Raw genomic sequence first — 72,089 nt, forward strand, 5'->3', positions numbered from 1 at the left:
CGGAAACAAGCCCCACAGTCACCAGAGTCTCCATCGGCCAACCTCCTCTCTCTGGTCGCGTAGATGGCCTTTTTAGCCAGGGCGAGGAGAAGGTTGACCAGGAGGTCCCGGGACTTCATGGGGCCATGGATAGGGAGTGCATACAGAAGGAGGTGAGGGGAAAAGTGCAGCCAGAAACGTAATAGGATGTTAATGAGGAGCCAGTGTAGGGGCTGCAACCTGGCGCACTCTAAGTAGACGTGCGCCAGGGTCTCTCTCACGCCGCAGAAGGGGCAGGTGTCTGGGACAGGGGTAAACCGCGCCAAGTACACGCCCGTGCTCACTGCTCCGTGAAGGAGCCGCCAACTAACATCCCTGGCGGGCCTCGGGACCAGGGTGGAGTAGAGGCTGGCCCATCGGGGCTTGTTCCTCTTGTAGTGGGGTGGTTACCCATCCCTGCCCTTTGGGGCTTAAAACAGCCCAGGAGAGGACTGTAGCTGGGTCAAGAAGCCTGGGCTGATTGGGGGAAAGCAGTCTCAGCTGTGGCTGGGTCCCAATCAGGCCCAGCTGGCCCCTATAAGAGGCAGTGAACCAGGAGCCCATTCAGTCTTCCTCTCTCTGTAGAGGGAGAAGGGCCTGGCTGCAGGGAGCCAGATATAGGGTACCTGAGTGGAGCAGGGCTGGGGAAAGGCAGAGGAGCTGGGGAACCCCTGCCTGGAAAACCCCAGACTGTGGCCTAGCATAAGGCCAAGAGGTACTGGAGGTTGCAGGGGGTAGCCCAGGGGTAGGCAAAGGCAGCAGGTCCAGACTCCTCTGCCTATGATGAGTGGCTGATACTGCAGTCTGCCCTAGTGAATGGGGGCTAGGTGGAGATTGGGCAGTAGCCATATACTGAGGCAAAGTGGGGATAGTGGGTTGGGGGTTCCCCAGGGAGAGGAGACTCAGATTGGTGGGGTACTGCCAGGGGGAAGAACCCCAGTTAAAAGGGCACTGGGGTCCAGGGAAGGACATGGGGGGCTAAGAGGACAGGCGGATCACCGGCCTGCAGAGGGTGCTCCTGGCTGGAAGTGAGCTAATTCCCAAGGATGACCAGCAGGAGGCACCGCAGGGGTAAATCCGCATGTCTACACTCTCTTCTCTTTTCCCCATTCCCTTCTGCACTTTTGTGCATGCTTCTTTCTATACATGGAATGGTTTCCAGGAACTTATCCATCAAATACTCCCTTGCTTCCTGAAATCTCTCCTCAAACCTCCCATCAACTTCAAACATACCCTCCTACCTTTCACTCACTGGTGACGCCCATACCCCATGTCTCCTGACCAGTTGTCCAGTAACTTATCCTGTGTTTGTTGTGTCCTGAGTCTGTAAACACTATGAGGCAAGGAACACATTATTATCCAAAGCCCTAATCACACTATTTCAGTGGTTCTTAAACTTCATTGCACTATGACCCACTTCTGACAACAAAAATTATTACGTGAATCCAGGAGAGGAGACTGAAGCCTGAACCTGCCCGAGCCCTGCCACCTCGGGCAGGAGGGCCAAAGTGCAAGCCTGACCCACAGTTTGAGAACCACTGCACTATTTGCTCTATGTGGATGAACACATACCCAAATGGAGTCCCATTGATGCCAATGTGGCTATATAAAGATATATATAAATGGTTTTGTTAATTGCACATAGTAGTAATAAAAATACTGACCAAATTTTTGAAGAAAACTGAAAACCTTATAATCTGAAGCAGAAATTTCTAGCTTATTTCTAGCTTTAATGGCTAAACTCCTGTTTCCATTCAGCGGAGAGGAAATTGGATACATAGAGCAATTTGTTTGGATTTCAGAAAGCTGTTGATACACAAGACTTTTGGTTTTACTGAGTGAGGTTCTACGGGCTGTGTTATTTAACAGGTCAGACTAGACAATCATAGTGGTTCTTTCTGGCCTTAAAATCTATCAATCTTGTCTATAAGTTTCTAGTCTATAAAATTTCTCCACAAGGTCAGAAAGAATGATGGAGGGGTAAGCACATACATTGGTTGAGACTCTAGAAGCAAAGTATTCACAGATGTAGAAGCAGACAGGAAGCAGAGAAATGGTAGATAGAATGTCACATGGATTAATATTATGACTCATTGTAGGCCCCAGTCCTGCAACTGGATCCACGCGGACACAGAGGTCTGCCACCATGGATTTGAGAGCCGGATTGCAGTGTCTCTTACTTAGAATCAATGAGCTGGAAGAAGGAATGTACAGGAAAGTGATAAAATGAGCAGTTAAAACTGACAAGACCAACCCGTACAATGGAGAAGTGCAACCAAGTCAGAAGACCTGACTGGATTAGGAGTAAGGGAAGACAAGGAGCTTAAGTAATTCAGTGTAGAGAAATATAATGAGGCTATCAACATTATTCAAGGATTGCACTTTGGAAAGAAATTCTGCACACTGTAGTAACTGATCAAGAGAAGAGGTAGGAGCCTAAAAAACTTCAGCACAATCCTTAAAAGCCCTGAGGTAAATTACTGTGCACACATCTGAGGACATTATTATAGCACACTTAAGAGAGGATTGGAATAATGGGCCAAATGGTGGCTCTCACTCTCATAGCCCTGGTCTACTCTGGGGTGAGGGATACATCTAAGTTACACAACTTCAGCTATGTGAATAATGTAGCTGAAGTTGACATACTTAGATCAACTTACCGTGGTGTCTTCACCTCAGTGAGTTGACTGCTGTTGCTCCCCTGTTGACTCTGCCTGCGCCTCTCATGGCGCTGGAGTACAGGAGTCAACAGGAGAGCGCTTCGGGGTTGATTTATCACATATAGACTAGACACGATAAATCGATCCCAACTGAATCGATCACTGCCTGCTGATCCAGTGAGTAGTGTAGACATACCCATAGTCACAATCCTTTTCCTGTCCTGATTCCGAAGTGGTGCCTCATATCCAGTGCTTGGGGCAAAACAACAAGTTAAACCTTAATACAAGAAGAGATGTCTACAGTAGATCAACTAGTCTTCTTCCAACTCATATAGGGCTTAAGCAGGCTTTGGATCAGGTGAACACTTCCTGTGTTATTTTAGTGACAGTGGATTTGGATCATTGTATTGTTTAGGCTAGATTCCGTGTTGAGGGATTTCATTGGGGAAATCTGCATAAAAATCAATGGAAGAAGATGGACCTTTGTTCTTAACCTACCTGCAGCACTCTTGGTGTGCCAATATCCAAACTGTTCCATAGCTGCCCTGCTACAGCAGTGTGACTCAAATGACATCAGTGGGTTCATTGTTTAAGTAAGGTGACCCCACACTGCCTGCAATACATAAGCACAACAACAGAACCTTAACTTTTATTTTCTAGTGCCGATTGTGTCCTTCTGGGCTCTCCATTTTTCTGCTTTAAACCCCTCCACCAAAGTCCTTGCATCATGGCAACCCAGAATTGTGAGGGAAATAGCTCTTTTGGAAGCCCGTAAATTCCAACCCTGGGTCAGTCAGAGCTCAATAATGATGTAATGCCTCAGTCCTTTCCTGAAACAGGGCCTCCAGTTTTTACTGTCTCATGTAGAGGGAGTACAAGGTCAGTGCCCAAGCATTACCTCTTATGTGGCAACCATGAAATCTTCCTGGCTTTCACCAGTTTGAGAGTCTCCTCATCATACCAGTATTTTATTTGTGCATTTATATTTTCTTTAAAGTCAGTTGAAGCAACCTAGAAATCCTGCTTTTAAAATTGCCTTTAAAAACTTCTACCCAGCTGGTGCCTTTACTAATCAGACCCTAAGGTCCCTGCAGCACTGCTCTCAATGACTGGGCAATGTGTACATCTTGACGAACACATTGAAAAGCTGTATTACTTAGCAAATACAACATCAGTCTTGAGTAAATATCTATAGGCACATTTAAAATATGTCTGAAGAGAGGCTTTAACAAAGCATCTTTTACCCAGTGTACCATTGTAAATACCCATCTTGACTAGTAAAAGGTGAAGCACACCTGTGGGACAGGATGAGAAATCACAAGTTTCCCATTGAGTTCAAAGGAAAATTCACAAGTTCCCACAGTGCATGTGCATTTCACATTTCAGTGGTTGGCATCATATCTTCAGTGGGACAGATCCTTTGCGAATGTAAAATATCATAGCTCCATGGTAGAGCTATGACAATTTACACCCGCAGAGGATCTGGCTCAGAGTGTTTTGTTATGGGTGTTATTTACTCAATCGCTAGTAACAGTTCCTCTGAAGTGCTTATGGCACAGTATGCTGTGTAAGTCTCTTCTCAGCTGTTTTTGAGCCATTAGAAAATATTGTCAGTCCATAATATGGAGACATTCTTACTTGTGTGCCTGGAATAATCTTACAATAGGTCTGTGTCATGTTCATTCCTTTTACAGGTATGCAACCATTTTGACCTTAACAAAGAGATGCAAATATAAATAAATTGCAAGAAAAAGGTTGCTGCCAATGGTAATTAGACAATTAAAATTATTTTTATTTAATTTGTTGTGACTTGATTTTGCCACCCTTACTAACTGTGGACAATACCCCATAAGTAGTACCACTGATGTCACTGAGACTAGTTGCAGAATAAGGCCTTGGGCCAGATTTACAAAGGGATTTAAGCACTGAAGACGTAGATGGCACCTAGTGTGATTTTCAAAATCAGGTCCTAAACAGGTGCTTTTGAAGAGTTCACTAGATGCATATTTCAGCACTGGGCACCTTTGTTAATATGGCCCCCTTGTCTACATGAATGACCTTTACCGATTTTACTAGATTGTTTTAGAAAGGACTTTTGTCAGGTAAGTAATTGACATAAATTGAAGCAATATTAGCTGCTCTTAAACTGAAATCAGTGTTCACACAATTCAACTAAAGTCAGTTTGTAAACTGATTTAGTTCAATCAGTAAAATTTTCTCATGTAGATAAAGCTAAGATGCTACCACAGAGCAACACTGATTTATCAATTCATATTTGATATAGAGTAGAATAAAATTCAATTAATTTTATTCAAAGAGAAAGGATTAGACTAGAATTCTAATTCTGTTTCTTAAAGTACACCTATACTTTAAGGACTCTTTTACTCCCAGAACCTGTAAATTGGGTCTTAGTGTTAATCAGAATCAGGCCCTAAGGCTAGACACTCTCTGCATACTATTTATTTAGTTTTATATGATTTTACTTCTCTCTCTTCTTAAATCACATTTTACTACAAACCAGGTGTTTTCAAGCTGTTGCTTGGTGTTTTTCTTGTGGACAAAGAAGAAAAGCAATCTTAAACCTCCGTGGTAATGAAGGAAGGGTGTCTGGGGACTGTTTTACATGGTGGCCCACTTTCAAGGTTGTAATCCTCCAGTAGCCCAGGAAACACCTAGTCAATCCAGATGAGAACTGAGTTCAAGGGACATAAGGCTTTAAATGAATGACATTGGCATATGCCAGCAATGCCCCTCTGCTATGTACATCGGCCAAACTGGACAGTCTCTACGGAAAAGGATAAATGGACACAAATCAGACATTAGGAATGGCAATATACAAAAACCTGTAAGAGAGCACTTCAACCTCCCTGGCCACACTATAGCAGACCTTAAGGTGGCCATCCTGCAGCAAAAAAACTTCAGGACCAGACTTCAAAGAGAAACTGCTGAGCTTCAGTTCATCTGCAAATTTGACACCATCAGTTCAGGATTGAACAAAGACTGTGAATGGCTTGCCAATTACAGAACCAGTTTCTCCTCTCTTGGTTTTCACACCTCAACTGCTAGAACAGGGCCTCATCCTCCCTGATTGAATTGACCTCGTTATCTCTAGCTTGCTTGCTAGCACACATATATATACCTGCCCCTGGATATTTCCATTACATGCATCTGAGGAAGTGGGTATTCACCCACGAAAGCTCATGCTCCAAAACGTCTGTTAGTCTATAAGGTGCCACAGGATTCTTTGCTGCTTTTAAAAGTATTTTGGCTCCTAGTTTCCATTGATTTCAACTGAAGTTAAGCACCTAAATATCTTTGTAGATCTGGGCCTTGCCCACTAAGAACTTGACCTGAGACCATCCCCTAATATCACACACCCCAATAGTTAGCCATTAGATAGTAATTATTTTCAAGTCACTATTATAGCTGGGTGAATACTGCAAAAAATTAATATTCATTTAATTTTTTTAAGCAAGTATTTTTGCTTCATTTGCACCCTTTCTGTGTTCATTTCTCACAAATACTCATGAAATTCAATTTTAGCACCACCAATGGTGGCAGAAAGCAAGTTTTTAAGCTGACACAAGTGAATACTTGAGGGAAAAAAGACTTTTAGTTATACCTTCCTTAAGTATTCATACTAGAAACATCTGCAGAAACAATATTCCCATTCAACACCAAGCAACATAGTTCTTATTTTGAATATCAAAACAAGTAGTAAATGAAATTAATAGAAGATGTTAATTTCAAGAGAGAAAGAGAGGGAGGCAATCTGTTCGTGGCCAGTCTCTGAAGAGAAAAGAAGAGGTGAAAGCCATCAACTAAATTATTGATAGATTGAGCTCTTCCTACTGTCAATCTAAGAGAGGATTTTCAAATATAGGAACCCAAAGTTAGTCTCCTAAATCCATATTTAGACACCTGCCTGATTTTCAAAAATGCTGAACATCCACCAAGATTTCAGTTTTTGAAAATCCTAGCCCAAGGATAGAACGGAACTAGTAACCTTGAAGTGAAATGCTTCCTATCCCATTGCCAATACCTAATTCGTCCAAACCCACATTGTTCATACTGAAGAATCACAGAACCTTCCTGGATTTCTTTAAAGAGCTGTCAGGTATGAGGAGAAAGTACTGATCTCATTAATATAAAGTAACTTGTACACTAAAGGATTGATATCACGAGATGCTGAGCACTGTGGCGCCAAGCCAGAAAAGCAAGTTAAGCATGCACGTAAACACTTTACTAGATCGGGGCTTAAATTTGAGAAGACAAAGGACAGTTCCCTTTGTTGAATATTTGAAGAGGGAAGAAAGAAAACCAATAGGTCTTTAAATAAATCAGCAGCACATTCTAAAATGCAGTAAAGGAGGTGGATGACCAGCTGCAGTTATTTTCTACTACCTTCCTACCACTACAGCCTTTTAAACAAACACTCTGTTGATTTTTCAAATGGCAAAGAACACGATGCAATAGTGGAGCCAACATGGTTCCTACTGGGAAGGTGGTGAAGGAGGTACGTGTTTAAGTTAAAGCATGTATTTAGGTGAGACTAACACACATGTGGTGTGACATAGTAATTAGGTCATCTCAATGCATGGAGCCCAGCATTTCTCAATCATTTTGAGAGCTCCTCTTACTTTATATGTTTTCTTTTCTCAGGTCACTGAGGGTTCAAGGAGTCCATTTGTTAAGAGTGGGCAAAGTCTTTTTGCTCCAATGGTGCATAAGACAGTTTCTGGTTATGGAGAATGTGGCACCCATGAATCTTGTTTTGCATTTGTCTGGAGCAAGTGTAGACAAATTGCTAAGATAACAAATTTATGGTTGTAAAACATTTTTTTTACATCTGATCATCCAGCGAAAGGCCTTCCTTGGAAGTTTTCAGTGGCTTGGTGTCAAAGTGCATACTCCAAGTGCCTAGTTTTACATTTTGTACCTAATATAATAACTGACAAGCATTTTCTTAACCTATCTTGTGTCCCAAGCTTTCTCAATAGAATGAAAAAGAACTGGTTTGTATTTGCTGATATTGTTTTAAACAGTTTTCAAACCTCTTTCTATTTATCTTCATAGTTCTGTCTCTGCAAATTGCTTTCCCACTTTCCTCTATATGGTTATTCATTAGAAATCTATGTCATTTTAGTAGTCCTTTTCTTAACTGGCTCCCTGGCCAATATTAGATACTTCAGTGAATTGAACTTTGGTCCTTAAAGCTTCAGAAGTTAGTGACTTAACCAAGTATTCAAGATATATGCAGAAAGCAGTGTCAACTTTAGGAACATGAAAGGTAACTCCAGTCCCTTAAAAAGGGAAAAAGAGTTTGATTGCTGTATAAACCATAAAAGAGCAGGCTTACTAGCTTGTTTCACTGGTAACAAGAGCACACCCAAGGACCTCTTCAGGCTTTGAGAGCTTACAGTTCACAAAGGTGAAACACCCTGAGGAGTTTTGAAAAGTTTAAATGTCAGTATCTTCTAAAAAAATTCCATTTCAGCTTTTGTTATCCTGGAGAAAATTAACTTATTAAAAAAAAAACACCACCTCTTTCAGATCACAAGCAATTGCGGGGGTGGGGGCGGGGGAGGGGATTGTGTCTTTTTTTGTTTCCTTATGATGGCTTGAAAGATGGGTATTTTTAAAAAAAAATCAACTCATCTTTTACATATGAAAGTCAGGTCTTACCTGATCTGGCATACTCTGAGGACTGAACTACTAGTGAAATGGTGAAATCACAAGAGTCAAGATAGTGAAAGTTGAGTGATACAGAGGAAAAATAATTTTTAGTCTGTTTATAAAACTCTGGGGTATGAGTTTTTTGTTTGTTTGTTTGTTTGTTTTGGTTAATATTTACTTAACTTCAGTGACTAAGTAATAGTTTTGGATAAAGATCATCTCTGTGAATTATTCAATGCGCCAATTTTTCTTTATGGCACTTAGTCCCTCTTAGGGCATGTCTACACTGGAGCTGGAGGCATAATTTTCATCTTATTTTCATCTGATCAAGCTAGTGTGCTAAAAATAGAAGTGTAGCCACAGTGGCTAGCCCATCCCCAGTATAATCCCATCTGAAACCCTAGGTATGTACTCACAGCGGTTAGCCTGACCTGCTGCTCACATCACCATGGATGCACTTTTATTTTTAGTGTGAGAGCTCTCATTGACCTACCCAATCTGGAAATTACCTCACCAGCTCCAGAGTAGACATACCCTTAGAATAGACATTCAAGAAATCCTGCAGCAACACCAAGGAAGACAGGAATTGACATTCCTGACACTTCTAAAGAAATAAAGCCGATTTAACCCCCCCCCCCCAACTTTTCTGGACTTTGTTACACTTAAGCACAAGTCCATTAATAGATGAGGCATGAAAACATTGTCAGTTAAACTGCTACACCAATCTATGTGTACATAATTTCTTTCTTGCAGCATGCCTAGTTTTGTCATTAAGGACCAGATTGTTAAAGGTATTTAGGTGTCTAAAGATGCAGAGGAAGATTTTCAGAAGCGCCTAGATGTCTAACTCACATTGATTTCACAGGGAGTTAGGTGCCTAGGCATTTTGGAAAATCCCACTTGGCATCTTTAGGCACCTAAACACTTGGGGAAAAAAATCAAGCCCTAAGGTCTTGGTTCAGCAAAGCATTTAAGTACACCTCTACCCTGTTATAATGTCACCCAATAAAACACAAATTCGGATATAACACGGTAAAGCAGCGCTCGGGGTGGGGGAGGGGAGGACTGCGTGCTTTGACAGATGAAATCAAGTTCAATATAATGCAGTTTCACCTATAATACGATAAGATTTTTTTGGCTCCCAAGGACAGCGTTATATCGAGGTAGAGGTGACCATGCTCAATTTAAACATGGGAGTAATCCCACTCAGCAAAACATGTGTTTTAAGTGCTATACTGAACTGGAGTCTAAAGTTTCATTTGTATTCATCCACCTTCCATACATCGGGATAGCCTAAAACTCCATATAAGATTGAATATAATCCTAAATTTAATTTTTCAGGTCTTAATGGATCAAAATTTTCCAGAGTTAACATTTGAATCACGATTTTCCTTTATGGAGGCTAACCTGAAAAGCCCCATGGCAGTATCACCAATAGAAATCAGAGGCAAAGAACAAAACAATTGAAAATAATTAAATGTAGGGGTCTGATTCTTCACTCACACCGAGTAAGCAGTCACTCCATAAGTTGCTGTAAAAAAGGCCCTTAATGTTTTGCCAGCTACCATACTGAGATTGCGTGCAGACAGTAGTCAAAGAAATGTATGCTTAGTTCCACAAAAACAGTACATAAGACATTGTTAAATGTTTTCTGAGGCAGGGTTTCTCTGACTATTCTGGCAAAAATACCAGTATGCATAGTAACCAGAGCTTTGAACAAATATTAGTTAAGATGTTTTACAGCACAATTGCCAATGCATTCCTAGCTCCATCTTTGATGGACACTTACTCAGGCTATCATCTATAGCTGCACAGATTATATCTGCATTGGCCTCTTCCACAAACACTGGGATCACTGGAGTGTTACAGACAATTCAGCTCTCAAACAATGAGGCATTTGTGTTCATTTTCTTCCATTTTATCTTTGGAATTTTACTATTTAGGTCACTATCTGTTGCTCCCAGCTATTCTTTCCAGACAAATCACAGCTCTTTTTAGACTTAAAAGATATAATCAAAGAATTCATCTAACATTATTCCTTGAGTATAAAGCTCAAGATGTAATAAATAGTGCACATGCTATAAAATTAATCTGCCATTCCTGGACTGCAGCCCCAAGATTAATTATATGTTACAGGCTAGATTTGAGAGCTGTTGGGTGGCAAGCACTTTGAAAATCTGGCCCCTATCAGTACAATGAAAAACAATATTAGTGAACTACTCAAATGTGTTAAGTTAAACACGATTAAGATCCTTCACTAGCAGGAATTAGGACATGGTGTAAAAGAGGTAGAACAATACCAACTGAATTCAACTGCTCATGGACCTCTGTCTTAAAAAAAGCTGCTTTAGGGACAAAAACAAAATCCAAAGGATACAGCAGTGAAGACAACAGACTCAGCAAGATGAGTTAGTCTACGGAATAAAAAAATACGCTGCATGAGAATGCTATATACATCTATCTGCATATTTACATTAAACTTAAGCTGAGTACTCTATTCCTGTCAAAAATTACTGTGCTCAGAATGAAACGAAGATGAGGGCTTAAGCAAAGTCATAAATTGATTTATAATGAAACATGAGAGTCATAATTTAATTTAAAATGTATTTTAAATTGTTACTTTTTGTATAGGTCTTTTTTGCCTTGGGGTAATTGTGGCTGCAGAGTTAAATATGAGCTATTGAAATACCAAATTTCTGTACATGTGTATTAATTAATTTAAATGATGTAGCTACTTTACTAATCAAGAATTGTCTATTGCAAACATTATTAAATAAAAGCTTGCAGGATAGAAACTGACACACAGAGGTATGCAACCAAGAGTTGATGCAGCTCAGAAGTTAACAGGCTAGATTTAATACTGCACTGTGGCTTCTAGGAAACACTCCTATCCTATGGCCAGAAGCACAGCCAGGGCTCTTTCCCTTTGTCCCAACTAATGTATCAACCCCTGAGGCTGTAGGTAGCTTGAACAAGTTACAGCAATTCTCTGGCTAGCCTTACACTGGGGTCTGGTCTGGTGCACAATTGCTCTGAGATTGTGTCATGATAGCTTTACCCTCACCCAATGACACGCCCTGGAGCTGAGTTGCACAGACAATGCAGGCCTGTATTACAGTATTTTTATGCTGCTGTGACATTATCTGATTAAAATATGACCCTATAGATCATTGTTGCAACCACTGATATATTTGCAACAAATCTTGTAGAAAATGTGGCATATAAGAAAGATGTCTATGGAAAGGTTATGATTTGCTGAATATGATTATTTGTAGACAGGTATCATTTTTGTATTTGAAGTTTGAGTATTGGCTCTATACTTGGATTTCAAATCTTGGCTCCTGAGGTAACACCCACAAGGTATTTAGCCTGAACATCTTGGAGGGACTATTCAAATTAAGTGGCTCCTCGAGAAACACTTAACTGACAATGGACTATGAGAGACACCCATCGACACTGAATGGACTGTCCTGCAAATGCACAGTCTGGGGCATAGGTAATGATTTCCTGCTGTAACTAAGCAAAATTATGCATGGACATGTGACTTGCTTCTGTGATTCCAAACTCCATCTTTTACCTGTAATTTTCCACTAGTTATACTGAGGGCTTTGCTTGAAATAATGGATTTCCCTCCACATGGCAGAAGCTATAAGAGGCCCTGGAAACAATGCCATTTTGCCTCCTTCCTGCTCAAATATCTGGACTATGTACTTACGCTAATGGGAACATTCTACCGAGGGACTGATGCCCTTCCAATGATTTGGAAGCATCCAAAGACTTATCAAGCCAGCAGTTTATTCCATCATTGCTACAAGCCTGAACCAAGAACGCTGCATTTATCGTATTTGATTCCTTTAACCAATTTTAACTCACCTCTTTCTTATAATGAATAAACCTCTAAATTTTAGATACTAAAGGATGGGCAACAGTGTGATTTTTGGGTAAGATCTGAGTTATATACTGACCTGGATGTATGGCTAGTCCTTTGGGATCAGAAGAACCTTTTATTTGATGAGGCTGGTTGTAAAGAACCACTCATCTTTACATCCAGTGGTTTTGGTGGTGATACAAGGACTGAAGTATCTAAGGAAACTGCTTTTATGACTTGTTAGCCAGTGTGGTGAAACAGAAGTTTACTTTTGTTGCAGGTTTGGTATATCTAATGGGAGAATAACCTCCAGTTTTGGGGTATAGCTTCCCTATTTCTCAGCAGTTTGTCCTGAATTTGGTGTTCTCAGTTGTGACCCACAAACGCATGCTTACAGCTGCTCCTTTTTTTTTTTTTCCTTCTCCCTGTGGAGTTTGCAAATTCTCTGCTTCCTGGTAACTTATAAGCAGTTGGGTGGGAGGAAGGGGGCAATGTCTGGATCACAAACCATTGCAAAGCAAGGACAATCTTTTTAAACAGCATAGCAATTCAAAATGACAGTGATGTGTCAGCAATGCTCCCAGTCTCACAGGGAATACTAAAAAACAGTATGTTCAAGAATATTTTAATTAAAAGTTTGTAACGGATACACAAACATTTGGACATGAAACATGAATAACTAAAAGATTAAAGTGACTTGCCTAAAGTGACAATGAAATTCATGACAAAAAAAATCAGGTATTAAACTCAGGTTTCTTAAATCCCAATCCAGTGTTTTAACCATAAGACCAGCCTTCCTTTTTTCATGCTTTGGAATATTCTTCACTAAAATTTACTTTTAGCGTGACAATTTTCCAATCACAGAACAAGATAGAATACTTAGATGTAAAAATTGCAAGTTTAATAATGGTTTACAAATATACAATATTTACATTTGTAAGTTTTACAAACCAAAAGCACAGTCTACAGGAGATGAAGACTTTGTGAGCCTTTGGCTACACTCAGCAATGTATTTATTTACAAAACCAGATAATCAAATACTTTTTCATAATGTCATAAGTGATATCAAAACATTTAAACTGAAAGCAGTTTTCTGTTGTGAAATGCCTACCAGCTTAACCACACACATTTTACAATTTGAACTCATTCTCCATGTATCACTGTTAAAACAGAGCTTCAAAATTCAAAACTCCAGTTCATCAGGTCAAGTAAGGAAGAGTATAGCATTGAATCCATCATGTTTAAGTGCTTTACTGGCCAAGGGTTACACCAAAATCTATTTCAATTTGAAAACATAGTTGTGAAGTTTCAGGCATTTGAACACTGAACTGATTAAAGTAGTTGTAGTACAATCTTCCACATTGTGTATTTAATTCTAATCACATTTAACCAAATGAAGCCATACCCATACAAGAGACAACAGGCCAGATCATTAACTCAAAAAAATCTGTGTAATTCCATTGCAGTCAGTCAATGTAGCTATTCTGATTTACACCATTTGAGGATCTGGCCTAGTAGATTCTATTTTTCCTACACAGTTTGATAATGGTTCAGTAAAGTAGCATTAGCTGCATTTTAATTAACCCCAGAATACTTGTTTTTGGAAGATGGGTGGCATAACCAGGAACCCCTTCAAAATGGTAGCCAGGAAAACAATACCTACAACTCTTAATGGAAGAAACAGAGAAGTGTCTTTTTCAGTATGTCTTTATCTTACAGATTAGCTATCTGCTATGCTAGGTTCTTTCTTTACCACATATATGCTAGTCCGTCACTTAAAAGAAGCAGACTGACAATGGACTCTCCAGATTGTATGTATTTCCACTAATTTTTTGATGGGTGGACTTGTTCTAATCAGTGAGCACTAACTTCATCTTCTGGAAGCTGAATTTTTAGGCTCTCATCTCCATGAGTTAGTTTCAAGTTTATTAAAACAATTTGAGAACCACAGAGATATAATAAATGCACACACTAGTGTTTCAGCCTACTCACTTCATGGATTTAAAACAAAAATCTTGCTGATAAGTGAGAAACAAAGAAAAACAATAGAAACATGTGAATGAACTTTCTGCTGTATACCTTTCTTGAACACTTTAAATACTATTCACATGAATTTTAAACCACACAATTGCAACATGTGACAGTACCAGTGTGTACACGATATTGAACTCATTGTAGTGGCTATTAAGACACTTGGAGGAAACTGTTGTTTACAACTGTAAACTGTTTTTATAATTTAATTAATTTAACATAGTCCAGCATCAATTTCACATACAGAAGTAAAAAAGATCAAGATGAGGCATCACAGACAGAATTTTAAAAATGGTTCAGTCTTTATTACAATCATTTTCCTACCCAACAAATTAAATGGCAAAAAATCCAGACCAAATTCAAGTATCTCTGAGACATGCCTGCATTCTGGATTTTCTTCGAGCAAGAGCTTCTTGTTTTTTCCTTTCAATTTCTTCTTGAGAACATTTTCTGTTTTTCTGTTCTATCACAAATGCTGCAAGTATAAAATATGCATTAGGGGCCTTCAAACTTGTTCAGTATGTATTTTTAGTTGTCTGTCTTCAGTGTCTGAAAATAAACAGTAGCAACACACTGGACTGACAAATGAGGAACCCAAGTTAAAAAATGGCCTACAAAACATAGTTGATCCTCAAGGCAGGAAGTGGCAAGATATTGTATTGCTGCTGAAGGCTACTTACTACCCAATGTACTGGGAAGCAGACACTTGCTTAAAAGAAATTTTATTGCTGCCCTTCAAGTGAACTTTACAACATCAGAAATCAATATAGAGACTACAATGGGGTAAGAAAGTTAAGAATACTGGAGTGAAAGGGGCTCTAAATCCAAGTGGGTTAGGTAGAGATCCTGGTATCAGATTGTACAGACACCGGGGTCAGGTATAGTACAGGCGTCAAACAGATAGGACCAGAGGGGTAGAAATAAGGTCAAACCCAACAGAAAAACAGGAGATGGGGACATGATAGCTAAGCATAACATTTTATGTGTTTTCCTATAGAGCAGTAAATTAGCATGCACTAAAATCCTGGCCCCATTGAAATCAAACAAAAAATTCCCACTAAAGTCAGTATGACCAGGATTTCACCTATGATGCACAGCATCATCTAATTGCCTATTAACATAGCTTGGAATATGTGGCCTTTCACATTAGAGAAATAAGACAGAGGGCATAAAGTCAGTTAAGGTAACTACAAGTGTGAGTAAAAATATAAATACAAGTTTTGAGAGAGATGACTTGCCAAACTCTATACATATCTGTGGTTAAGGTCTCAGCACCAACGAGAGGGATGGTTGTCCTTTCAGTGAGGATGGGAAATTTAGGTTAAAATACAGAACTACCACCCAAAAAGAACTGAGAGCAATGCCACAGAGTACAAGATATTCTTGCCCAATTTCCTATATTTAATGACCAATGTATTCTGTCAAAAAGTCCAAACATTACTATCAAGAAAAGCTATTTATTCCTTGAGGTTAATGCTCCAAAAGGGTAAATCAGAAGTGTTGCAAGCAAGCAAATATAGTAATTCATACCAATTCCATGGTGAAAGGAGACAAGATTTCCTTGTTGCTAAGTGCTAATGTAATTGAAACATTCACTGGTCACTGTTTTGGAGACAGGCACTGTCAACCAATGACATCAAGGAGCTGAGGTTTCCATTAATTTTCTTCTATAGAACAGGACATATTCTAATAGTTTTTGGGTGGTGTGTTTTTTTTCTGTTTGTTTTGTAATAGTTTCCAAGACTGCTACTTCCCACTTACCCACTGTCACAGGTATGAAAAAAGGAAGAAAAAGGGCTGGAATATCGGACACAAAACAAAATAATCCATAACACTACTTGAACAAGTCAGTTGTTTGGCAAAGTACAGCTACCTCCAAATGCAGATGGTGTATGTTACAATGTGAGAGTATCAGGTATTTTTGTAGCTGTGATTTCTGAACTTCGGCACTGACGTGGTATGTTTTAAAGGTGAACTACAAACAAAACATCAGTTTTTCAGCTTCACCAAGATTTAATATTGAAAAGAAACTTCACAAAGCCATGCAGTGAACTAAAATCCTGAACTGACTGTTGGCTGGTTCCATGCCCAAGCATGTTTCCCTAGTAACTGGTTAGTGCTTACAGCAAGAAGCTTTGGAAAAGGCTGGGTAAGCTAAAAGAGGCTTGGGGAGAGGGCCAATGATACAAGAGCCACACAGCTAGTCCGTTCCCCCAGCAGCAACCAGTAGAAACCAACTGACAGACTTGGGAACAGAAAGGAAAGTGTAAGTTTTTCGATTACATGATGAATACCCCACTTGGCTGGCAAGTTTGGCCACACAGCAGATACTGATGCAGGCCAAGGTTTTCCCAAGTGACAAATGACTGGGGTGCCAATTTTCAGGTGTCTAACTTGAGACATTTACATTCATGCCCTGAAAATCAGGCCCCTTTAAAGTAACCAATCTTTGGCACCCCAAAACAGCTATCCCAAATCAACAGTCTCTTTTAAAAAGTCTCAGTTCAAGTAAGTAGCATTTTAATTTGCAGTTCACATTTAAAATCAAACGTAAGCGTCAGAGAACAGTGACCAAGAAATGATGAGACATTCTGGCAATGCTGAAATATAGTGTGTCCAGAAGTGTCATCAAGATAAACTGGACTTATAGGTAGGATCAAGTATTTTGGCAAATAGTAAGTTGAAGGAAGGTTTCCAAAACAGATTTTCATTTTTGAAAGAGAGAGAAAGTAAAAATGTTTATTTTAAAATTGTCTCATCATGCCTAGTTTGAGAAGACCAAATACTTAAGTTTATAAACAACATTTCAATACCATAAAGTTTGCTTTGATGTGATTTAACACCTTATCCCCCTCCCGCACCCCAGATTAGTATTAAAAAAGAAACATACCTGTTGTTGACTCTGCCAGAGATTCTGAAAGGTGCCTCTTAAAAGGTGGCTTTTGATTAATTTTAATCTTCCCATGCAAAGGGATGTTCAGTTGATTCTTGCTTTCTTCCAAACCCTGCTGAGTAACTTTGATTCCAGAAGTGCGTCCTATACTTATACTTTTAGGATCCACATGAACAGCAACCTGGGAATTGCTAATCTTTTTAAATGTAAACTTTGAAGGCACAACTGACATTTTATTCATACAACTGTTATTTTGTATATTTCCTGTGTTGTGTGAAAGGTCTTGGTTGCATCCTCCATTAAAAGTATTAGTACACCCATTTGTTATGTTAATTGGGCCAATTTCAGAACTGAGACTACCTGCAGGCACAGAATTAGACCGATACCATTTGCCTGGAAAACTGTTTGTAGTATTTGCAGAAGCAGCTTTATTATAGTTTTGGGAATGGGTATACCTGTGTTGTATAGGAACATTTGCCATCACAGCTATAGGATTTGCAGAATTTGTACAGTTCACTACATTTCCAAATGTAGTTAATTTGTCTGTAACCTTTGAGGAGTTTGTACAAGGAGTACTCACTGAGCTGGTGTCCTGGTTGGCACTGATTTTTTGTGCCAATGGGTGTTTAGGCAGTCCTTTTTTAGATGCTGTGAAGCTGTTATCGGCATCAGATTTGGAAGTAATACTGGCTTCTTTTATAATTATTGCTCTTTTGTTTCCATGTTTAATGTCTTGGTTCTGAGTTTGTTTTTCTACATCATCACACACCTGATACAACAAATCATCATCTTCGCAGTTTGTGTCCCAAAGACTATCAGATTCACAAAACATATCTAAAACTTCATCAGGAAACTTAGGATCATTCCAATCATCAAATGACACAGAACATTTCTGAGGCATTTCAGCTTGTTTTAGGTTAGCCACACCAATACAGGTCACCACCTTCACTAGATCATTAGGCTTAGTGTTAGCAGAAATAGATGACTGAGGGAAAATATTGTGTTTGTTATTTCCATGTTTTCCAGTCTGTGTTCTATGAGGATTAGAGTGTATCAAGATGGAAGAGTATCCTTTTACCGGAAAACTAGTAGGACCACATTTAGGCTGAATGCATTCCATTCCATTCTTAAGGTCAGATTCTACTGAAATAAGAGAAGTATGATCAGAAACTTTGTTTTGGGCACTTTTCCAAGTGGAATTTACTGTATAAGGTTTAACATCATGCTCCATACGTAGAAAACCAGCCTGTACCTTTGAATTTTCCATCTCGTTATTTGGTTTCTGGAAAGAAAGAGATTTTGCAGCATCTTGTATTGTTTTATTATTTTGTTTCAGAGGTGCATATTGAATACCGTTGGATTTGGATGAAAAACTTACACCAATTACAGAATTAGAAGTATTTGTTCTTTCCTTAGTTTTACTAATGCCACTGAAAGCGTGTGTGTTTGGCTTTTTAGGAGCTGATAAAGCTTTTTCAGGAGTACTAATCTGCATTACAAAGGAATCATCTGCCAATAAATCAATATCCCAATCATCAAAGTCATCATGAGCTAGTTCAGCAGGCTTACTAGAAATCAATGATTCTATCTTCGAAGATGTTAAACTTAGTTTTGGCAGCAAAGGAATATTCTTAGTTTCTGGAGCTGCAATCTGGTTCACACTTTCTGATGCACATGTTGAACCTTGCTTCTGGCATCTCTCTTCAGCAATGTGCTGCTTGGTTACTGTACTTTCCTTAAAAGTGTGCTTCTCCTCCACCAAGGGGCTTTTGGGGCTTTCATGGAAACTATTGTTTAGGGAAATAGCTGATAGGCCTTGGCTCAACTGTCCACTACATTTCTGGGTAGAGCAATCAAAAAGGGCATTAAGAGCCACTTCGGCCTCAAGGTCTAAAGACTTCTGGCTGCTAGTTTGACATTCTATAGCAGGGATGCCAGTGCTCTCTTGAACTGGCTTCAAGGACAGAACAGTAGGTGTTTCAGAATCTTCATCAAGGAATGACTGCAGATTTTTCATCTGTGCATCATCTTTATAATTATTTAAAGTCTCTGCCTCTGCACTAGTCTGAACAAAACCATTGCATTGATCATCTTGCTCCTTGACTGTATCTAGCTCTACCTGGTTTCTATCAAATTGCTTAGCCAACTTCATCAGTTCCTCTTCAGTATTTTTTATTTTATGATCTCTAAATGGAAAAATAGAAAAAAAAGTAAAAAATACCAAAGAATACTTTGCAAAGTGAAACCAGTTTACTCTCTAGTTAAACAAATGTATCTACATAAGATATGATTAAAAATCTCTAAATAAGTATAATTAATGTAACTGTCAAGATATATCCCTTTCCTGTGACCAATGATCATCCCATTTAAAAAGATTAACGAAAGAATATTACCATGTATTGACCCTGCTAATGTACAGATTGTATTCATTATAATCCCATAAATTCATGGATTCAATGAAATGCTGCTTCCTTTACATGAAAGCATAACTTCTTTGATATATAAGCTAAAGTGAATTAGAACTTACCGTGTACCATTTAATTTTGTCCTAGTTCGCACTTTTACTACTCCAGGTGTACAGGGAATAGCATCCTCACCAATCCACATCCCTAGAAGAGATCCCTCAGAACCGCCTGGTTTTTCATCCTGAATAAGTAAGATTAAATTGGCACTACTTAGCAATTTGATTTAAATTAAAGATTTCCCTACACACACAAGTTGCCCTGGTTTAACTTAAATCCGTTTTAAAACAGATAAAATGGATACAAACCTGGCTATGAACTAAAAGGCACAAGCTAAATCAATATAAACCAGGTTTAAGCCAACGTAAGATTTCACACACAAAGTTGAATTAAATTAACTACACCAATTTAAAAACCACAACTTTAATTAAAGTGCTGCAACTTTGTATGTGGACCTGGTTTAGGATATTATTGTATTAACAGGCAAAGTACCAAAGCGAAAGATTAGAATATAATATTCTGCAATGTTGAGTTAGCAAACTTTATTTTAGTCTACTAATACAGCTATCTAAGATGTGCTCTTTGTTTACCTACTAAAACAGTGCAGACAAATTACAGAAATTAAGAAAATCATATTGAGGATGTCTCTTGAACAGGAGCAAGTTTTGAATTCTTCCATTACACCACTGTCGTCATACCAAGATATTTCAGATAAATAGGTAGTAATAAATAGAATTTAGAACTTAAAATAAAATTGGTCCTGAGCTCTAAAGTTCAGATCTGCATCTGAACTCTCTCAGGAGTTCTTAGGTATACAGATCTCTGAATATGATTCATGGATACTTATAAACAACAACAAAAAAGAATGAAGATGCAGAATTACTCTATATAAGCAAGAGGAAGTGACTTGAGTTTTACTGACCAGTAATGGAAAAGAGCTTTTATTTTAGGAAAAAAGTGATGGTAGCAGCAAATGGTAATCCAAACACTGTCAAAAAGTGTGAATAAGAAGCCGTAGTCCAAGACAGGGCCATAAATAGTGCAAGAGAGAGCAATAACTTACACCACAAAAAAGGGGAGGCACAGTTAATTGTTTCTTTAATAATGACTTTGAAACCCCAGACTGGAAGATTTTTTTTTCAAATATTATGCTATAGCTTTGAAATACAGAAACCATTTTAAATGGTGTCAAATAAGTAGGCATGTTTTTGCCTGCTGAAGATTACATGATTGTGTCAGGAAAAGACAGATTTTCTTACGGGTCTTATGCTTCAGTAAAAGATGGCCCTGCTGTTAGAATAGCATCTTGTTTATTTTGTCAAATTCCAGGCTCTGGATGACAATTACACAGGTGCACTGGCATCAACCTGAAAACTGACTAGGATTACAAACATAGACATTACTAACTTTATCTACTAGAATAACCAAGCAATGTAATTATATCAATGCTATTGCACAGTCTTTCCTCATCTTAATCTTGTATGGTTCCTGCACTTTGCTAGTTGAAATTTCAAGATAATTCATATTTTAAGAGTAAAATAAGATTAATGGTCTTTTTTCCATGGTTAGATTGCTTCTTTCAACAAAAAATAAAAAGGAATAAGACTGGAATGGCAACACAAAATGAATAAAGTATTTTAAATTGTTAACAGTTACTATATTTCCAGGATTTTGGATTTCCAGTTGAAACAGCAATATAAAAAGTTGACAAGATTAACAGTTGCTCAACTGTTACTATTTATAGTCAGTTTACATCAGTAAACTGGACTAAAATTCTGTACATTAGATATAAACAAAGTATAAAAACGAAGTATTCTTGAAAGCCCATTCATGTTTAGCAGAGTATTAAACAACTTATCTATGAATATTGCTTTTTAGAAATGTAACTTTAAGAAATCAAAGCCAGAAGGTATTCAGAAACTGGACCATCCTTTCATTTAATCTGATTTACACAAATAAAGTAACATTATGTACCTTTAGAAAAATGTTGGGAATATACAAAAGGATACAATTTATAAAAATGTTCAAAGGGAAATGGCAAAAATTAAAACAAATCTGACATACAAATTTAAACTGACTTCAATTTTGATATTCTTTTTTTAATCTCAAAGTCTGCAAGCTCCTGCTTGCCACTGTCTTTTCTCTATTAGGTGAGCTACTCCCTCTAGCCAATTTACAAGATTAAATGTAAGCAGTCACATACTCACCTGGTATAAAGTGTCTTAATAGAGCTATGTGAATTTACACCAGCTGAGGATTTAATCCTGAGAGTGCAACGTGCTGGCTATCTTATAACCACTAATTATGAGATACTCAAAATTCTAGTTTCAGACTTGTTTAAGATATGAATAATAGTATTTATCGTTTACTGTACTGTACTTCTTGTAACTTTGCATTCACAGGAAATTCTGACTTGATGGTACCTTTTATGAGAGTCTGTGGCCAGCAGAGAAATGCAAGTTGTATGATTTTATTGCTGATCCAACTTTTTAATTTTAATTGCAGAAATATTATTGTAATAAACTGAGCTGCATAGAGAGTCTGAAAAATTATCCCAAAGGCAGGCCTCTGAGCACCATAATTGGCTTCAACAGGCAAAGTAGTCTAAAGGAGAACCGTATTGACATCTTAGAAAACAAGCGTCACGGGCAAGATTAGAAAGGCAAAGGCACAAAATGAGCTCAAACTAGCTATGGGAATAAAGGGAAACAAGAAGACTTTTTATCAATACATTAGAAGCAAGAGAAGTCCAAGGACAGGGTAGGCCCACTGCTCAGTGAGGAGGGAGAAACAGTAACAGGAAACTTGGAAATGGCAGAGATGCTTAATGACTTCTTTGTTCTGGTCTTCACTGAGAAGTCTGAAGGAATGTCTAATATAGTGAAACTTATGGGAAGGGGGTAGGTTTAGAAGATAAAATAAAAAAAGAAAAAAAGTTAAAAATCACTTAGAAAAGCTAGATGCCTGCCAAGTCACCAGGGCCTGATGAAAAGCATCCTAGAATACTCAAGGAGCTAATAGAGAAGGTATCTGAGCCTCTAGCTATTATCTTTGGAAAGTCATGGGAGACGGGAGAGATTCCAGAAGACTGGAAAAGGGCAAATATAGTGCCCATCTATAAAAAGAGAAATAAAAACAACCCAGGAAACTACAGACCAGTTAGTTTAACTTCTGTGCCAGGGAAGATAATGGAGCAAGTAATTAAAGAAATCATCTGCAAACATTTGGAAGGTGGTAAGGTGATAGGGAATAGCCAGCATGGATTTGTAAAGAACAAATTGTATCAAACCAATCTGATAGCTTTCTTTGCTAGGATAACGAGTCTTGTGGATAAGGGAGAAGCGGTGGATGTGGTATACCTAGACTTTAGTAAGGCATTTGATACGGTCTTGCATGATATCCGTATCGATAAACTAGGCAAATACAATTTAGATGGGGCTACTATAAGATGAGTGCATAACTGTCTGGATAACCATACTCAGAGAGTAGTTATTAATGGTTCCCAATCCTGCTGGAAAGGTATAACAAGTGGGGTTCCGCAGGGGTCTGTTTTAGGACCGGCTCTGTTCAATATCTTCATCAACGACTTAGACGTTGGCATAGAAAGTACGCTTATTAAGTTTGCAGACGATACCAAACTGGGAGGGATTGCAACTGTTTTAGAGGACAGAGTCAAAATTCAAAATGATCTGGACAAATTGGAGAAATGGTCTGAGGTAAACCAGATGAAGTTCAATAAAGACAAATGCAAAGTGCTCCACTTAGGAAGGAACAATCAGTTTCACACATACAGAACGGGAAGAGACTGTCTAGGAAGGAGTATGGCAGAAAGCGATCTAGGGGTCATAGTGGACCACAAGCTAAATATGAGTCAACAGTGTGATACTGTTGCAAAAAAAGCAAACGTGATTCTGGGATGCATTAACAGGTGTGTTGTGAGCAAGACACGAGAAGTCATTCTTCCACTCTACTCTGCACTGGTTAGGCCTCAACTGGAGTATTGTGTCCAGTTCTGGGCACCGCATTTCAAGAAAAATGTGGAGAAATTGGAGAGGGTCCAGAGAAGGGCAACAAGAATGATTAAAGGTCTTGAGAATATGACCTATGAAGGAAGGTTGAAAGAATTGGGTTTATTTAGTTTGAAAAAGAGAAGACTGAGAGGGGACATGATAGCAGTTTTCAGGTATCTAAAAGGGTGTCATCAGGAGGAGGGAGAAAACTTGTTCTCCTTAGCCTCTAATAATAGAACAAGAAGCAATGGGCTTAAATTGCAGCAAGGGAGATTTAGGTTGGACATTAGGAAAAAGTTCCTAACTGTTATGGTAGTTAAACACTGGAATAAATTGCCTAGGGAGGTTGTGAAATCTCCATCTCTGGAGATATGTAAGAGTAGGTTAGATAAATGTCTATCAGGGATGGTCTAGACAGTATTTGGTCCTGCCATGAGGGCAGGGGACTGGACTCGATGACCTCTCGAGGTCCCTTCGAGTCCTAGAGTCTATGAATCTATGAGTCAGAATGAGAGAAAAAAAAATGGAGAGGTGGCAGGTAAGGAAACAAACTGAGAACTTTGTAAAAGGAGGGAAGGAATAAAAGCAAGTTACACAAGAGAAATAAGAAGGAAACTGGTTATAAAAAGGAAGGCAAAAGTAACTCTTCCAAGTAATTTCAGAACTCAATCTGGGAGCAGGAACAGTCTCTAAAGCCAGGAACACATTTAATCATTTGAAGAACTAGGTTATTTTACAGCTATGGCATGGATGTGTGTTTGGAAAGCTAGAATTAACCATAAGCAGAGAACACTATGATTTAACAAAAAGGAGGGTACAAAAACCTGAAACCTATGGTTACTTGCATTGTGTTGGAATGGTAAATGAAGAGAGGAACCACCTATTAAATATGATATGCCTAAAATTATACATTTGAAATTAAAAGTTGTTGAAATAGAACATGCCACTGCATTTTTCAGAAGAAATGGATCACTATCACCCATTTTGAAGCTAACACCTTCTAAAAATTGAGGCTGGTCTTGTTGGGATCCACGAAGTGGACAGGCATAAGCCTGCACACTGCTAAAGGACCTAAGCCTAAGGGGAGGATCCACAGGTCCAGGATGCCAAATAATTGCAGGGGATAACTAAGGAGGTGACAGGAACAAGAGTGAGTTCACAGGGCTAAACGAAGGGAACCTGACAGAGACACGGAGCAGAGAATCTCAGACAGCACCCACTGCTCCTCAAAGGTGTCGAGGGAGACAGCGGATGCCGCCCAGAGAAACTCTGCCCGGATGTGTGAACGGACTGAGGACTGGAAATAGGCCCCACAGTCGCAGGAAACCCTGTTGGCCAACCTCCTCTCCCTGGTTTTGTAGATGGCCATTTTGGCCAGGGCTAGGAGGTTGACAAGGAGGTCCTGTGACTTTGTGGGGCCACGGATAGGGGGTGGGTAGATGAACGGGTGAGGGGAAAAGGGCAACCAAAAATGTAATAATATATCCAAGAGGAGCCAGAATAGGGACTGCAACCTGGCACACTCCAGATATGCATGTGCCAGGGTCTCCCTCATGCTGCAAAAGGAACAAGCGTCTGGGACGGGAGTGAACTGTGCCAAGTACGCACCCGTGTTCATGGCTCCGTGAAGGAGTGGCCAGCTGATGTCCCTGGTGGGCCTCGGGACCAGGGTGGAATATAGGCTGGCCCACCAGGGATCCTCACTCTCCAGAGGTGGCAGGAGGTCCTGCCACTTTGTGTCGGGGTGGGATACGAGGGCGAGGACATAAAGGGTGCGGAGCACGAGCATGTACAGATGTTTTCTTGGCACGGTTCAGAACCAAACAGGCTGCAACTTGTGCAGCTGGCTCACGGTAAAGGGCAGGATGTCCGGGAAGGTCCACAGGGCAGGGTCCCGATGAAAAGGTCCGGAGGGCCCGGGCTGCAGGGTGGGCGGGGCATGCCTTCTCGTAGGACCTGGTCTAGGAAAACCCGAGCAGTGGGCAGTAAAGCAGCCCTCACCTCCTGAAGTACGCGCCGGGGAATACAAGGCCTGGAGAACTCCATGCACTGAGCAATCGTCAGGGGACCCAGCCAGTCTCCCTGACCGTAGTCCAGGATGTCTCTGACTCTGGTGACTTCCACCAGGACTAATCTCTGGTGCACTGAGGGAGACTCCACCACCTGCACACAGAGTAGGGGGGGTTGTGTAGAGGGGTTCCGGGAGGAGATCTGCCCCCTTGGTGGCCGCCACAGACCTGGTCACCAAGAGCAGTTTCCAGGTCCAGAGGTGGTCCTGATAGAAGACCAGCAGCTCGGACAGGGCTTGCGGAAGACCTCTTCGATGGAGATAAAGGAGCTGCCAGTCGTATCGGACCCCTTGGAAGCTGTGCAGGAAGGCATGTGCCAGTACACTCCACGCTGGACTACCTGCACCGTAAAGGAGCCTCGGCAGGGCCTGGAGGCAGAAGACGTGGACCTGAGTGCGCAGGCACTTCCCCTGCCCCTGGAGGAGAGAGGGCAGGGCCTGGAGAACCCCTGCAGGGACCCAATCCTGGTCAGAAGAACTCCAGAATCAACGTTCGGAGGTTGCCCAGGAAGCCCAGGGCCAGGACCAGGGCGTTGAGCCGGTGCCAGAGCATGGACAGGACTAGCTGATTGAGCACCAGTGGCCTCCCTTGGAGGGAGAGGCACCAGAGTGGTCCTATCCATCTCCAGAGCCGCTCTACCACCTGCCCTCTAAACCCTGCCAGTTCTCCGCTGGAGACAGATGTGTGACAGAAAGGTAAACATCAAGACAGAGCAGCGGACCCGTGCTCCATCGGATGGCCTGAAGTGCAAGTGGGAGGGAGCTCACCTGGCACCCGTCCCCAACCACCAGGCCAGAGGTCTTGACCCAGGCGCAGAAGGCTGCTGAGTAGATGACCTGGCAAGCCTCCACCCGCACCAAGTCGCCTGGGTCCTGAACCACGAGGAGAACATCATCGGCATACGCCAGCAGGACCAGCTGTAGCTCCGGCTCTCACAGCACCAACCCCATCGGACTCCAGTGGAGGAGACAGAGGAAGGGCTCGATCACCAGAGCATACAGCTGGCCTGAGAGGGGGCACCCCTGCCGTACTCCCCACCCGAGGCTGATCGGCTGGGTCAGGGTCCAGCTGAGCCTGACTAGACACACTGTGGAGACATACAGCACCTGGAGAAAGCCCACAAACTGGAGTCTGAAGCCGAACGCTCGTAGAGTGCCCAGGAGATACCTGAGGTCCACCCTATCGAACGCCTTCTCCTGATCCAGGGACAGAAGGGCAAACGACAGACCATCCCTACACCCAAGCCCCAAGAGATCCTGGACCAAATACAGATCATCAAAGATGGTATGGCCCAGGACAGTGTAGGTCTGGTTGGGGTGGACCACGTCTGCCAGCAAGGACCCCAGCTGCAGCAAGACGGCCTTCACTATGACTTTGCAGTCCATGCTGAGGAGATGGGATGCCAATTCCGAAGTTTGCGGGGGAGGGCTTCCGAGAACTCAGCCAGAGTGAGAGGCAGCTCTAGCCATTCTCAGTTACCCACGCTGACCGTCGGGAGTCCGTCCCAGAGCGCTCTGCATCAGGATCGGTCGGATCTGAGAAGAAAAAGTCTGCGTAGAAGGCCCTGGCCCTCCCGCACATCTCCACCAGATAGACTCATAGACTCATAGGTCAGAAGGGACCAATATGGTCATCTAGTCTGACCTCCTGCACAAGGCAGGCCACAGAACCCTACCCGTCCACTTTTATAACAACCCCTAACCGAGGACTGAGTTATTGAAATCCTCAAAATTGGTTTGAAGACCTCAAGCTGCAGAGAATCCACCAGCAAGCGACCCATGCCCCACGCTGCAGGGGAAGCCGAAAAACCTCCAGGGCCCCTGCCAATCCGCCCTGGAGGAAAATTCCTTCCCGACCCCAAATATGGCGATCAGCTAAACCCTGAGCATGTGGGCAAGACTCACCAGCCAGCACCCAAAAAGGAATTCTCTGCAGTAACTCAGTTCCCGTCCCATCCAACATCTCCCCGCAGACCATTGAGCAGACTTATCTGGTGATAATCCAAGATCAATTGCCCAAATTAAACTATCCTATCATAACATCCCCTCCATATACTTATCTGGCTTTAAGACTAAGCTTGATAAGTCTTTTGCCCCTACTACTTCCCTCGGAAGGCTGTTCCAGAACTTCACTCCCCTAATGGTTAGAAACCTTCGTCTAATTTCAAGTCTAAACCTCCTAATATCCAGTTTGTACCCATTCGTCCTCGTGCCTACATTAGTACTAAACTTAAATAATTCTTCTCCCTCCCTAACGTTAACCCCCGATATATTTATATAGAGCAAGCATATCCCCCCGCAGCCTTCTTTTGGCCAGGCTAAACAAGCCAAGCTCTTTGAGTCTCCTTTCACAAGGCAGGTTTTCCATTCCTCAGATCATCCTAGTAGCCCGTCTCTGGACCTGTTCCAGTTTGAATTCATCCTTCTTGAACATGGGACACCAGAACTGCACACAATATTCCAGATGGGGTCTCACCAGCGCCTTATATAACGGTACTAACACCTCCTTATCCTTGCTGGAAATACCTCGCCTGATGCATCCTAAAATCGCATTTGCTTTTTTAACAGCCGTATCACATTGGTGGCTCAGTCATCCTGCTATCAACCAATACCCCAAGGTACTTCTCCTCCTCTGTCGCTTCCAACTGATGCGTCCCCGTGAGGGAGGTGCTGTCCTCTGCCAGAAGGCAGGGGACATGCTTCTTGGCCCCCTTCCTTTTCTCCAGGGCGTAAAAGCGGGAGCCGCGATCCATCTCCCGAAGGAGGTGGATGTGGGATCAGACAAAGGCACCTTGGGCCCAATGGTCCTCGAGGGCTCAGAGCTCCTCCCACTTCTCCCAGCATGCCCTGCAGAGGGATGGATCCTCAGGGCTGGTGGCGAGACACCTCTCCAGCTCTAATACCTCCCGTTCCAACTGCTCAATCACTGCATCCCTCCGTTGGCTGGCGCCCCAGGTGTAGTCACGGCAGAAGAGCCAGGTGTGCACCTTCCCCACGTCCCACCACTGCTGCGCCGAAGGAAGGGCGCGCCTCTGCCCTCGCCAGGACACCCGGAACTCCCAGAAGGACGCCATGAAGCCCACATCCTTCCAACAAGCTGTTGTTAAAGTGCCAATGGGCCGGCCCCAGCCTCTCTGAGCAGAGAGGGTAATTTTTACATGGGTAATTTTTTAAACCCAAAAATCAAAGTATGAATTCAAAGATCTGACACAAAGAATCAAAATAGTCAAATGTTATGCTTGTGATTTTAAATTCAACATGACAAATATGCTAATGCAAATATTAGAAAAACTAAGAATCTCAATCTTTTACTATGCAAAAGAGATTATGGAGACTATCCAACTGCTCTTCCCCTGGTTTGTAGACATAGACAATTAGAGCGCCATTTTTAACCTTTGATTTTTGCATAAAGTACAAAGTGTTGCTATAGGAAATTATAATTACCTGTGGAGCAATACGATTAACAATATCTGAAATGTCAACTGTACATCTACTGGTAGCCTGTTTCTTTTTTTCATTACCTATAAAAGAAAAACCTTTGTATAAACTGTCAAACACGACAAACCCATTTCACATACAACTGCTAAATTCAAAACTGTATTAAGAGCTGTATCACAGTATTTACTATAATGTCAATAAAAAGCCAGCCAGCCATACTAAGAAATGGCATTAAAAATGGATTTTACTGATAAAGAGAGCTTCTGTAGTGAAGAAAAAAAAAAGTTCAGACATCTACAGTGTACTCCAACTATACATTTCAAATGGCCATTTACTTTCTAAAAAGCACACTAGAAATAAGAACTCTTTGGTAGTAGTTACCTAGTTTGTGTGTAGTTGGCGAATGAGGATCCCAAAATATTTCTTGCTGTATATCAGTATCATTGGCAGGAGAACTGAAGGTAGGTAACCTTGATCTGCTATTTAATCTCTTTGGAGTCTTATATAAACATGATTCTGTGTGAACAGAAAGTAAGATTTCCCATATAAGAAATTAGCACTAGTAAAAATATCATTGAATTTAATATCAAAACAGACCCCATGGATCAACTTTTATAACCTGCAAGATGAAAGAAATTATATACAATTATTCCTTAACAATTTTTCAATTTAGATGTAAACTAAATTTTTCATGATTACATATTAAGTTCAGACTATGACTTGTCAGCTGCATTACTGCAGATAGAACAGTATATCCATTTTCAAAATGTACTGCAGGATACAGAATGCAAGATATTCAGCACCTAGCAGTAAGAATGAAAACTATCAAACAATTGGTCAAAATAGTGCATTGCACCACCAGTGGAATCTGATCATAAAAGTCATCTTAACCAAAGTGATACGAGATTTTTTAGTAGGACAGATGCTCCTCCCTCTTTTTCTTTCCCTCCACTGGGATAGGAGTTTTGTGACCATACACTGTACTGATCTCTGGCTACAATTTTACCCCCTCAAATCCATCAGCAGTCAGTCCAAGTTCTAATTTACCCCTGGAGACTGGCTGTGCACAGCAGTCCCAGGACTGGGAAAATGTTCTCCACCCCACTGCCCCCTGACGCTCTGTACAGTTCAACCAAACCCCAAAATCTGACCCTATAGTTGTAACATTAAGGTAATTCTAGAGTGCCCTTTGTCTTGTCCTATAAGGCAGCTCTTATAATCCCGAATCACTATGCATTTTCACATATAATGGATAAAAACAGGTCATACGTGTGTAAAGACAGCTTGCCATGATTAGCTATGACTCCAATGAAATAAGCAGAACAGAGTTCATGAAGTGCAATTTGTTGCATCTGCCTTTTTTAAATGAACTTGGCAGTGTGGATGCAGCCTACAGATAAAGAAATTTTAAGAGACAGCACTACTAAATTTAAATAAATATATTTGATTTTGGAAAAGATGTAGTTAGAATTCAAACATTTGTCACCTCTTAAAAATGAAGAAATCCTTAATCATTCATTCAAGTTTCAAATCCAAAAGGTATTAGCACAGAGAAAGGATTGCCTTTCCCTGCAGGAAACATTCCTTTCTGGTTGATCTGGGTCAGTGTTGACAAAACTGGAAGGAACTGAATGTGCACAAGGAGTGGGATTGGGAGAGGTGTGGAGGCACAAACAGGCCTCCCTTTAAAAAACATTAGGTCCCAATCCTACAAATTATTCCATATGAGTTCTGCAATTGTATGAAGTTCTATTAAAGGTAATGGGGTTCTGTGTGAGCATAGAATACATTACAGGACCACGACCAAAGTTATTTAAATGTTTTCTCGCTTAGTATTATTAAACAACACTGAAATTGAAAAGGGGAAAGTATCTTGACTTAGAAAAGAGAGGAAAAAAAATAAATGGAACTTCAGCAGAAAATTCTATAGCTGCATGACACAATGCACTGATGAAAATAAGTCACCAGCAGTTAGATCACACACAGAAGTTTTTAATACTGGATTCCCTATTTGTACAGATGGGAATGTTCTGCTTAAAAACTGATGGCATGATCTGCTCCAAGACAACAGGGAGATGCTGCTTATGTATTCATATATGAATTATAATAGAGTTCATTTTTTCCTGCAGCTGAGAGAAAGATTCAGAAGACAGATGAAACCTTTTGCGACTGAACTTCAGTTACCCAGGCCTTGTCTACACCACAAAGTTGCAGTGCTGGTGAGGGAGTTATAGCGCTGCAACTTAGGAGGTGTACACATCTGCAGGGCATCACCAGCGCTGCAACTCCCTGTTTGCAGCGCTGGCCATACACCCGTTGAAACTTGGGTGTAGAGGATCCAGCGCTGGTGATCCAGCGCTGGTCATCAGGTGTAAACACTCACCAGCGTTTTTCTTGACCTCCGTGGAATAAACAGGTATCCCAGCATACCAGAGGAAGCATCTCTGGTAATCAAGCAGGTGTCCTTCCCCGCGGTTTGCAGGGGGGTTCGGGGAACGCGAGAGCAAACCGCGGGGAAGCAGGTCTCCTTCCCCGTGGTTTGCTCTCGCGTTCCCCTAACCCCCGTGCAAGCAGATCTCCTTCCCCGCGGTTTGCAAGGGGGTTCGGGGAACGCGACAGCACACCGCGGGGAAGGAGATCTGCTTGCACAGGGGTTCAAAAAACACCGGAGCAAACCGCTGGGAAGGAGACCTGCTTGCAGGGGGGTTCGGGGAACACCGGAGCAAACCGCTGGGAAGGAGACCTGCTTGCACGGGGGTTCGGGGAACGCGAGAACAAACCGCGGGGAAGGAGACCTGCTTGGGGGGGGGGTGTTCGGGGAACACTGGAGCAAACCGCGGGGAAGGAGACCTGCTTCCCCGTGGTTTGCTCTCGCGTTCCCCTAACCCCCCTTGAAGCCGCCCAACAGCGCTGCAGTGTGGCCACATCTAACACCACTTGCAGCGCTGGTTGCTGTAAGTGTGACCACTCTGCAGCACTGGCCCTATACAGCTGTACTAATACAGCTGTAACAACCAGCGCTGCAAAATTGTAGATGTAGACATACCCCCAGTTTAGGCAGCGCTGCAAATTACAAGTTTAGGTCTAGCCTGTAAATTTCTAAGACAATCTAATCCTCAAAACAAAAATGCTGCAAACACCAACACGAGTTTTTAACTTTTTTGTTTACAACAAATCCTTGTGCTTCAGTGAATTGCAGCTGTCTGGGAAATAACAAGGCTAACTGGGCCAGTTTCCCCATCAGTCAATAAGCTCTTTCAGAGCATCAGACCAAACAGAATCTTATAAGTTGAACCAAACTGATGTAATTTGAAAAAAAGAAGAGACACCCCCTCTTCTCGGGCCAGCCAACCTGTCTGATGCCTTATACACACACCCCAGCCGTTGCAGCGTGAAAACACCAAGCTTAGCAGTTACTGACTTGCATTAAACATACAGCACCTAGCACATTAGGGGCCTGCTCTCGGTAGGGCAAGCCTTTGCACAGCTGACAAGTCAAGGTGTGTGGAGGATGGGAGGGGGGGGTCTCTCCGTGTGCCCCAGGAGGCTTTAGGGAGTGGTTATCGCTTGTGGGAATATGGTTGGGGCGCCGCTCCTGGGGATCCGCTCCCACAGGGTTCTGGGGTATCTCAAACTGGGGGAGCCCGTCTCTGCAGAGTGCTGCGCCGTATCCCCGCACCCTGGGGCGGGAAGCAGTCACCCCCATTCGGGGCGGCCGGCCGGGCTCCTCGGGCCTCACCCTCCGCCTTGTTCTTGCTACTGGGATCGGCAGCGGCCACCGCCGCCGCCTGCACCCCTCCATCTTCCGGGCCCCCAGCGCCGCTTTCCCCGGCAGCCGCCGACCTCCGCCTGCTGCACCTTCCGCCGCCCCGCGTCTCCGGGGCCGGGGACCTGAGGCGGAGCTTGTCACCACCCTTCCGCCGTCTGCTAGCCATGGCGCACGGCCTGCCGCCTCAGCATGGCGGCCCCGAACCGGCCGCTCACGCCGCCGCCGCCATCTTCCCCAGCGCCTCGAGCGCGCCCCGGCCCGGATTGGTCGAAATCAGCTCAGCTGGGGCCGTGATTGGTCTCGAGCGCAGAAAAGTGCGGACGCGGCAGGGAACTATAACAGCAAGCGAAGTAGCGGTCAATGGAGGCGGCTCCCTCTGCATAATACTGACCCCCATTACACCCCTCCCACTGCCCCCTCACTACAGATTCCTCCCTTACTATCCCTCCCATTGCCCCCTCATTACACCACTCCCCTCACTACACCCCCCCACTACTAGTTCACTACAGACCCCTCCCACTGCCCCCTCACTACAGACTCCTCCCTTAATAGCCCTCCCATTGCCCCCTCATTACACCACTCCCCTCACTACACCCCCCCACTACTAGTTCACTACAGACCCCTCCCACTGCCCCCCTCACTACAGACTCCTCTCTTCATATCCCTCCCATTGCCCCCTCACTACACATCCCTCCCACTGCCCCCTCATTACACCACTCCCCTCACTACACCCCCCCACTACTAGTTCACTACAGACCCCTCCCACTCCCCCCCTCACTACAGACTCCTCTCTTCATATCCCTCCCATTGCCCCCTCACTACACATCCCTCCCACTGCCCCCTCATTACACCACTCCCCTCACTACACCACCCCCACTACTAGTTCACTACAGACCCCTCCCACTGCCCCCCTCACTACAGACTCCTCCCTTAATATCCCTCCCATTGCCCCCTCACTACACATCCCTCCCATTGCCCCCTCATTACACCACTCCCGTCACTACACACCCTTCCACTACAGACCCCTCCCACTGCCCCCTTATTACACCCTGCTCCCATCATGACAGACCCTTTCCCTCACTACAGATCCATCCCACTGCCCCCTCATTACATACCCCTCCTTTAACGATCTTGGGGTTCATTAAATAACAAACTAGTGAATGAAACTTTATTAAAACAAACTAGAAAGCATCTCTGGTGAACTGCTGCACGCAGCCGTATGGTATTCCCAGCCCCATGGGTGCCAGGTTTGTATAATTTGTAGTGGTGCCCAGAATGGGTCCAAGCAGAACTGTCCCGACCATAGGATGGACTGGGGCAACTGGCCTGGGCCCCGTGCTTTGGGGAGCCCTGCCCTTCGGGGGATGCAGGGTCCAGGCAGAACTGTCCCGTCCATAGGATGGACCAGGGCAACCACCCTGGGCCTCGTGCTTCAGGGGGATATGGGAACCAGGGCAGCTTGGGGGGTTAGTGGGGGGCCTGGTGCTGCAGCAGTGAGTGACCTGGCCCCACCTACTCTGCTCCGTTCTGCCCCGCCCCACCGGCTCCTGGCTTGGCTCGAGGGAGGGGGTGGAAGCCAGAAAGAGGTGAAGTGGAGGCTTGGGGGAAGGGGTGGAATGGGGGTGGGTCACTCACTCTTGCCAGTACCAAGCCCTGCACTAACCCCTAGGCCACCCTGGACCCTGTGCCCCCCCTGAAGCGCGAGTCCCCACAAAGCATGGTAAGCTGAAACATTAGTGGAGCTGGCCCCACGTTCCTAAATATTGGTGGAGCAGGGGCACCACAGGCCCATATAAATCACGGCCTATGCCCAACCCCTGCCTCTGGGGCACATCTCCAAATGCCTATGTTCATAATAGGGTCCCTTATGAAGGATCATGTCTAAATTATAATCTTCTACAAACATATCTCCAGACCACCCCTCACTACAAACTCCTTCCACAGGCATTCTTTTCACTACAGATCCCTCCCACTGGCCTTCCCCTCACTACAGACCCCTCCCTTCACTTTATTAGGAATCATATTGTGTGTAGTGATTTGACTAGATCTCTCTTAGGTATTTTAAGGTACCTGTTATCTAAGCACTTAGGAAATAGGTAGAGGTATTTAGTGGCTGGGTGCACTAGCTTTGCTAGTGTGAGCTCAAATTTTAGATTGCCAGCTGTGCCCTGTGTAAGTGTGGTTCTCCAGTGTCTAACCAGACCAGACAGTGAGTATGAATGTTCTTACTAAGCAAGTAAATTTCTTGTGATGTCTTGTATGTCATACATCACAAGCTGGATACTTCTTTGTGACAACTCTTCCGACCCCACCTCTACTGCCTGCAAAAAATTAAACCTGAAGTATAAGCATATCTACCAAACATATAGTTCAAGGAATAAAATGCTTGTATTTTGGTGTAATGTCCAGTTAGGATTTCATTTAATCAGTTTGGAATAATCTTTTTAAAAGGATCAATTTCCTTATAGTGCAAAACTAGTGGGTGTTAATTAAGGGTCTGGAATATGAAAAGTTTAAAACCTTTAAAAGAGTGATTTCCCCAGCACTGGTTGGGTAAATTGTGAATGCTTCCATTCCAACCCTGTGCCCTAGGCACACAATGTTTTTTTCCCAGTTCTCCAGTCTCATGAGCACAATTAAAACCAATGGAAAGCTTTTAAGCAGAGGAAAAATAAGTATTATATATCAAATGAAAAAACATGTATTATGTGTATGGTTAAGGTTGCATACTTAATTTCAAAAACTTGGGACATTTAAAAGGTAAAGTTCTCAGGACAACTCAGTTACATTGCACATAGTGAATATAAAGTGGGGCCAAAAGTTTTTATTTTTATTTTTTTTTAAAAAAGGTTCCTAATGTTAGGCTCCAAAATCTATATTTAGGCATCTAAAATAAGGCCCCAGTCTTGGAATCAGATCTATATGACAGACACAGGCATAAATCCAAAGTAAAGCTATTTAAACTTTTTTTGGCCCTCTGCTTTAGCATATCCATTTTTAAAATCCATTTTGCTTCATATGGGTGCAGAAGTTGCCTGTGTGGCTCTATTAAGATATACATTGAAAATATGTTGCATGCTTTTTGGTTTGGAGAAAAAAAATGAGAAGATGCTCTATATACCTTAATATGTATTAACTAAGGCTATCAAGAGATTAAAAAATTAATAGGGATGAATTGTGCAATTAATCGCATTGTTAAACAATAATAGAATATCATTTATTTAAATATTTTGGATATATATTTTCAAATATAATGATTTCAATTACAACACAGAATACAAAGTATACAGTGCTCACTTTGTATTTTGATTATCAGCATAGAAGCATGTTTTCTGGAATGATGGTCGAAGCATGAAGGGGCGTATGAATGTTTAGTATACCTGGCACGTAAATACCTTGCAACACCGGCTACAAAAGTGCCATGCGAATGCCTGTTCTCACTTTCAGGTGACACTGTAAATAAGAAGCACTCAGCAATATCTCCCATAAACGTAAACAAACTTGTTTGTCTTAGCAATTGGCTGAATAAAAAGTAGGACTGAGTGACTTGTAGGCTCTAAAGTTTTGCATTGTTTTGTTTTTGAGTGCAGTTATGTAAAAAAAAATCTACATTTGTAAGTTACATTTTCACAATAAAGAGATTGCACTACTCTACTTCTATGAGGTGAATTGAAAAAATACTATTTCTTTTATCATTTTTACAGTGCAGATATTTGTAATACAAAATAATAATGTAAAGTGAGCTCTGTACATTTTGTACTCTGTGTTGTAATAAAAATCAATATATCTGAAAATGTAGAAAAACATCCAAAAAATAATAAATTTCAATTGATATTCTGTTGTTTAACAGTGCGATTCATCGTGATTAATTTTTTAAATCACAATTAATTTTTTTGAGTTAATCGCGTGAATTAACTGCGATGAATCAACAGCTCTAATTTGAACACAAGCACACCTTGGGGGGGTTATAATTTGCAGCTATATCAAAATGCTGTCAGAAGCAAAAGTTATTTACTGGAGGGTGCAATGAGTTGAAGGACACTGTTTTGCTGTATATTGATATCGTATTTTGCAGAATTACAAAAGAATCTGGCAAATTGAGACTGTTAATCCATCAATCTGAAAAGTTTTACCAAAAACCTTGTTGTCTCACCCCACTTCTTACTGACCACCTAATGACTACTGCAGAGTACTATAATGAGGTTGTATTACTTCATACTACAGTTCATTTACTAGTATACGCTGAAATATTGTCACAATTAAAACTAAACTACTCCTGTCAAATTAAATGAGCACTGTGAATTTTCTGATACAGTTTCCTTGATTCTCACCCTCCCGTAGTGTTTGTTCACTTACTAGCTAATTCACAAAATGTGATTATTCACATTGCATCTATTAGACATTAGTGAAGTTTTACTCTTACAGTAAAATGACTTTAAAAAGAAAATGTCATGATGTACAACTTGTTCTGCATGAGTGATCTTGTTACATCAGTCTCAACATATGCAAAGTTGAGTGTCCAAGAATTGGGGATGGGAGAGGGGAGGGATTCTTATACAGTAAAGCTGAACAGGTCTATGAAGGAAAAAGAGTTTCCTAATGAATCAAAGTAGCATGTGTATCTTACTGCACTTTGAGAAATCAGCTCTGAGCCTGATTCTGATTATTCAGTTAAGAAATGTAGTAGTGGGAGTCTGTGATGTTGAAAGGTTTCTCTGTGGAGTGACAGCCTCAAGGAGAAAGGAGTTTGAGTTTCCTTGTCATGATACCAGCAGTTGGTTCATGGCTAATTGTGGTAGGGCTCTGTTCCAGGGACACGCAACAAAATCTTAGAGCTGTGCTGCTGAGTTCTGAATCCTAATTCTAAATCAAGAGGGATAAATAATGGAGGCAACTGAATGAATAATAAAGTTATGTGAGTTTTAATAGCGTTCTGTCTGAGAACTTTTAGAACATTTTTTACAAGAGACAAAGAAAAGATTTTAAAGATCTAAAATAAAAACAAATAGACTTGAAGACCAGAGGGGTTTCATAATGAAACCCAAAAAATACAACATGAGCCTTGAAAATATTAGTGGAAAACATCTTCTTGTCTAAGATGCTTGTGGAAAAGAGCACAGAATCTTAACTGAAAATGTTTATGTTTTCAAGGCTTATGAGGAAAGATGTACATGTGATAAGTGCAGTATTTCAAAATCTTCTAACAAATTAAATTAGTCTAGTTAACAAAGGCATGACAGTGACTTCAGATTATAGCTCAGTTTCCATTGTAAACCTGATTTTGACCTTCACAGACCATCTAAATTTGAAAACACCCCAAATCCTCTTATTTTCATATAACTTCTGAGGGAGATAGAATCATAGAATATTAGGGTTGGAAGGGACCTCAAAGCAGAACCAATTCCCAGACAGATTTTTACCCCAGTTTCCTAAATAGTCCCCTCAAAGTTTGAACTGCCAGCCCTGGGTTTAGCAGGCCAATGTTTAAACCACTGAGTTTTCCCTCCCCCGAATTATGCTGTTGCGTTGGCCAGAAATTGAACCCAGATCAACTGCTTGGAAGGCAGCTATGCTAACCACTATACCACCAACGCAAGATTCTGAAGTTGATTTGACAGACTAATTCTGCAATATAAGATTTTGAAAAAAATTGATGTCAATTTCACTTTGTGAAAAATCTTTTAACTTCTTTTGTAAAAATATGTTTAATCTAGTTAGGAGCTTCAGATTTTACCCAACTTTATCAGAATGATGAATAATACATTTGTGTAGATGTTAACTCTGTAGATTTGTGAAACCCTTACTGCTCTGCCTAATTTGAGCAGAGGTCACAAACTTCACCACAGTCCAGGGTGAGTTTGAAAGCCACATCAGACAAACCACATAAGTATAAGGCAAAGTCTGTTCGTGCAGTTCATGGTGTATGTGAAGTTTGTTCCTGTCTATCTTAAGACTCTCTAAGGCACCTGTCACTTTCAGACAAATAGCTCATTCAGTTTCAAGGGGTAAATACTGGCTCTTGAATTTTGTGATTGACATCAGTAGGGTCAGGATTGCACCCACGGAATTATATACTTTGCTGGCAGGGGACTTGATTCAGACATTATATTGTCTTTTTTCATAGAGCAGCTTGTATTGTTTTATACTACTGTATATCTATAACTATAATAAAATATGGTCTCACTCTTGCAAAATAAAATAGAAGCTACAGCAAATGTCCACATATCAGTTCTGTTATAAAATACTGGCTTTACCACATAGGATAAGATTAGTGTCCAAAAACAGGCTACTCATTCTGATCTTCCTGATTCTGCTCTCTCTCTCTAACCTTAAGGCCAGATTCATTGCATGGAGCTAGGGTTGCCAACTTTCTATTTGGATAAAACAGAACACCTGAGGCCCTGCCCCTCTCACTACATTCCCCTCCCTCAGTGGCTCTCTCTCCTGCACCCTCACTCACTTTCACTTGGCTGGGGCAGGGGGTTGGGGTGTGGGAGGGGGTGAGGGTTCTCACTGGGGTGTGGGCTCTGGGGTGGGGCCAGAAATGAGGGGTTCAGGGTGTGGGAGAGGGCTCTGGGCTGGGGCAGAGAGTTAGAGTGTGGGAGGGGGTACAGGCTCTGGGCTTTGGGTGCAAGCTCTGGGGTGGGGCCAGAGATGAGGAGCTTGGGGTGCAAGAGAGGGCTGCAGGTTTAGGGGGGGCTCAGGGCTGGGGCTTTGGATTGGAGTGTGGGCTCAGCTTGGGCGGCTCCCAGTCAGCAGCACAGCGGGGGCATTAAAGCATGCTCCCTGCCTGTCCTGGCTCCACCTTGCGCCCAGGAAGTGGCCAGCAGGTCCAGCTCCTAGGTGGAAGGGCCAGGATGCTCTGCATGCTGCTCTTGCCTGCAGACACCACCGCCCCCACAGCTCCCATCGGTCGTGGTTCCCAGCCAATGGGAGTGTAGAGTCAGTGCTCTTGGTGGGGGAGGTGTGCTGAGCCTTATGGCCCCCTACCTAGGAGCTGGGCCTGCTGGCAGCTTCCAGGGCACAGCATGTTACCAGGACAGGTAGGGACTAGCCTGCCTTAGACCTGCAGCACTGCCGACCGGACCTTTAATGGCCCGTTTGGCAATGCTGACCAGAGCCACCAGGGTCACTTGTGACCGGGCCTTCTGGTTGAAAACCGGACGCCTGGCAACCCTACATGGAGGCCTCAGTAGTTTTGTAGCATTACTAGGCACTGCAGTCTTTGATGCTTACATGGATCCAGTGTAGTTATAAACTATTTGGTTGGCCACCTAATGCCTCCTTAAAGGTATGATTCTGCTCTACCCCACTTCCTTCCATATATGATCATCAGCTTTTAGGGAGTAATGTCCGGGGAGACAGTGTCTCCCTAAAGTACTAGCAGAGGGCAGTTTTTCCCTGCCTCAGACCTGGGGAGAATGAACTGTGTTGCTGAAAACTGAATCCAAAACAGAGTGGGTCAGCTTGTAAGAGATATCAGGCTAAAGAACCTCCCTAGATCAATTTTGGGCAGAGACAAGAGAGAGACTCCCCACACCAAAAATGTTGTATTTTTCATTTTTTAACTGCAAGAGGAGGAACTCAGTCCCTTCTGTCATTATTTCAAAAGGCTTCAGTAACCTATGTAGATCTAGTGACAGGTTAAACTCCATGTAGGGGAGCAGACAGCTTATTGCCATGAATTCTCCACTTTCTGTCCCCCTTCCCCTCCGCAACAGTTGCAGCACTTACCTGTGGAACAGTTGCGGATGTAACTATCATCTGAGATGGTCACAACCTTTAATCTAACAACACCTCTGTGAGGCAGGACAGTGCTGTTATCTCCATCTTATAAATATGAAATCCAGGTACAGACAGACAAAGTGACTTGGCCTATCGTCACAGGAAGATGATGGTAGATTAGGGACTTAAACTGAAGTCTCAGGCCAATTCCTTAAACACAGGACCATCCATCCTCATCCGCTAGTGAACTCATTGTTTCCAGGGTTGGTTAGCCTGCCACATAAAACTTTATGAAGCTCTCTAGGAGCTTTGTGTTTCTTAAAACAATGCACAGCTTGCCGTTAGTTTCCTCCTTAGTGAGCAACACGCAATGGGGTGATCAAACTTGCATACTGAGTGGCAGTGAACCAAAGGAGGTTGCTTGTTTGTGCCAATTTCTCTTTTGTTCTTCTCCCATCCTGGATTTGTGAATGCCAATCCTCCTCCAGGCATAACCTTTGTTGCTAATTGGTCACTACCATGTTATATACTGGGTAGAGACAGATTATAAATCTCTTCTAATCACGTTAGACCAAAATTATTTCATAAACACTTGCTAGAGTCCATAAGCAGGATAGATGTTTTTCACACATTTTGTACTGAATGCATAATGGCCACACTTCATATTGATGTTCTATTTATAGTTTATAAATGGCTAATAGATGGCTAATAGCTGTTTTAATGAATAGTTATCAGCAACATATTGGCTTTTTATGACTGTCCTTTTAATCATCTATAACACCTTCCACTGATGTTCTTAGAACCATCTCAAATAAATACATATCTCTAATATGCCTATAACATCCATTAATCCTGTATTAACCATTTATAAATAGAATCTAACATAAAGTGTGATTGTATAATCTAAACAGGCTACAAACCAGGAAAATCTCTAGATTATGCAGATACAAGGCTACCAGTCAGCACTTTTACTCAACAGCAAAGTATTGTATTATAACCGATGTATAGTACACACCATTTTAGAAATGTCATTTGCCTGCATCAGCATTTAAAATAATATACATTGTCCCACTTCAGATAAAAGGAAAAGAAAACCTGTATGAAAGATCTGGAAAAATGGTTACTTTCTGGAGGTGTTTTATTAGAAAGTCCATGCTGTTTTAGTCACTGTAGAGACTGTGACAGGTTGCCGCCACTTTAAGATACCACCTGATGTGCTGGGATACCACTGAGCTTGCCTGTTCTGCCAGCCAGGTCACCCTTTTTACCTGTCTTGCTGAGCTAGGCTATTAAGCATCCTCCAGCACACACATAGGCAGGCCACACCCAACTGCAGAATGACACAGACACAGAGATCAGCTCTGGGGACTCAGCACTCAAGTGTCCACCTCCCTTGGGGTGCAGACCCAAAGGTATATTATGAAATTCACCTCCTCCCTCAATGAGGAAGAAGGTACGCACAACCTCTTGCCCTTCTCCCCTAGTTATGAATTGCACAAACGGAGTTATATTGTAAACAAGAAATACGTTTATTAACTATAAAAGGCAGATTTTAAATGGTTAAATGAGTAGCAAACGGAACAAAGCAGATTACTAAGCAAATAAAACAAAACACACAAACTAAGCTTGTTTCACTAAAGAAATCAGTTAACATTTTTATCTGATGAAATGGGTTCTAGCCCACGAAAGCTTATGCCCAAATAAATTTGTTAGTCTCTAAGGCAGTAGTTCTCAAACTAGGGCTGCTGCTTGTTCAGGGAAAGCCCTGGCGAGCCAGGCTGGTTTCTTTACCTGCCGCGTCCGCAAGTTTGGCCGATCATGGCTCCCACTGGCCGCAGTTCGCTGCTCCAGGCCAATGGGGGCTGCAGGAAGCGGTGTGGGACGAGGGACGTGCTGGTTGCCCTTCCCACAGCACCCATTGGCCTGGAGTGGCGAACTGCGGCCAGTGGGAGCCGCGATTCACCGAACCTGCGGATGCAGCAGGTAAACAAACCAGCCCGGCTTGCTAGGGACTTTCCTTGAACAAGCGGCAGCCCTGGTTTCAGAACCACTGCTCTAAGGTGCCACAAGGACTCCTTGTTGTTTTTGGTTACAAATAATAATTTCTCACCCTAGATATTGTTGCAGGCAGATTACAGAAAGTCTTGAAAGGCAGCTGCACTGGTCTCTAGCTTGAGACCTCAGGTATTATTCCTCACAAGCTAGATGCCTTTCCAGCTTGGGCTCAACACTCTCCCCCTCCCAGTTCAGTTCTTGCTTCCAGGTGTTTTTTCAGTGTCTCTTTGGGTGGGGAGGCAGAGGAGAACCCCAATGATGTCACTTTCCTTCCTTATATAGCTCTTGTGTATGGTGGGAACCCTTTGTCTCCCTGTGGAAGAACACTGGCATTCCAAGAGGTGGGTTCAGTACCAGGTGACTCAGACCCATGTCTCTGCAGGGCTGTAGCAGCCATTACTCATAGGCTGTCTGGAGCGTCCACAGGAAGACTAAGCTCTTTCACAGTCCATTGCCTTTGCTAATGGGCCATTAGCCCTGTTTGGCTTTTCCATTGTTGTACCTGAAGGGCTAGTTGACACCCAAAGTAACACATTTGAAATACAGATACATAGTCAATATTCCTAACTTCAGATAGAGAAATGATACAGGCATACACATTGGATAATCACATTCAGTAAATCCTAACCTTTCCAAAGATATCTTACATGAGCTATCTTGCATAAAGTATATCTCAGTTATGTCATATTCATATCATAAGCATATTTTCATAAAGAACATGAAGTGAAACGTCACAGAGACAAGGAAACTTACAGTGATAAATCTTATCTATTTCATGTAACAGAGAGTCTAAAGTCAGTAAATAGATGTATGGTGCCAAATCATTTCTTTCTTTCTTTCTTTCTTATTCAGGCTGGCTGAAAGTGTGGTAATTAATATTAAGGGTGAATAAGAGAGAAACAATTTTAATCTTTAATGGCATAAAATAGCAGCCCTTTTATATTTCCACTGAAACACTAACAAATAATTTCAAAGCTATCAAATATTTCCAGTTAGCTACCAAACGCTTCTGTAGTTGAATATGACTTACTTAGACATTGTCTTTGCAGTCAGTACTGCTGGCCATGGCACAGTACATCAGAGAAACTTTGCCAATATTTATTTAAAATGTTTAACTTGCTCATTATTGAATTTAGTGGCATTTTGCACTATGTGCTGGAGACTTGGGGGCCAATTCTCCATTCTGGTTGAGCTATGCTTATGAATGGGAGGAGACAGCAGATGGAGAGTTGGATTCCAGCTGAGACTGGAAGGTGCTCAACAGCAGGCTCTGCATACCTCCCCCCCCCAACGTTTGTCATAAGTTACAACCTGGAATCATTACACTTCTCTACATCACCCAGGGAATCCCCTTGTAATTCCCTGTGTCTGCTTCTACCTGCTATATTGATCTCTTATACTGCCAGAATGACTTCAAGTTCACAGTATAATAGAGAATTCGGCTGCTCGATTTGGAAGCAACCTTTGTTTTTTTGCCTGCCCATTAAATTATATGGGTGTAAGGTAGAGTAGGTGAGGTACTAGATAACTGAACAAAAGAGTGATACGTAGACCACTTCTGATACACTTCTAGGTTGCCAAGTATCTAGGGGTAGCTGTGTTAGTCTGTATCCACAAAAACAATGAGGAGTCAGGTGGCACCTTAAAGACTAACAGATTTATTTGGGCATAAGCTTTCATGGGTAAAAACCCCACTTCTTCAGATGCATGGAGTGAAAATTACAGATACAGGCATAAATATACTGGCACATGAAAAGAAGGGAGTTATCTTACAAGTGGAGAACCACTGTCAACAAGGCCGATGCAGTCAGGTTGGATGTGGTCCGCTCCAAATAACTGATGAGAAGGTGTCAATACTAAGAGAGGGAAAATTGCTTTTGTAGTGAGCCAGCCACTCCCAGTCCCTATTAAGCCCAAATGAATGGTGTTAAGTTCACAAATGAATTGTAGCTCTGAAGTTTCTCTTTGAAGTCTGTTTTTGAAGTTTTTCTTTTGAAGAATGGCTACTTTTAAATCTGTTGTTGAATGTCCAGGCAGACTGAAGTGTTCTCTTACTGACTTTTGTATATTACTATTACTGATGTCTGATTTGTATCCATTTATCCTTTTAGAGACTATCCGGTTTGGCCAATGTACATGGCAGAGGGGTATTGCTGGCACATGATGATATATCACATTAGTAGATGTGCAGGTGAATGATCTACTGATGGTGTGGCTGATGTGGTTGGGTCCTATGATGGTGTTGCTAGAGTAGATATGGGGACAGAGCAGGCAATGAAGTTTGTTACAGGGATTGGTTCCTGGGTTAGTGTTTCTGTGGTGTGGTGTGTAGTTGCTGGTGAGTATTTGCTTCAGGTTAGGGGGCTGTCTGTAAGCGAGAACTGACCTGCCTCCCAAGGTCTGTGAGAGTGAGGGATCGTTTTCCAGGATAGGTTATAGATCACTGATGATGTGCTGGAGAGGTTTTAGCTGGGGGCTGTACATGACGGCTAGTGGTGTTCTGTTATTTTCCTTGTTGGGCTGTCCTGTAGAAGGTGACTTCTGGGTACCCATCTCGCTCTGTCAATCTGTTTCCTCACTTCTCTAGGTGGGTATTGTAGTCTTAAATATGCTTGATAAGATCTTGTAGGTGTTTGTCTCTGTCTGAGGGATTGGAGCAAATGAGGTTGTACCTTAGGGCTTGGCTGTAGACAATAGATCGTGTGATGTATCCTGGATGGAAGCTGGAGGAATGTAGATAAATACAGAGGTCAGTAGGTTTCCGGTATAGGATGAGGTTTATGTGACCATCACTTATTTGCACTGTAGTGTCCAGGAAGTGGATCTCTTGTGTGGACTGATCCAGGCTGAGATTGATGGTGGGGTGGAAATTGTTGAAATCCAGGTGGAATTCTTCAAGGGCCTCCTTCCCATAGGTCCATATGATGAAGATGTCATCAATGTAGCACAAATAGAGGAGGGGCGCTAGGAGACAAGAGATGAGGAAATGTTGTTCTAAGTCAGTCATAAAAATGTTGGCATACTGTGGGGCTATGTGGGTACCCATAGCAGTGCCACTGACTGGAAGGTATAAGTTGTCCCCAACTCTGAAATGGTTGTTGATGAGGACAGAGTCACAAAGCTCAGCCACCAGGTGTACCGTGGCCTCATCAGGGATACTGTTCCTGACAGCTTGTAGTTCATCCTTGTGTGAAATATTGGTGTAAAGAGCTTCTACATCCATGGTGTTTTCAGGAAGATAACCGATGCATTGAAGTTTCCTCAGGAAGTCTGTGGTGTCTTGAAGATAGCTAGGAGTGCTGGTAGCATACGGTCTGAGGAGAGAGTCGAAATAGCCAGATAATCCTGGAGTAAGGGTGCCAATGCCTGAGATGATGGGATCCCCTGGTTCTCCACTTGCAAAGTAACTCCCTTCTCTTCATGTGCCAGTATATTTATGCCTGCTTCTGTAATTTTCACTCCATACATCTGAAAAAGTGGGATTTTTTTATCCATGAAAGCTTATGCCTAAATAAATCATTAAGGTGTCACTGGACTTCTAGGTTGGAGAATATTCTGGAGTTCACTTGCCAGTTTACATTCTCAGAACTTTTATTCTTGAAATTTAGAGATACCTGGGCCACCAAACATTGGAGAAGTTTGGATCCAAACTTTGCTACTGAGGACCTTCTCTTCTGTAATTTAAACACATAGGTATTTTTTTCCAGGGAAGGTCAAGCTAAAAACCAATGTATGCAGCTAAACGGTAGCCTGTGCTTTTTTTTTTTTTTTTTTTTTTTAACTAGGGATAGAAAAAACTGGCATAACAAATTTTCTTCCTCCCTTTCTGCTTCTTTCTTTATAAAACCTGACCTATGAGGAAAGGTTAATAAAATGGGGCATGTTTATTCTTGAGAAGAAATGGCTGAGGTGGGACCTGATAAGTTTTCAAATATGTTAAGGGCTGCTAAAATCAGAATTATTGTCAATTGGTCTCCAGATCCACTGAAGGAAGGATAAGAAATAATGGGCTTAATCCACAGCAAAGAAGTTTTATTGGGGAAAACTTTCTAACTATAAGGGTAGTTAAGCTCCAGAATAGGCTTCCAAGTGAGGTCTTTAAAAATAGTCTATCAGGGATAGTCTATGTTTACTTGGCCCTGCCACAGTAAAGGGGGCTGGACTTGATGACTTCTTGAGGTCCCTATGAGTCTTATGTTTCTCTGAGTCATTCTTCTCCCTGAGCAGGAATTAGTGGGAGCTGTGGTGTGGAGCACCTGTAAAACTTATGCCATTTACTTAAGTGCATACAGAAATGAAGTATGGTTATATGGTTAAAGCACTGACCTAGCATTCAAGAGACCTGGATTCAGTCTACAAGGCAAGGCAAAGTGCTCTAGAGCAGTGTGATTTATAGACTACCCTAACATATTGTGCTCTAAATGCCCCTGCAGACCCTTCTGGAGTGCTCTAACAGGACTATGTTGATGTGAAGTAGGTACCTTTTAGAGTGCACTAGTGTAGTCCATATGGGGCAATTAGCGCACGACACATTGGAGCACTCTACCAATCACACCCTTCTAGAAGACTTTGCTGTGCCTTGTAGACAAATCCTTAGATGCCTACCTTTAGACTGGGGCAGGCAAACTTTTTGGCCTGAGGGTTACATCGGGTTTTTGAAATTGTATGGAGGGCCATCCCAAACAGACAGGCGTGGCCCGGCCTCCGCCCCATATCCAATCCCCCCCTGCTTCTCTCCCCATCATGGCTCTCCCAGGACTCCTGCCCCATCCAACCCCCCCGTTCCCTGTCTCCTGACGCCCCCCCCCGGGACCTCTGCCCCTTCTACCCCGCCCCTGGCTCCCTGTTCCCTGACCACCCCCGGACCCTTCGCCACTGACTGCCCCATCCAACCCCTGCTTTCATTCCTGAATGCCCCCGGGACCCCTGCCCCATCCAACCACCTCTTCCCTCTGTCTCCTGACTGCCCTCAGAACCCCTGCCCCTAACTGCCCCCTGCTGCCCCATCCAACCCCCCCTCCTTCCTGACTGCCCCCACCAGGGACCCTTGCCCTCATTCAACCTCCATGTTCCCCACTCTCTGACCTCCCCTACCTCTATCCCCACCCCTGCCCACCACCCTGAACTCCCCAGCCTTCTATCCAACCCCCATCCCCACACACGCACCCCGCTCTCTGCTCCCTGCCACCCTGATCGCGCTGCCTGGAGCACCGGTGGCTGGCGGCACTACAGCCCTGCCGCCCAGAGCACCAGGACAGACAGCAGTGCTGCCCGGCTGGAACCAGCCAGCCACGCCACCGCGCAGCACAAAGCACTGGATCAGGCTGCGACTCTGCAACTGCACTGCCGGCAGGAGCTCACAGCCCCACTACCCAGAGCATTGCGCCAGTGGCACAGTGAGCTGTGGTTGGGGGAGAGGGGGAACAGCAGGAGAGGGGCCGGGGGCAAGCTTCCTGGACCAGGAGCTCAGGGGCCAGGCAGGAGGATCCCGCAGCCCGGATGTGGCCCATGGGCCGTAGTTTGCCCATCTCTGCGTTAGACACACACGTTTGAAAATCTTTTGGAAAAAATCTTAATTTTATAAAAACTACTTGTCCGGGGCACTACTGCCTTTGCCATGTGTTAAAAATGTAGCCAACCGGCCACAAACAAAAATAAATTAAGCAGCCTCCTCAAAACTAGGAAGGAAGGAAAAAAACACTCTAGCCATATTTCCCAGTCCCAGTCCTCAGCACATTCCTCTCACCCCAAGCCTTAGGGGTGGGGGTGAGGTTTCTAAAACAACATTACACAGTAATAGCTGAGAAATGTATGACGTTAATTATGAGAGAGAGAGATGGATTCTATTACCTTCACTGGGACCTAAGAAAAAATTCTGAGGATATCTGAAATGATAACTTTTTCTGTCCATGATGGAACTTAAGCATCATTCATATATTTTTGCTTTTATTAATAGCCTAACTATAAAGCTTGTCCTGACTTGCCTTGAAATATCATACAAATTGATACTTTAATTGCTGAAGTTAAATGCTCTGAATGCAGAGCTGATGAGTAAAATATGGCCCAAAATTACACATACCTTTCTTACTAAAATGACCTATAGAAAGGTTTGCAACATTTTTCTTCTAATGCAGGGATCGGAGAGTATCATTTACTACAGGCTCCTGCTCCCAGCCTTCTTCCATCCATTTAAAATCATTATGAGTATGTATTAGGATGACCAGACAGCAAGTGTGAAAAATTGGGACGGGGTGGGGGTTAATAGGAGCCTATATAAGAAAAAGACCCAAAAATCAGGACTGTCCCTATAAAATCAGGACATCTGATCACCCTAGTTATGTCTATGTTGCAAAAAAAAAAAAAAAAAAAAAGACCTGTGGCAGCAAATCTCAGAGTCCAGGTCAACTGGCTTCCCCATTGTCGGGTTTCAGAACCCTGAGTCCAGTCTGAGTCCAAACATCCATACCTCTATTTTTAGCTCTATAGTGTAAGGCACACAAGCCTGAATCAGCTGACCGGGGCTCTGAGGCCTGTGTGATGAGTCTTTTTTTTTTTGCAATGTAGACATATCCCATAACTCATTAAAAGAAAAAGTCTGTATGGAAGAAGGCTGGGAACAGGAGCCTGCAGCAAATGATACTCTCTCTATGAAGAATTGTGGAAGATCTACATTATAAATTGGATGTGTTAATTATACTTAAAGCAGCGTTAACTCTTGTTGTGTGCGCTTTGAAATTCTTCTCCTCTGCCAACTCTCTGGTGCAACATCATCCAGTGATAGAATGGCAACTAGCTCTGCCTTGCTACTATGGCTGCTAAGGATGGAAGGAAGCTTTGTCTTTTGTTGTCTGGCTTGGAGCTGTAGGCTTAGGTGTTCCTAAGCCTACAGTCTGTTTTTCCCCTTTCAGCTCCAGCCCCTTACTGGTATGCAACCTTGTTGATCCTCATCCTGCAAGCTGTTAAGCATATGATTAACTTACACGTGCAAATAGTCCTCTTGAGCCAGACTGGGACTGGCTAGAAGACTGGGACTAGGGTGACCAGACAGCAAATGTGAAAAATCGGGACGGGGATGGGGGCGTAATAGGAGCTTATATAAGAAAAAGACTTAAATATCGGGACTGTCCCTATAAAACTGGGACATCTGGTCACCCTAACTGGAACAGGGAACCAGTGTGGTAAAGGAAGTATGAGGGAGGTGAGACAGATCTGATGAGGAGGAGTCAGGGGGCAGGGGACAACTGGGATGGATGGGCCAAGAGTGGATCAGTCTTAAGTGCTAGTCTGCACAAAGGATGACAACCCACTACTGCTATCATATGCTTCATTGGCTCAAGTGGCAGAGATCTTTTCAGGGGATGTAAAGGTTCCAACCCTGCTGATGTCCTGTGAGTGTCAATATGATGCCACATAATGGAGTTTCTGTTTTTTCAGTTTGCGTTTTTAAAAATCTCAGAAATTAGTCACAACCTATTAAGGTTGCACAAGCAACTTTAATTTTGGCATTACCTAACTCTTGAGTGCTTAACTTTGCAGCATTAATAATGTTCTTTTAATGTAAGACTTTTTTTTTTTTGGTATAATTATACATAAGGAAGGAAAAGTATGTACAATAGTACTGAACCTTGGAAATGCTCTTGTAGAGATTTTTACTATTTTTGTTATTAATGTCCATATTATAATTGTTATACAACACTTCAGGTGATATGGTAGTGCTGATTAACCCACCTTTTGGGTGTGCCCTGGGACCTTGCTGTGCACCTGAGGCATTCATCCATCAGCACCTCCACACAGTCTGTCATGTCTTATTGTTTAATAAATGAAAACAGGCTATAAACAATAAAGGGATAAAAATGTTCTTAAAAATTACGGCAACCAAGCTTTTTTATATGTTGACCCTACTGTATTACTGCTCCAGGCTATCTCAGAGTGAGAAATAGGTTCTCTGTTTTGGTCTTATGGTGTGTGAAAGTGTGTGTGTTTTATTTTTAGCCCTTATAAGAAAACCAGTTAGGAACTTCTTTAGAAAGCAGGGGAAAAATAGGTTACCTGCTTGCTTGGGAAGTCTGATAAACATTAATCTACTATATATCCTGTAGATGATTTCTTTCCTCAGTGACAAAAGCTGGCTTGCATTTGAGGACCTAGAATTACTAAAACTCTCACAGACTGTAGTGTAAACTAGTAAGGTAGTTTGTCAGTTACAAAAGAAAAAGCGGACAATGTTCAGAGAAAACATTTTTGAGGAGACATCCAGGAGAATGATAATAGCACTGCTTATTTATTTAAAGTAAGCATAGTTTTTGACTGACGTACACTTTAGGAGAACTTTTAATCTGCAGTGATAAATAGGTTGCTGAAGAGCTAATATTCAGACTACACACCAGCACTTAAAATGTTTTGTTTTTCTTCAACATGCTCATTTTTCCTGAATAAAATATTTTCATGTCAAGTGTTCATGGCTTGCAGTTGAAAAAAACAGTTCCTGTTAGCAAAATGCATTTTGGGGGCTTTAATTTTATAACCGCTATATATTATCGGTTGAGTCTGCATCACATTAAGAGTAAGCCACAGTTTACATGGAAATGCGTAACAATGAAGTCTCTCTATTCCATATGCATATGTAACTCCCATTAAGAGGGTATATTCACTGCTGGTTCAAATGTCAGTGGTGATTGGAAGTTATTACCATCTGACAGCTGTTCGGTAGTCTGTATGAAATGAGTTAGTGATCTCGGCCTACTACTGATGTCCACATTACAAAACCATCACCACAGCTGGCACTAATTGGCAACATTGTTGGCAGTCTTTTTGGAGATGCCAAGGTTTGAATGGACATAGAGGCTGTTGCCCCAAGGTGTGGTCCCCTAGAGGTCAGGATTGAAGCATATGGTCAGATTCACACAGTGAAGCATGCACTTCCAGTGTTGCACTTATTTTATGGATAGAGAATTTCTCCAGGACTGTCAGATCTGACACCTTTCATCAAGCACTACTGAATTCACTGGACAACATACACATAAGAATAGATCCCCATTATGATTATGATTTTTTTTCATTTATTTTTCAGATGGCTTTCACTTTTGTCATTGTTCACACTTAATAAGTTTGACTCTTCCTAAGTCACACTGTATCCTTGCAGTAATTTTGCTGCACTGTTCTGTCCCTCTGGATTTTACAGCAGTGGATCAGGAAGAAAGTGCAAGCTCTAGCAGAAATAATATATCCACTGCAAGTCTTACAGGTACTAATTTCTGCCAAAGAAAATATTACAGTGTTTCTTTTGTGGGCTAGGTTAGGTGATCAAATTGAAATAAATTAATTGTGTAACTGCCATCATCAGTGTTTGCAAAACTTGTTGCTAAACCAAATAAATAAGCCCTACCTGGGAAAAATGTAGAAGCAAAAAATCCGTCATCTTTTTCTAAACACCTGGAGAACTCTTTTAATTATAGACTTTTTGCTAACCTATCCTATTTATGTATAGGTTCTTATACCACTCCCATTTCCTTGTTCTATTGCCTGATCCTTTATACATAAAGAGTGAGGTGTATTTGTGAAGATGCCTTAAAATTTTCTTTTCTTTCATGAGAGTCCTTGTTATCACTGAGAAAGTCCTGAGAATTCCTCCCTTGTTCTTTCAATTTAACCTCCTCCTCTTCCACTGTTAAGTCTTGTGTTGTAGCTAGGAACTTTCTAGCTGAGGGATAAATCTAGGTGGGACTTTGAATCCCATTGGCTCCATTTTTAATTAGCCAGAGGATTCTCCAGAGATTCCAATATGATTCATGTAGACAAAAGCCCTCACAATTTGGGGTAGTGTCCCTTTAAATTTAGTACATGTTCATTAAAATCTTAGAATTTAAATGGTGAACAAATTTAGAAATCAGTTATAAGAAATTAATACAGCTATACATAGGTTGATTATCATTTCCTTTTGACTTCAGTCATGGTGATGAGAAGGTGAGAAGCAATGATTTGTTTGTTTCCTTTTATTTATCGGTTTGGTTTTTGACATAAAAATGATTTTTTCGGTCTGAACAGATCTTCAGCATGTAAATATTATTGTTATTCCTTTTGACATTATTGGCTAGCCAAAAATTTCAGGGATTGTCTCAGTTGGGAGGAGAAGTCGGTGATGCAGTTGTATGTTTTTACAAAGTCCTACTGGAGGAATCAAATAACAGGAGACAATTTCTTTGTTCACAGCTATAAGTAGGGTGACCAGACAGCAAGTGTGAAAAATCGGGACTGGGGTGGGGGGTAATAGGAGCCTATATAAGTAAAAAAACCCAAAATCGGGACTGTCCCTATAAAATCGGGACATCTGGTCACCTTACCTACAAGCCTCTCTTATGCAGCACCCAACTCAAAATCTGTTTCTAGGTTTCCTTCAGGGCCACACTGTGCTTGCCCAGTCTGTGTCTGGGACTTGTATCTCTGTCTGTCTCTGTGTGTTTCTCTGCTTTTCTCTCTCCAATGACACACCCTCCCCACCTGTTATCCAAAAGCAGTACACAGTGAAGCCTTCCACCCATGTAGTTCTATTTCCTGGGAAGACTCACGTATGCCTTTGTTTTAGGTGGTGGTTGTTATAAAGGAACTTAACTGTCTTTTTACAGCTATCTTAAATGAAGGGCAGCAGTTCTACCTATCAGCTTCAAGGAGAATGTGTGTGTTCCTAAATCTTATTTTCTTGTTTATTTATCTACTTAGTTCCTTAATGTTTAATTGCCTTCTGGGAGATCTTTACAGTATTGTGTTTTGTGTTTTATATTTATACCTGCAAAACAGTGGTATAGTTAAGATGACTAAAAAGCATTGCATTGTATTGGTTCTGGCAGTGATTATTGCAGTTTGTGGTATCTGCTTGTTTCCTAATTTTGATGACCATTGTCACTTCAAGTTAATATTCATTAATCATTGTGACTGTACAGTATTAAGAAGGCACAATAGCAGCTCCATACTTAAGAGGATACTGACATATGCACATAAAATAGGACTCAAATCTCTTAGCATTCTGCGAATGACATAAAGCCTGCTTCCCAAACTTAGAGCACTTACTTTTTGAGTACTGAAACATTTTCAGAGAATTTTAAATACATTTACAGATTAATGTATTCAAAGATTTTAAGGACAGTGGGAATATTGTGATCATCTAGTCTGAAACATATCTTAGTTTGACTTCTATATTTAGTGGGGAGGCAGCTCCTGTCAGGTTAATGGGGCTGCGCATAGGGGAGGAGCAAATTCTGCACCTGCCTGAGGCTTGCAGTTTGTGGGAGACAATGAACCTCTGTCATCCCTCCTCAAACTATGCCCATGGTTTGAATTCCTGCATAACACAGGCCATTGGACTTCCCTGGATTAATTCCTGATTCAAGACCAATAGCTCTAGAAAAGATCCAATCTTAATTCTAAAATTGTGATGGAAGATCCACCACAATACTTGGTAAATTGTTGCAATCATTAATTAGCCTCACTGAAATGCACAGTGTTAGACTGAGCCCACTTTATCAAGAGATCCAGATGGCTCTGTATCAGCAACCTGTCCTTTTAATTATTTTCCAGATTCTTAATCTGTGTCATCTGAAAACTTTATCAGTAATGGTTTTAAGTTTTCTTTCAGGTCTTTGAAAAAAATATCAAATAGTACAGGGCTAAGAATTGATTCTTGTGGGACCCCTCTAAAACACACCCACTCATTAATGGTTCCCTGTTTATATTTACATTTTGAGAGCTGTCAATTAGCCAGTTTTTAATCCATTTAAACATGTGCCATGGTGATTTTGTATGTCTCTAGTTTCTTAATCAGAATGTCATGTGATACCAAGTCAAATGCCATCCAGTAGTCTAGATATATTACATTAAAACAGTTACTTCGATCAACCAAACCTGTAATCTCATAAAAAATTTAAATTAGTTTCACAAGATCTTCTGTCCATAAACTCATTCTGATTGGCATTAATTATATTACTCTCTTTTAGTTCTTTAGTAATGGAGTAGTGTCTTGTAAACATTTTTAAATGGACTCGCTAACCTTTTTGTGACGGGCATCTTTTTATGAACGGCAAACCGTGGCCAGTGGGAGCTGTGGGCAGCCATGCAAATGTAAACAAACTGTCTGGCAGCCCACCAGTGAATTACCCTGATGGGCCACATGCAGCCCGCAGCCTGCAGGTTGCCCACCATTGACTTAAATGTTCCAGTCTCTCTTGCTACCCAGGCAAATTGGACTCACTTATATCATGTCATGTTTAGGTTGCTTCCAGTCCCAAGAGACCAGTCACTTACCCCAGATCAGTTGCTACTCTAGATTTTACACCAAAGGCAAGTCTGGTAGCCAATTCTATAGTATACTAACTAAAAGTTTATTAGCTAAGAAAAGGAAGTGAGAGTTATTGAGAGGTTAAAGCAGCTAAAATATATGTACAGGTGAGTCACAGTCTATAATTCCAAATGGTGGCAAAGATGTAGTAATCTGCCAGTTTCCCAAAAGTCTCTCAGAGCCACCCAGAATAACTCTTGAGGGTCTCCGTCTTCTCATTCAGTTATTCTGCCCTATTAGAATCCAAACAGTTCAGAGATGAAGGATCTTTCCTTGAATCCATTCTTATAGTTTCTTCCCACAGAACACAGGCTCACATTGTCACTACCCATGTGGCCTTTCCTTTGATGATGGAGAGTGAGGAATGCATTTTGAGCCTTTGACCTCCAGTCATCACACACAATGACCACTTGCTTTGAAATTAGCACTTTTCTGTTAAAATTCTTCATTTTCATTACACAAGGCTTCTTTCTTGTTTGATGAGTTATTTAGTTACAGTGGTATCCACAATGTAAATGTTTGCTATTGCATTATAACAGGATACAGATAAGTGAAAACAATGTCTGTAACATCCCATTAGTTTTAATGAAGTTTAAACACCAAATACACTCTTATACATTTAACAATTACTTTGATACTCGTACACAAGTGAGTTGACCTGGAGCTTCAGCATGAGCTGGCATCTGGTCTGCCAATGTCAGTGTTAATCACTGTCTCAAAGAATGGCATAATATTTGTTTCCATCTGCAGGGAAAATGCGTTTTCTAGAGAGGTGTTGCCCCTTTTTGACCAAAGTGGCTAATGAAAGTTCTGGGCTCTGTGGTTGTACCATCTGGAAGTAGAAACGGAAGGGTCTGGTATTTTCTTTGATGCATTCTTGTTTATTTACAGGGAAGGTCCTCCTTCAGGCGGAACCAAGAACAAAAGGACCAGTTTTTTAGTTCACAGTCCCAGGCCTTTTTAGCCACCGAATCCGTTTTTTTCAGGGTCATATTGTGTTCACAGGCTACTGCTTGGTTTTCTTGCTTTTTGCCTCTTCCTCTCTCTCTCTGTTCTCATCTTTTTTCAGTCTTTTGTCTCTTCTGCCTTCACATGCACATGCGCACACCCATACCCCTACCCAAAACAATCCTCAGCCAAAAGCTCCTGGATGGTTTTACACAGTCCTTTTGTTTTAGATAGGGGTTTATGTTTACAGTCATGTTAACTGAAGAGTATGTTTGCACCTATCCATCTCAATGGGGTTTAAACTCAACCCACAACATGGTTTCATTCCACTCATAACAGAGGGGAGGCATTTTAATAGAAAATTTTGGGTTATAAAGTCAGTTTAAAGCCCACACAGGATATTCAAGGGCACTACTCTAATAATAATAATAATAATTAATAATAAAAAATAAATCAGATTGCCTAGGCGCCAAATCTCAGGCAAGTAATTAGTAAGTGTTCTGCCCATCCTCAAAATGCAGGTTAGATTGCTACATTTGGAGGCATGTGAAATTTTCACTCTTTCCTTTATTTTACCTTACTACCTTGTTCATTTTCACTGTTCTCCACTACTTCTGCCCCTACATTAGAAGCCATGATAGTAGAATTGCAGTGGCCAGCCCACCAGATGGACCAGTTGGAGAGCTTAATTCCATTAAGGGATTGGAGCCGTGCTTTTTAGGATCTTACTTTGCTAAACTAGTGTCATGTGGGATATTTTGGGAGAATGTTTTCCAAAATGCAATGTTATAGTCCAGAACTAATATCTCGTAACACTCTGAGTGCTTTGTGCACGTACTATGACAGTTACCACTACAACAGCTCTTACATAAGCTTAACTGAGTGTCTGCACTGAAACCATTTCAGGTCTTTGGGATAGCTCACACTTAGGCTCATTATAGGAGTTACCTAACCAGCAATGAGTTGCACCTAGACCAGTGGATATTTAAGTGATTACTTCTTGGGAGGTGTTCATCCAAGTGTAAATTACTCTGTCTCAGAACAGATTTTAGCTAGTGCCTGGCAGCTTGGATGACTGGCACATTGTCATTTTCATAACACACCTAAAGAGGAAAGTGCCAAAAAACATAAGCAGCATTGGTGCAGTTAAAAAATTCCATTCTTGTTCTACTTTGCTAGGGCCCGATAGCAGAAATACAGTGGCTTTAGTTAATGTTTGGGGTAAAACGTGCTTTTACCAGGTTATTGAAATGTTTATATAATCTTTATTGCTTTAATTACTCGCTTTGATTTTCATTTGTTTTTGAGAGAATTTCAGTGCATGTGAAGTGAGAGTGACAATGCTGCCAGTCATACTAAGTTTTGTGATGATTCTGTGCTGCTTCTAACATACATTTACTCCCCGTCTTCATCCTCTCAACATCCCTGGCCTATCCCCTTCCCAACTATGGATCACACCATGCCAAAGAGTGTGGTCTAAAAATTAAGATGAATAGGAATGTTCTTTGCTGCGTGGAGGCCATTGGAGACGGTGTCATGGACAGCTCACCTTCCTCTCCACCCATGCAGGTTGGGAGAGACTGCATGGAGGGGAGCCTGTGTGCGCCTTCTGACTTTATTTTAAAGAATTCCTTTGATGTGGACACAGTAGTGAAATGAAGACAGACACATGCATGGATTTTAAGCAGCAGATCACACCTTTTATTAAACTTTAACACCGTGGAGGGGTGTTACCACGTGTGGGACAGAGGGTGCAGAAGGGTGGGGACCTCAGTATGCAAGGGTCATATGGTCTGACTGCGGTCTGGGAAGGCCACAACGTCTCATTCTATCCCATAAGCCCAAGGCCCATCACAAAACAGGTCTTTTACCTCTGGGAACCATTTATTTTATCCTTTTAACTGTGCTGGAAACCAGCTGCAATTTGTGATGAATTAACAACACAACCAACTACCTCTGTTAGATGCTAAGTTCCTTCCTGCTTAACCCACTGTGGCTTGAAGGTGCTGCAAGAAAGGCAAAAAACTCTCTGGTCCTCTACCAATTGGCACATGGAAGAAAAAAATCCTTTCCGACCCCAAAATGGGGGCAATCAACTAGACCACAGCATCTGTCAGGCCAGATTCCTAGTTCAGGGTGGGTAAGGTGGGGCTGCTGGGACAGAGCTGAAAGAGGCTCCATGTGGCCTCATTCTAGGTTAAATCCTGAGAGAAATGGGGAACACTGATCAGTGAGCTCTCCTCCCCCCACCCAGCTGGCCAATGGGTGCCAGAGACTCCAAGAGGGGGAGGAGCTATCTGGTGTACTTCAGTGAGTGTTTCCCTGTCTGGCTGCTGGGACTGTGCCTTTTTATGTATAATGCTCTAAGTGATGACATGATGATGTGTGGGAGAAAAGGGTGGTTTTCATCATTAACAGAAAAAATCTTCCTGTGAATATTTGACCAGAACCACACATGTTTTGTGATTAGGTCCATTCAAATAAACTAACAATTACTTTCAGCACTTTAGATTCTGTTTTCTGGCAAGACATTTGAAGACTCTGTAATTTTTACAAATTATAATGGGTTTAACAGAGAAATGGTTCCTGTAAAACAGAAGGCAAGCACACCAGTACTTTTGTTTGTTTCATTTATTTAGCACTGCATGACAAGATGGCCTTGGAACTGGCTTATATGGTCATTACCCTATTGATTAAATAATGTGACGAAAAGGGCAGGATAATGCAATGCTGAGAGATTATTGCTAGACACTTTGCAAACAAAGCTGCTAAAAGGAGAGCAGTTGCAAAACCTTTAGCATTGCTAGGTAATTAACAAGCAAGTAGGAATTAAAATAAGGGATACATGGTATAATATAGTGATTATGTGCAGATAATGTTTTGAATACCCTCTTTTGCTAGCTCTAAATAGAATTCTTCTTAGTACAAGAAATGCCTGTTGAACTACTTAGTCAGAATCCTTAACAAGCTGTTAGATGTGTCTGTTTGACACTGTGATAGTGCAAATAAAGCATGGATTTTTTTGTTGTTGTTGCACCTATATAGAAGCTCTCTTTTCTTATAAAAATGCCATATCTGTACAATATATCACACAGAAAAAAATAACAGACAATATTGTAGGTGTGAATTTTGTTTAGAATAATTATAGTGAATTCAAGCCCTATGCTGATGCATAATTTCTTTAAATGACCACCTATGGTCAACATTGGGATTTGAACAAATGACTTGCTAAGCTAAAAGCACAAACCTCTACATCATGAATTAAAGGACAAAATCTATTAGCTACAATCACTAGCAAATGCCTAAGTGTCTTATGTCGACCAGCCTCTAGAGGGGAACAAAGACCCACACTCTCAGGATGTGAGTTTCATAATGGAGACAACCACTTTTACAACGTAATTCTCCTCTCAGTAATCCTAGCAGGTATTGGGGCACCATGAGTTTAGGGGTGCCCTGCAAGAACTGCCAGTGCTGTCTCAAAAGGCAGGCTCCAAGATGAAAAGAGACATGTAGAGGTGAACAGGTAAGGAGACGTGAACAGGTAAAGAGAAGGAAGTGCGAGTTTAGAATGGACATTTTGGATTGTGGCAAAAGGAGCCGGACATGGAAAGTGATCTTCAAAGATGTAGTCCTCCCTGCCCTCTTTGAATTTGTGGTTGAAGCTCACATGAATATTGCTACGTCCAATTAGTACTTTTCTGCTTGGAAGTGACAAAAAATTAGCATTTGAAACTGTGAGGACACATAACAATACAGCTGAAATAGAACACAAGATGTAGATGTATGATGTAGACAAAGGGACATAGTCTAATCTCAGAATCACAAAAGTATGAGATTTATTCCATACTCCATCACACCTAAGAAGATTTTCCATGCATGTACAGCAGCAGATTATCTGGGACACATGATGCTGTGCATACCATGTATCTGAGAGTAGACTCTGGCATGAGATCATAAGTCTGAGTAGGTGGAATTGCAAAACAATTCAGTCATTTTCAATTATAAGAGAGACAGAGGTGAAAAAAACTGAATGAATGTATTGTATTGTACAGATTGGAATACAGCCCCCTCGCAGGTATATCAGAGTACAGTAACTCAATGTTCCATGTATAAAATAGCTTCTTTTTAGTTCAGTTTTTAAATTTAGTTTTAAAAGGCAGATTTCAACGAGATGAGCTCTGATAATCAGTTAGAGAAAAGCTTCAAACAACAGTTGGCTTCATGATATTTTAAGGTGCCATCACATATTTAGCACAATTTCATCCAAAAAACTACTTTAAGAGAACAGTAAGGTTGCAAAACCAAGTGCTCAGAAGTTTGCAAATATCACAATTGAAGTTGTCTATGCAAAGTCTATTTGCCCACCTTTGTGCATATGAATGATGAAACTTAATCTAGTGGCTAGAGCGGAAGACTAAGAGAACTTTTGTGTATTATTTGCTTATTAATGATTCTTTGTATTTACATACTGTTCATTAAGAGTGTTCAGGGGTCCATGTGCTATATGAACCTGTCTGTGTAAGAGAATCACCATTTTGTCAATAGCATAGTCAAGCACATAGATTTGGCACGTTTATTTTGACAAACAGTGTAGCTAAGTAGAGTCTAAACTAAGTCTGCCATATTAGAAACCTGAGTTTTATTCCCTGCTCTGGCAGAAGTGGCTCTATGTAACTTCTAATATCTTAATCTTAAAAGGAGGGGAGCAGGAGTCATACTTGCCTGCTTCCTAAGGTAATGTTATGAGACCTTGCTCTATAATAAGGTTTTGTTTTGTTTTTTAAACATGGAGATATACCTATCTCATAGAACTGGAAGGGACCTTGCAAGGTCATTGAGTCCAGTCCCCTGCCTTCGCTAGCAGGACCAAGTACCAGTTTTGCCCCAGATACCTAAATGGCAAGGGTTGAATGCACAACCCTGGGTTTAGCAGGCCAATGCTCAAACCACTGAGCTATCCCTCCCTCCCTTGTGAAATGTACAGAGTTATTAACACTTAGCCAGTGGAAGAGGTGAATTGTAAAGTTATAGTCTCCTTGCTCCTAACCAGGAAACACATTTTTTTGTATAGGTTAAATAGTGTTTTGCTAAGGAAAGGTAAGCTACCTGATTGGCAGGTACACATAGCTCAGTGAAGCTTGCAAGCATGAGGCTGAATCAACCAGAAAGCTAAGGATTAAATGGTGAATAGTGGTTTTCAGAAGATTATAACTCCGTCAAATTAGGTAGATTTTCATGTTGATAGCAAAAGGCATCTTTCTAACCTGGGATTATTTCCCTGCCAAGTTTCTAGTTCCTGGGGCATGAGACCTGTTTGAGTCCGATTTTTTTTTTAATTGACAAAATTCCTACTTTTCCAAACACAACAAATCTAGCCTGAGGCAGAGACCAAGCATGGATGATTCCAGCCTGAATGGTTAAAGTTTGGAAAACATATGAACAAATGAAAACAGGAGAGTATAACGGGAAGTGATTAGGCAGCACCAAGGGAAGGTGTTGATCTACATTCCACTTACAACAACGGATTTTATGTGCTGCTTTGCTCCACTGCTCTCTTTCTCTACTATGCTGGAGATTCTCATTCACTCCTATTTCCTCTCCTTTGTAACTCTGGAAGCCTGTTCCCACTAAGGCAATTGTTCCAATAATAATCTCCCTAATCCATTCTGTTCCCACTGATGGCATCCTTCCCACAGAGGAGATAATTCTTCAATCCATGCCTGATTCTTCCTCCTAAGAATACTAAATATCACCATTTATTTCCAACTCCCAGAGATACCATCTTTTGCCTTTTAAATAAGAGATCTCTGATCTTTCCTAGCACTGTGTTTATCATAGTGCTGACCTCTCTGATATGAGACTCCACCTCAACTCTGTCCTCTTCTCCCACTCAGGCCATCCTTTCCCTCATAAGAGACAACCTGATTCCATAGAAGCTCTCATTTCTCCCTTATCCTTCCATTACAGAGACCCCCAAGGCAGAGGGTCTTTCTAGCCAGGCTTCAGTCTTTCCCTTAGAAGGAACAGGCATCTTTTCATTACAGGGCCCTGAGCTCCATGATGAATAGGAGTCAAGGAAATGAAAAAATAAACAATAGCATCTGACAGCCCTGACCAATGACCCAAGACTGTGCTGTGGCATCAAAAGATAGTTATTCTAAACTGACCTACTCCTCTCCTAGCAGCAACACCTCCCAGCTTTTTCTTCTTTTAGCAGCAACTGGCTGCAGGCCCTGCCTGCCCCATTGTTCATAGCATTGGCGTAGAGCTGGAGCTGAATGTTCAAGAGAAAGGTAGGCTCAGCCATCATGATGGCTACAGCTTTGCTGTCAGGAGAGAAACCTGATTGTGATACAGAGGTTAGTTCCAGAAAGGGGTAGAAGAAGCCATGGAAAGGAAAAGTAGCTATAAGGAGTAGGAGACAGGAAGGTGGAGAAAAGGGAACAGAATGGGGGGAGAAGTCATGAGCAAGAAGAAGGTAGAGAAGAAACTACCATGTGGAGGGAGAGAAGGAGGAAAGCATAGCAGGGAGCAGAATGGTCAGAGGGAAGGGTAGAAAGGGAGAGGTAGCCATGAAATGGGTAGAAGGCAGGTCATGAGGGAAAAAAATGAGGCGTACTCAGGCCAGCTTAAGAACTATTAACTTTAATTTGTGGATCCTCTTTGCCATTTTCCATCTTAATGAATAACCTAGTGCATAGTCATGTGTGTATAATGAACCTACTCACTTCGGTGTTATGAAGTTGGAATGTGCCAATTTGAAGCTAATTCTTGCCCTCAGGGGATTGCAGGGAGTGCAGCTGTGGCCAGCCCCTGTACTGGACATGCAAGTTGGGGAGAGAACAGCTCCTTTAATCTTTCCCTTCCTCCCTGTTACATATCCTCACAAGACTCAGTCACAATCTAGCCTTTAGTATAGAAATGAGGTTAACAATTTTCTAGATACAGGGTGGGGTTTTGAAAGGCATTCATTGTTAGTTTATTTCTGTGTCCATCTAGTGGATTGACTTCAATGGGAGCAGAGTTGGGCCAACGCTGAATTCTTTTGAAAACCCCACCCACAGAGTAGTGCAGTTTTAGGCCTTGTCTACACTACATAATTTTGTCAGCAAAAGTCAGCTTTCCTCGACAAAACAGTGGACTACAATGCTCCTCCCACCAATGTAACTATCCTGCTATGCTGACAAAATAAAATCACCTTGATGAGAGGCATAGAACTTTTTGTGGCAACATTAGATCAGTGTAGACACTGCGCTTGCGTATGTCACTGTAAATGGCTGCTAGGAGTTGTCCCTACAATGCCCATCCTGACCCTCTGGTCAGTAGTTTGAACTCTGCTGCCCTGCAGCCAGGTACACAGGCATCTGCCTCTTCCCCTTCAAAAGACCTGGAATTTTTGAAATACCACTTCCTGTTTTCTCGGCATGCAGAGCTCACATTGCATCTTCCCAGCTGACCCTTATAGCTCCACGCAGCAAATGTACTGTTGTTGGATCTGCTGGGTTTGTGGGGAGAGGAGGTTGTGCAGTCCTAGCTCTGCTTCAGCTATAAGAACTTTGATACCTCTGGGCAGATTTCTGATGGCATGTTGGGGAAACACATCAGTGCTGTGCAAAGATCAAGGAGAGCTCAAGGAAGACAAACCATTGCTATTGTGCAGTGCCAAAGACCTGCTGCTTCTACAAGGAGCTGGATGCCATGCTTGGCAGTGACCACACCTCCACCTCCAAGAGTCCTTTGGATACTTTGGGCAAGAGTGGGGCTGGAGACAGTGGCCAGTGGACTCAATCCTGAAGACAAAGTGATGGATGAGGAAGTGGAGTTGGAGATTGAGGTGGGACAGGCGACAGGGTCATCCAGTAGCATGGCAAGCCAGGACCTCTTCTCGACTCTGGAGGGTTCAAGCCAGTCCCAGCACTCCAGCTCTGGCATTTATGATGCAGGAGAGGGGAGTTCTGAGAAGTGCTCATTTTGATTTGATACTGCTCGGTTACATGAGTTAGAGCTGTCCTTTGTTTCATTATATGTTAGAAGTGTACAAGACTAGCAGTGTTTGCATCTACTTCCCATTCCCCTATGCAGTGGGGGCCCTGTGGAAAAATTTGTTAATGCACACTGAGATACCACAGAAATCCTCCAGAGAAATCTCTAGGAAACTTTCCTGGAGGTACTCAACAATCTGTTGCCGAAGGTTCCTTGCCAGAGCTGGTTTATTTGTTCCCCCACTGTAGGAAATTTTGCTGTGCCAATTGTCAATCACTTGTGCAGGGACCAAAGCAGCACACAGGCAAGTAGGGACCTGGTCTGAAGCTAATGCATGAAGAAGATGCACCCTTGCATCCTTGTTTATCCTCAGGAGTGAGATATCGGCTTCAATTATTCTAGCCTGTGGAAAATGGTGACAGAATTTACAATAGCCTCCCTAGTTGCTTGCAGTGATCCCCTGCACCTCCTCAACCTGTTACTGAAGTGCTCCTTGCTGCTGTCAAGATTTCCAGTATAAGGCTTCATGAGCCATGGAAGTAAGGGGTAGGCTGGTATCTCGGGGTCACTATGGGCATTTCAACATCCCTCACTGGAATCTTCTGGTCTGGAAAGAAAATCCCTGTTTGCAGCTTTCCGTACAGGCCAGTGTTCCTGAAGATGCGCGTGTTATGCGCCTTTCCTGTCAACCCTGCGTTGATAACAGTGAAACAATGCCGATAATCCACAAGCACCTGCAATACCATAGAGAGGTTCCCCTTTCTGTTGATGTACTCCATCGCAAGATGGTTTGGGGCCAAAATTGGGATATACATCCCATATATCGCACTGTTGCAATTAGGGAATCCCATTGCTGCAGTGCCATCCACTATTTCACGCATATTGCCCAGAGTCACAGTCCTGCTTAGCAGCATGCAATTAATGTCCCTGCACATTTGCATGACCACATTCCCCATGGTGGACTTCCCAACTCCAAACTGATTCACAACTAATCAGTAGCAATCTGGCATTGCCATCTTCCACACAGCAATCGCCACATGCTTCTCCACTGAGAGGGCAGCTCTCATTTTGGTGTCCTTATGTGAGAGGACAGGGGCAAGCTCTGCACACAGGTCCAGGAAGGTGGCTTTGCGCATCCGAAAATTCTGCAGGCACTGTTCAGCATCTCATACCTGCATAATGATGCAATCCCACCACCCAGCGCTTGTTTCTTGAGCGACAGTCCACCGTGTGCAGCTGTTCCATGAATGCCAACATCAATCTGCAATTGCTTCTTTTCATGGCACATAGCAGGGCAGGTACCACAGATTCCTGTTCGGATTCGCAGCTCATGAAATACCACATCAGCCGTGAGCAGTGTAGGGTCAATCCTTTCAGGCAGAGATGGTGGGTGCAGGTTACAGGGACTGTTAAAAAATGGCGCAAAATGTAGTTGGAAGCCCATGGAGTGATCGAACAGAAAAAACTGCATCACAGGATGTTGAGCCCACACCCAGGATGCACTGTCAGTCGTTCCCCATTCCCACAACTAGTAGTGGCAGAAGGTGGTGAGTTGCACACTGGGATACTTACTCATAGTGCACGTCTCTCCCTCTCAGTACTAGAGCACCAACTGTGGCTGTGCTCCACTAACACAAGGAACGTTGTGGGAACATGCACAAGTGATGTAATTATAGTGGTTTACAATAATCAGTGTAATTTGCGTCAATTTAACTCTGTAGTGTAGAGATGATTATTATAGTTAGTTTATCTTGTTTCCTGTATGTTATAACTAGCATGCTTAGGAGTGGTGGGCTACAGCCTAAATGGCTTGGGGAATAACTAATCAAAGTTGAAAGCTGTTTCAAGTCTGATATTTTTTGTCCTATTTTATGTAACACATATTAACTGAGAGTATCTCTTGTTAGCCATAATGTGACTTTACATTTCTTGTAAATATTCTCCATCAATCAATTTATTAATTAATTTTATGCCTTCATCTTCCAGAATATAATATACAGAGTTTTTATCAACCTTTATCTCAGAGCTTTTATGTTGGCGTGACGCCGACGGATGCCGGTCATTGGTGGGCAGGATTGAACCTAGGGCCTCTGGAGCTTATTCATGAGCCTCTACAGCATGAGTTAAAAGCTAACTGACTTCTAGATAAGGCTGTAGAGCGGACTCTATTTTATATCACTCTCTAAATGGTCTCGGTGCCACTAGATGGGATAGAACACCACACTCAGGAGATGTGTAGGTTACATTGGCGTGATGGCAGTTTTGAAAAATATGCATGTCATAACACATTTCCCACACCCTCTATAGGTTGTGGCTGTTTGAGTTAATGCTTTTTGATTACTAGTACACCAGATCCTCACTAGAACGCAGGGTTTTGGATCCATATGCGGTCCCCATTACCATGGATTCAAATAAAGGTAATTAAATTTGAGATCCATGCACAGTCCCACGCTCTATAGATGCATGTTCTAGTAAGGGCCCGTTGTATGTAGAAGGGAGTGGGCAACCCTGCTTTGGGAGTAAGATGGCCTGGTTCTCTAGAAGATCCCTGAGGTCCATAACGTTTTCAGGCTGGACTCCTGGCTCCATTGAAATCTATGGCAAAGATCCCATTGACTTCATTGGATCCAGGATTTTGCCCCATATTTGTTTGTTTTTTCTGTGGTGGAATGGGAGTAACTGTTTCCTTAATGAAAGAATTTGGAAGGAAAGCCCACAGTGGATAGATCTTGGAGTTTTCTTCCTTTTCCTCCCCACTTGAAACCATTCTCTTCTGTGGGAGGGGGCAATTCCCCTTCCTTCACACTGTTTGTTTTTGTTACACCAGCAGTGTGAGGCATCCTTTGTTTATAATTTAAGCATTAAGGATGTTGATCCAATCTGGTGCTTCCAACTGGCTGAACACTTTCCAGCATGTTGGATGCCAGATATGACCTAATTTACTGTGGAAAACAGCAGGGATAATACACTTCTCACTCTCAAAGGTTAATGTAGAGTATCAGCAGCTATTCAGTCAGGATACATGTAGCATCAGTTGGCCCATCGCTACTTATTACTTATTAACACAGAAAAAAAATTATTTTCTTCTTTAACAGCACTGTTTCCTGAGGTGAGTGTGGAGAACTGGGATGAAGGGGGGAATTTAAGGGGGGGAATTGATTGCTTTAATGGTATGAAACTGACCAAACTAGGAGATTTTTCTTTTTAACTAAAACATCTGTTTCTGTGCCAGAACTGAGTGAAACTGCTGAGTTAGCCAAGGCTGTAAATTGAACTGGTCCTTTTACCTCTAGAAAATATTAAAGCATCCTCTGCCACTGAGCTGGCACACATTGTTGGATCAAGTGCTACTATTAACGGGAAATCAGGAAAGTACATTATCACTCTAGTGCTGTCATTACCAGAGGGTTTCACTGTGAACTATAGCATTCGGGAAAGCTAGGCTGCAAAGATGAGAGAAAAATGGAACACTTAGAGTGGGAAAAAAAACTGCAGGCAAAAGCTTGGAGACATATTAAGAGCTTGTGAAGGTATCCTACATGTGAGGCAGGCTAGTGCTTATTTTCAAAAGGGATACATGATTCTTCATGTATAAATTTAGAAGGAAACCAGCACAGACTTTTCTAATGGGCTTGTCTAATCAATTCTAGAAGGTCTGAAACCTGTCAAGGCAAGATTGTGTCTGCCTTAAATTTAATGAAGTATATTCTGTACCAAAGAAAGCCCTGAAGAGAGAATTTTATTGTGAACTTTTTCTTTCCAGCTTTTAGAGGAAGCTATCTCTCAGAGATTCCTTTGTTAAATAGCATTTAAAATAATTAAATATATCCTAAACTGCATCAGTAGTTTGGATTATAGTAAAAATGATCAATAGAGATTAGAATAGAAATTACAAAATAATGATGCAAGATCATGGCTACTTCAGTGATGTTATTAACTTATGCTCTCATACTGCATTGATAGCACATGGGCAGACCATTTTACCTGTGCAGTCCACCTAGGCACTATCAATTTCAGAATCAGAATCTTAAAGAAGATTTTGCTTAAGTTAACATTTTGTTATAGTTCACAGTCTGGGCTGTATCTGTAGCTTCCGTTGTTTAGTTTATGGGATAAGAAGATACCAACTAAAGCCTAATGCTTGGTTCTGCTTTTCATTTTCAAAATTCTTCACAGTCACTAACTAATCCTCATGACACCTGTCTGAGGTAAGTATTACTACCAATTTCACAGAGTCAGGAACTGAGGTGCAGAGATGTAAAATTTGAAAATTTGGGTGCCTAAAATTAGGCACCTCAGCAAGTAGCCTGATTACTAGAGGTGTGAATGCCTATTGATTTCATTGGGAACTATGGGTGTGCAGCAGCTCTGACCATCAGGCCGTTTGTTTAAATGCCTGATTTTAGAGACCAAGGTTTGAAGATTCTGACCTAAGTAACTTGGCAAAGGCCACAGAGCAAGCCTCTATCAGAGATGGGATAAGAATTATGGAGCTTGGCTCCCAGCCCTATGCTCAGACCATTAGATCATAAAACTTGAATGCTTTCAAGGTCTCACATTTTGTTTGTAGGTGTGTAGCAGACCTTCTTTAATAGGGTTACACAAGACAGTTAAAATATGGAACTGTAAGAGAAGGTGATCCAGAGAGCCTATCTCTGACTCTTCTTTATTAGCTGTGTGATCTTGGGCAAGTAATTTAAACTCAGTGTATGTTTCCCAATTTGTAAAATAGAAGTCCTAATATCTACCCCAGAGGCATAATCAATATATGTTTGTAAAATGCTTTGAAATCCTCACAAGAAAAAGACTATAGGAATGTGAGGTATTATTGTGTTTTGGCTAGTCAGTCATCCTTCACAGAATCATTGGTCAGGCCTCCAACTTCCATTGCAAAGTGCTTTCTAGAGAAATACAGATTTTTTTTGTTTTGCTTCAAGGCCTAATCCTATATTCGTTCTGCACTCAACACTCACTTCAATGGGAGCTTTGAGTGTGCAAGGAATCTATGATCATGCTCCAAGGCCAAAATGTTCAAAGATGGCCAGTGATTTAGGGTGTCTATTTTTCTGTGCACCTTTAATGACATCTTTTAATTATCAGAGATATTGAGCACCCGTAATTCCTGTTTACTTTATTTGGAGTTATGGGTGCTCAGCACTTTTGAATATCCAAGCCCAAGGTGTCTCAAGTTGACCACAAAATCTGAGGCACTCAGAATCAGTAAAAGCAGCAAAGAATCCTGTGGCATCTTATAGACTAACAGACGTTTTTGAGCGTGAGCTTTTGTGGGTGAATACCCACTTCGTCGGATGCATGCCTTCCGTAGCACTTTTGAAATCAGTAGCACTTTCAGAATTAGTAGTACTTTTTTGAAAATTTGGCTGATATGACTGAATACTAGTAATTGATCAATACAACTTTTAGCAAGTCATGGTATCAAGGAGTCAAACAATATTGAGCTGTTATTCCACCATTCTTAGAAAATCATCTATTTGCCAAAGAACAACAAACGGGAGTGCCCCCCACACTCTCCCCAAGTTGGTTTCAAACAGGTTTCAGCAATCATTCAGATAATAAGACTTTTGTGCTATGAAATTTTATCAATGTGTGTTCATTCTTTGGTCTCACATATGAGTCTGTTTTGGAAATCAGATAAAAATTCCCAGGTTTTTTCCTAATGGGATGAGTGGTTAATGTGATCTTATTGCAGTAAAAAGGATTTTGTGCTACAAATCATTTTTCACAGAATCTCTTTGTTGTATTAAGTGAACTCTGGCCATATTATATGTAAAAGAATTTTCAGAGACATTAACATCAGGGTGTAGTCTCAAGTGAAATGAAATTAAAATATTGTGGAAAAAGGTATTCTTATAAATAAATGAAAGATAAAATGTATAATGAAAAAGGATGATGAGAAATATTTAAGCATCATAACACGTCATTTCCAATAGTGTATTAGTCACATACAAAATATTGGATTTTAAAGTGTGTTCATGTTTAACATTATTGTAGGTGTTGGGACTTTTTTCTTTTGTAATTAGTAAAGCTGATGCTTTTTACTTACATCCTAAAGCTGCACATTAGTGTCTCTAAATGGAATATGAAACAGACCTACAAGTTCTCTTTGTCCTTTGCAACAACAACAAGAAGAAGAAAAAAAATAGAATGTCATTTCTTCCACAACTCCCTACACCCCTGCCAGTATTAAAGGCTTTTCCTACAGAAAAGCACTAGATGGTGCCCCTTTTCTTTGTGTGTGACAGAGCTGGATTTCCCAAGAGAGGTGCTCCTGCCGAGGAGATCATTTTGCGCTAGACTTGTAGGGTCTCCTTCTTTAATATTATTGTTGAGAGCACAATGTAATATTCTTTTACTTCTTTCAAGCCTTCAGAAACCAGACCATCTGAACAATTATATTCATCTTTTAGGAGACAATTCTGTTAAAGATTAAGAGTGAGTCATAGCCTGAAAGGTTCATGAAAGCTAAAATTAAAATATGATTTTAAACAGAAAAAGAGAGAGATCACGCTCTCTCTCCCCCCCCCCCTTTAGCCCCACCACCATTGTATATAAGAGCATCTTCTGTGCTGCACAGAAAACTTTTAATGTCATGGATTTTTAATTAGACTCTTGCTGTGAAATCTGGTTGATATAGTTAACTCATTAATTTTATTATGACCCCTAGACCATAACTGACCATACAGTATTATGCAATCAGAACTGATGTCACATTTCAGTTTTCATCTTTTGAAATAAAGTGCTAAATAGTGGATTGTGTCTGAAATTAATATTTTGCAAGTCCTGTCAGCTTCTCTCTCTCTCTCTCTCTCTCTCTCTCTCAAAATCTTGTTAGGCATGGTTAACAAATTGCTACCCTGTATTTGGAATGAGAACAAATAATTGGTTTAAGGGATATATTTTGGAATAGCTCTTTACCTGCATTATGCCCATCATTTTGGGTTTAGAAAGTTGATGTGTTCAGAAGGGTGGGTTCTAGTCCAGTGACAGCTGAAAGAGATAAGCATGACATTGAAAAAAATGTTAAAAAAAACAAAAATCCAACCCCCCCAACACCTCTTCCCCCCAAAACCCAACCCAACAACAAATAAAATGGTATGTATTTGTGGGGAGTAAAAATTTAGGCGACATCAAGTCACTTGTTATAAAATCCTTGAAATGTAAACTGAAAAGAAGTAACTTTGTTAGTCTGTTTGTTTACAAATTTTAAAATGACATGAAAACAATCAGTCTTGGATATGTTCTGCAATTGTAGTTTCTTACAAGTTTTAAAGTGGTGGTTAGAAAATTAGGCCTGTTAGTATCTGGGAACAAATATTCAAATGGGGAAAGAATCTTTAATATGAAACAGAAAAAATTATTCCTATGTTCTAGCTGCCCCGTCATATGTCATGACATGTGGCAGGTTGACTGCTCATTAATTCTATTTATATCAGTATGATAATACACCCCAGTGAGTACACATGTGTTAAAATATTCATAAATTATGTTTAGTGGAAGCAGATATACATTAAATCCCAAAAGAAGACTATTATTTAAAGACAAAACTGGTAAACAAGCAAACAAGAAAAAGTCTTTTTAATGTAGGTCCAGTTTTATGTATCATCAAACTCACATTAATTGCCTTTACTTTAAAAGTCTATCTCCAGCAACAGACTATATGGTGCATCTATAATTTTTATGTAACTTCCAAAAAGAAACAGTTTTTACCACAAATAATTGGAATTTTGCAATTACTGTAAGTTTTATATTAATTCAAACCAATAAGCATAGCAGTTTGAAATATTTAAAATGAAGGACTGCTTTGACCTTCACATATTTTTAAGGTAATCCTTAAATGACTAAAAGCTAGAGTCCAAATTAATATAAATCAAATCTGAAGTCTTGTCTATGAGAAATATAGGCTACACAGATTGCTAATAAATCAAACAATTTGTGGATATTCTATACTAAATAATAGATTTCTTAAACTTATTAAATACATTTTATAACAATGTTAATTAAAAGAAATTGAAGTAATTATCTGAATTTGTACAGAGTGCGAAGTTGATCTCAGAATATTTAAAATGTCAGTATCATCCGTATTAGAATCTAATCATTATAAACTGAAATATACTCAAGTGTAGTGGATTTGAACAT

The 72,089-nt window shown here is 41.6% G+C and overlaps 1 protein-coding gene across 4 annotated transcripts; it reads right to left on the bottom strand.

Annotated features, from left to right (window-relative positions):
- Positions 1 to 12,849: 12,849 nt before the first annotated feature.
- Positions 12,850 to 33,259, bottom strand: ETAA1 (ETAA1 activator of ATR kinase). 4 transcript variants are annotated; one of them, XM_030557881.1, is made up of 6 exons: positions 32,864 to 33,259; positions 29,506 to 29,640; positions 29,131 to 29,207; positions 19,674 to 19,792; positions 17,144 to 19,332; positions 12,851 to 14,728 (listed from the first exon to the last, which is right to left on the bottom strand). In XM_030557881.1, exons 1-6 carry the CDS (start codon positions 33,057 to 33,059, stop codon positions 14,613 to 14,615), a joined length of 2,832 nt encoding a protein of 943 aa, XP_030413741.1. In that variant the 5' UTR covers positions 33,060 to 33,259; the 3' UTR covers positions 12,851 to 14,612. The 4 variants fall into 4 exon arrangements, with proteins under 4 accessions (XP_030413742.1, XP_030413741.1, XP_030413739.1 ...); XM_030557879.1 differs by lacking the exon at positions 32,864 to 33,259 and adding an exon at positions 32,566 to 32,856; XM_030557882.1 differs by lacking the exons at positions 29,131 to 29,207; positions 29,506 to 29,640; positions 32,864 to 33,259 and adding an exon at positions 26,794 to 27,234 and having other exon boundaries at positions 12,850 to 14,728.
- Between the last annotated feature and the right edge of the window lie 38,830 nt (positions 33,260 to 72,089).

Source organism: Gopherus evgoodei, chromosome 3, assembly GCF_007399415.2.
Source record: "Gopherus evgoodei ecotype Sinaloan lineage chromosome 3, rGopEvg1_v1.p, whole genome shotgun sequence".
Taxonomy (NCBI): Eukaryota; Metazoa; Chordata; order Testudines; family Testudinidae; genus Gopherus; species Gopherus evgoodei.

What these genes read in the sequence shown, in the direction of transcription:
- ETAA1 (XM_030557879.1), bottom strand. Translation starts at nt 32,830, where the DNA reads ATGGGGGTGACTGCTTCCCGCCCCAGGGTGCGGGGATACGGCGCAGCA. An exon ending in GCCAACTACACACAAACTAG is followed by an intron (nt 29,208 to 29,505) that starts GTAACTACTACC and finishes TTTCTTTTATAG; the next exon opens with GTAATGAAAAAAAGAAACAG. An exon ending in TCTGGCAGAGTCAACAACAG is followed by an intron (nt 14,729 to 17,143) that starts GTATGTTTCTTT and finishes TTATACTTGCAG; the next exon opens with CATTTGTGATAGAACAGAAA.